The sequence below is a fragment of the Talpa occidentalis genome, unplaced genomic scaffold, assembly GCF_014898055.3.
Source record: "Talpa occidentalis isolate TD23 unplaced genomic scaffold, MPIMG_talOcc4v2.1 talOcc4.17, whole genome shotgun sequence".
Classification (NCBI taxonomy): Eukaryota; Metazoa; Chordata; class Mammalia; order Eulipotyphla; family Talpidae; genus Talpa; species Talpa occidentalis.
Window position 1 is genome coordinate 23,684,845 of NW_023601754.1, and position 60,948 is coordinate 23,745,792.

General features: G+C 45.7%; 1 protein-coding gene across 2 annotated transcripts; it reads left to right on the forward strand.

Moving 5' to 3' along the window:
- The first annotated feature begins 22,347 nt into the window (after window positions 1-22,347).
- On the forward strand, window positions 22,348-60,736 carry MYLK3 (myosin light chain kinase 3). 2 transcript variants are annotated; one of them, XM_037516331.2, is made up of 13 exons: window positions 22,348-22,548; window positions 34,909-34,999; window positions 35,740-36,142; window positions 39,830-40,287; window positions 42,788-42,893; window positions 43,422-43,515; window positions 44,008-44,117; window positions 45,037-45,178; window positions 51,821-51,891; window positions 55,667-55,795; window positions 57,269-57,421; window positions 58,635-58,767; window positions 59,934-60,736. In XM_037516331.2, the coding sequence occupies exons 1-13, from the start codon at window positions 22,462-22,464 to the stop codon at window positions 59,991-59,993; spliced, it is 2,037 nt and encodes a 678-aa protein (XP_037372228.1). In that variant the 5' UTR covers window positions 22,348-22,461; the 3' UTR covers window positions 59,994-60,736. The 2 variants fall into 2 exon arrangements, with proteins under 2 accessions (XP_037372228.1, XP_037372229.1); XM_037516332.2 differs by lacking the exon at window positions 22,348-22,548 and adding an exon at window positions 28,886-29,504.
- Window positions 60,737-60,948: the final 212 nt, after the last annotated feature.

Below are 60,948 nucleotides of genomic sequence, written 5' to 3' on the forward strand. Positions count from 1 at the left end.
TTGAAATCAGAAAGTGGGTTTCTAATACACTTATTTTTTAAGATTATTTTGGCTATTGAGAACCCCTTACAACATCATGAATTTGAACATCAGCTTTCAATTTTTGTAAAAAATAAAAAGACTTCAATTTTGATAAGGATTGTGTGGGATCTCTAGAGACTTGGGTAGCAACATTAAGTCTTCCTGTTCATGAGCACAGATTGTTTTTCCATTTATATATATATATATATATATATATATATATATATATATATATATATGTTTTTTTTTTTTTTTTTATTTTCTTTCAGCAGTGTTTTTGTCTTTCACCTCCTTGGTTAAATTTATTCCCAAATATTTTATTCTTTTAGATGCTATCGTAAATGGAATTACTTTTTAAATTTTGTTTTCAGATTTCTCACTCATTACTGGTATACAGAAATATAATCCTGAGGCTTTGCTGAATTTGTCTTATTAGCTGTAGTGACTTTCTTGTGGGTTCTTTAGGATTTTCTATGTATATCATATAATATGAAAATATGAAGGATTATTTTGCTTCTTTCCAATCTTTTAGTTGCTTTTTTCTTTTTCTTGGTTTCTATGGCTACAACCTTTAGTACAATGTTAAATAGTGGTGATAAAAATCGGAATTCCCATTACTGATCTTAGGGGTAAGCTTTTGATCTTTCACTGTTAATTATGTTAGCTGTGAGTTTTCATAAATACTGTTTATGAGGTTGAGGAAACACCCTTTCTCTTATTCCTAGTTTCTGAGTTTTTTCATGAAAGGGTTTTGAATTCCTTTTGTGCATTAATTGAGCTCATAATGTGTGTTTTTCCTTTATTATTGTGATGCAGGTTTTCATGTTTGAACTACCTTTAAATTCCTGGATTAGCTGAGCTTGATAATGTTGTATGCTATTGGATTAATTTGCCACTATTTTGTTAAGGATTTTTGCACTTAAATTTACAAGAGATATTAGTCAGTTTTTCTTTTCTTGTGATTTTTTTAAAAATCTATCTTTGCTCTCAGGGTAGTGTTAGTCTCAGAACAAGTAAGAATGTTTCCCCTTCTTCCAAACTTACCACTAACACCATCTAGTCCTGAACTTTTCTTTTTTGGAAGGTTTTGATTATTGATTCAACTTGTTGAGATTTTCTATTTCTTCTAGTCAGTTTTTGTAATTTGTTTCTAGGAATTTGTTTCATCTAGGTTGTCTTAACTTGGCATATAGTTGCTCCTAATTTCTCTTATAATCCTGTCATTTTTGCATGTTGAGTAGTATTATCCCCACTTTCACTTCTCATTTCAGTTATTTACATCTATTTTGTTCTTTGTCATTCTAGTTTAAAGATTTGTCAGTTTTGTTGACAAAAGTATGGTTTCATTGATTCCTTTGTTTTTGTATGAATCTTACTGTGATGCATTTTCTGAACTGCAAAAACCTTCATGTTGCCAAAGGCATAATATGAAATATAATGGCTGCAGGGATGATAAAATCCATCATAGATGGCCTCCCTGGATGGCGCAAGGGGTTAAGCATCAGTACTACGAAGCAATCCGCAGCTACTGCAGCAGCAGTACAATCAACAGCCAGGGAGCTACCCACATGGCGCAGTAGACCTCTCCTGTCTCGCCCGCTGCTCCCCTCAGCAGTGTATTTCAGTTCATCTGCCTGTTCTGCTCCCCACTGTCTCTGGTGAATCTTCCCCCCCAACCCCCCGGCCTGTACCCCAGTTCTTGTGTGCATAAATAGATAATAATTTTTTTTTTAAGATTTATTTATTTATTTACACAAGCACTGGGTACAGTCAGAAGCACGGAAGGGTGAGAATTCACAAGAGCCAGAGCAGGGAGCAGAACAGGACTGAAATACACTGCTGAGGGGAGCAGCAGGCGGCAGGAGAGGTCTGCGTGCCATGTGGGACCCTCGCCTGCCGGCTGGGGATCAAACCAGCTCTACAGAGGCTGCAGGCAGCTTCGCAGCCCAGCATTCAACCGCTGCGCCACCGGGGAGGCCCTAGATAATAAATAATGTTTTTAAAAAATCCCTCATAGTTTCCTCTTTAACCAATGCAAAGAGTTTCCTCTTTAACCTATTGAGGGAAAAGCATGTATCAGTGTCGAACTAGAGAGCAGAACCAGTAGGAAATACATATTGAGATTTATTGCAAGGAATTGACTTATGCAATTGTGAGAGTAATTACGCAAATCCATAATCCTTTGGACAGAATGCAACTCAGGCACAGGATAAAGGTGCTGTTCATAGGTGAAGTTTCATATTGGGAGAAGGCCTGATCTCTGCTTTCAAAGCTTTTCCACTGATTAAATTGGGTCCACCCAGAATATATGGGCTAGTCTCCATTAAATTCAATAGATTATGGATTTTTACTTTTAAACAGCCTTCTTGTAGACCACATGTAGTTAGGAGGTTTTTAATCTACTATGGCAATCTCTAACTTATAATTGATATGTTTAGATCATTCTCAAAGTGATTATTGATATAGTAAAATGAATATCATGTTTATAACTGTTTTTTAGACATTGCATTTGTTCTTTAATTTTTTTTAAAGATTTATTTATTTATGCATACAAGAACGGGGGTACAAGCCAGAGGTGTGGAGGGTGAGAGGATTCACCAGAGACAGAGTGGGGAGCAGAACAGGCAGGCTGACTGACAGGCAGATTGACAGAAATACACTGCTGAGGGGAGCAGCAGGCGAGTCAGGAGAGGTCTGCCGTGCCATGTGGGTAGCTCCCTGGCTGGGGATCAAACTCGTGTTGCAGTGGCTGTGGTAGCTTCATAGGTTGCGTCTTAATCCCTTGTGCCACCAGGGAGGCCCACATTTGTTCTTTATTTCTGCTTTTTTCCCCTTTTCCTGCCTTCTCTGGTTTTAATTATGCATTTTCTATTTTCTATCACCTTTTAGAATATACCAATTATACTTCTTTAAAGATAATTGTAGTTGTTGCCCTAGAGTTTACATATAAATTTATAACTCATCTAAGTCCACTTTTAAATCACACTGTACCACTTCACATGTGCAGGTACCTCATAGCAAATATTACCAATTACTCTTTCCTGTCCCTTGTAACATTACTGTCATTCAATTCTCTTCTGTGTATGCTATGATCAACCTATACATTGTTACTATTATCACTTAAATATATTCTAAATCAATTAAGAATGAGAAAAAAGATTTTATTTTACTTCCAATACTTTATTTCATGTATACAAGTTCTGATCTATATCATAATCCTTCTTCTGTTAATCTGAGAGAGAACTGAAATGTTATAAATACAGAAAGAATGGTTTTGATTAATTGAGGAGGACTTTGAAAAAGAGTTCATTCCTAAATGTCAGGAGTGGATGAAGTCATTGAAATATGTTTTGAGCTAGGTATCCCACTAGACTCTGGGAACACAGTGGTGAAGTATCAGACCAGGGCTTTGTCCTATGGTGCTTACATTGGGGTTGGAGGGAATACCAAATTAAAAGTAACAGCTTGAAAACAAGATAATTACATCATGCTAATTAAGGTTTGGTGGTAAAGGAAGACTTCTTTGTGATGGAGACATTCAGTTGAGAACTAAATTACAGCGAATGGTGAAGTATGCTTGAAGTATGTCTTCAAGGTCATTAACCTTTTCAACATTTAACTTGCCTTTAATCCCATCCACTGTATTTTTTATGTCAGATGTTGTAATTTTCCTCTTTAGAATTTCAATTTGAAACTTTTACATCTTCCATCTCTCTGCTTTTTCTCAAACCATCTGGAAACTGGAGTAATCAAAGGATTCATTCCATGTGTTTGTTACCTCATGCATTACTGTCCTTTATCGCCTGATTCCAGTGTCTGTTCTTCCATATCTTTGTCTAGAGTTTTAGTTGTTTCAATTAGGGTGGCAAATCAGTTCTTACTCCATCTTGGTTAAAAGTAGAAGTCCTCTGCCTCTAATATGGGCATTTAGTTCATATTTATTCTCATGTTTTAAAATGTGCAAAAAGGCCAAGTAATGGTTTTAACCAGTTGCTATCAATGGAAAGCAGATGCTAACAGTCCACAATTTACAGATGAGAGGTAAAGCACATTGCCTTCTTTTGGTCTCTAACCTTTAGTCAGAGTCTATTAACAACATAACTAGCAAAAACCTGTTATTTTTCTTTCTTTTTTCTTTCTTTTTTTTTTTTTTAGCTAAAAATCACTTCTGTTCTTACCAGTAAGAATCTCTTGGTATTCATTATCTTTTATGGTGTCACATTCCTAGGCTGAACTGTTTCCCAGATGTAGTTATCAAACATTTCTACAGCATTATGCAAACACTTAAGAAGTCTTTTTTTAGCTTTATGTGGGTTAAAGTGGCATTATGATTTTTTTAGTTGTGGTGAAGATCTACATAACAAAATTTTCTCTTTAAACAATTTTAAGTGTATCATTCAGTGACATAAATTATATTGACAACATTGTGTAACATCGCTATTTCCAGAATATTTTCATCTTCCTTAATAATCAGTTTCCCATTCCCTTCTCCCTGAGTTATGCTGCTATGAGAGTATACAAGTAGCTGACACAAGTATACAAGTGTCTGTTAAGTATCTTTCTTTTGTGTAGGAGTAGAAGTCTAGATCATGTGGTTATTTTGTTTAACTTTGAGAAATCACCCAACTCTTTTACATAGTGGTTGTACCATTTTTCATTCCCACCAGCAATTTACAAATGTTCCAATTTTTCCATATCTTTACCAACATTTATTTTCTGGACTTTTGTAATGTTTGGTTTTATTTTTTGTGTTTTTGTTGGTTTGTTTTTGATAATACCATCAATTGGGTGTGAAGTAGTGATTTTATGGTTTTGGTTTGCATTTCCCTAATGACTAATGATGTTGAATGTTTTGCCATGTATTTACCAATTATTTGTATATATCCTTTGAAGAAATGTCTCTTCAAACCCTTTACCCATTTTTTAAAAGATTTATTTATTTATGCATACAAGAGCTGGGGCACAGGCCAGAGATTCAGGGGGTGAGAGGATTCACAGAGACAGAGTGAGGAATGGAACAGGCAGACTGACGAAATACACTGCTGAGGGGAGCAGCGAGCGAGACAGGAGAGGTCTGCTGCACCATGTGGATAGCTCCCCGTCTGGCTGGGGATTGAACTTGTGCTACAGAGGCTGCGGATTGCTTCATAGTGTGGTGCTTACCCCTTCTGCCACAAGGGAGGCCCAATTTGCCCATTTTTGAGTTAGGTTGCTTTTTTGCGGGGGAGGCTTTTATGTTTTGATGTCCAAATCTATCTGCTTTCCAAAAGATCTTGAATTTTAATATTCATTTTGATATTTTATATATAACATATCTAGAAAGCACTATAAAAATTTCATATTTCAATGAGAATTGTGTAACATATATAACAGATCTTTAAAATAGATGAAGCAGATGGTGATTGCAAGTTTCTTCATATATTTTGGAGCTGTTTTCACAGTGGGTTCCTTCCTTCTGCTTCTATATGCCAAACTTTCAGAAAAGAATGATTGATTAATGTGACGTGATTTGGGGGCAAGACTCCCCCAGACTCCAATGATAGACCTGTTATACTTCACTTTTCTTTTGGTTGGAGAGATTTTATCTCAGTGAAAAGCAAAACATAAACATCCACTTTCACTCTTTGGTATCTGGTTGCTAATTAGAACTGCAAATGAGATATTCATGTTCTAAATTTCACATGTTATCATTCAAGAAAATCTCCTTTAGTTTTAACAACTCTTTTTTTTTTAAAGACTTTTTTTTTTAAGATTTATTTTTTTTTATTTATACAAGCACTGGGTACAGTCAGAAGCGCGGGAGGGTGAGAGAATTCACCAGAGCCAGAGCGGGGAGCAGAACAGGCAGAAGGACCGAAGTACACTGCTGAGGGGAGCAGCGGGTGGCAGGAGAGGTCTGCGTGCCATGTGGGACCCTCCTCTGGTGGCCCAGCCGGGGATCGAACTGGCGCTGCAGAGGCTGTAGGCAGCTGTGGGCACAACCCAGCGCTCAACCGCTGCACCACCGGTTAGGCCCTGGTTTTAACAACTCTTGACACATATTTGCAATGTGTCTCTTTTGGGTTGAGAACTATACAAATGCAACTTCAGCCCTTCATTAGGAAGCTCAGAGTTAAATGTTTCAACTGTGATTTTTGAGGTTGTAGAAATATAAAGCACATTTAAAATGTCAGACTCATGTTTTTTTTAAGGGGGCAGGTATCTGTATTTTATTTTCTTTTAATATAATTTTATTTTACATATATTTCACATCATTCTTCCTTTTTGTACAATGCATGCTTTCTCCTCTCAGGGTAGTCCCCACAAAATTCCCACCACCAATTCACCCGTACACCATCACCATAGTCTCTTGTGTTAAGAGCACATTCCCTGCCCTGTTTTGATCCTTCCCTCTCCCCTGCAGAGTGTCTCTAATTAATAGTTACCTGTTAATTTTGTTTTTTAATTTATCATAATTATTTTTTTCCTGGTCCTTTATTTGGTCCCCTAAGTTCCTCCTATAAATGAAATGATCCGATATTTTTCTTTTTCCTTCTGGCTTATTTCGCTGCACATAATCCCTTCCAGCTCCATCCATGTTGCAGTAAATGGCTAGCAGACTCATGTTTGTAACAGAAAAATCAGCTGAACGCATCTAAGTACAATTTTTTATGTCTTATATGGTACTGCCAACATTTGAATGTGATTAAAAGAAATAATGGCAAAAACAATAGAAAAGAACTGCTACCATTTTTGGGTACTCACTGTGTGCCAGGCACGGTGCCAGATGCTCTCCATGTATGATTATATTAATAAATTACAATCAGGAAAATGAAGCTCAAATTGTTAGTTAAAACGGTTGCTCAGGGTCACATATTTGTTAAGTGGCAGAACCTGGAATCAAAGCTAGATCAGGGTGACTCCAATTTCATAACAGAAGTGCAACAGCTTGTTGGGTAGAGAAAGAACTGGGAAGTACATTTCAAATAGCTAAGTATTTACTGCATCTGGCTAGGAAAACAACACATGTATCATCTAGAAAAGGAGAGATGTAAGTAGACAAACTTAAGAAACTGTTGGATATTTTACATAAAGGTGCAGAATGCCAATTGCTCATTTTAATGTGATGCTGGTGTTACAGGTTTTTCTTTTCTGATTCAATTTTTTATTAAAATATTTTATGCATATTTTGATTGGCTTTCATCTCAATCACACAGTTCTCCTCATTGACCTTACTACCTTTTCCTGAACAATATGCCACTTCAAAATTCTTTCCTACCTCTCATACCATGTCCTCATCTTCAACTCTGACCCTTGATTCTCTATACCTGTCTTTAATGGATGCCACTTCTTCGTTGGGGGTTTGAAACATTCCAGTAAATCTACCTTTGCCTACATTGTAGTTCTTGGTTCTTGACAAACATGCTTTAGAGCCTCTGTCTTTCATTTGTGAACTTTTCTTTTTTATCCTGTTTTTTTTTTTTCCAAAGATTTTATTTATACAAGAACCAGGGTACAGGCCAGATGCGTGGGAGGGTGAGAGGATTCACCAGAGACAGAGCGGGGAACAGAACAGGCAGACTGATGAAATACACTGCTGAGGGGAGCAGCGGGTGAGACAGGAGAGGTCTGCCACGCCATGTGGGATTCTTGCCGGCCAGCTGGGATCGAACCTGCACTACAGAGGCTGCGGACAGCTCCACAGTGCAGCGCTCAACCTCTTGCACCACCAGGGAGGCCCTTATCCTGTTTTGTTTTTTTTTTTAAGTTGAGATAACATTGATTTACAGCACAGTATATGTTTTAGGAGTTATCCTGTCCTTTTAAATTTATGGGAATTCATGATGCCTGAAGAAAATCTCTAGAATCTCTCTCTTACCAGGCCAATTTTCAGCTTTCTAGGATGTAAAAGTCAATTGTTTCTAAGAGATTAGAATTCTATTCTTGGAGCAATCACAACCAATTGGGTTGGGACCAGAATCCCATAGACAGACACGGCTGCTACAAGTCTACTGATGTAGGCTGTGTTAGTGGCATTCCTGAAAAGACAGAGTTTGCTAGCCAGGTACTCACCTAAGGGGTACTCTGTAGACTAAGGTCCTGGAAAAAGTCATGCTGTCTTTGTAAGCAAGGTGAAGAAACTTGAGCTGAATTCTGGGGAGTTGGGTGCAATCAAACAACCAAACCGAAAGAGGGTGGACCGATGTCAGCCTGGAGGCAGGTCTTTAGTGGTGATCTGAAGGGCTCTGCTCACTGCGCCGATTCTAGCATTTCTGAGAGTCTCAGCTGAGTTAACCCTAGTGTGCAAGTGCCCACACGGAAGCTCTGATCCTGCCTGCCTTAGTGCTGCACATTAAGAAAGTTGTCATTTGTCATTGCCTGGCCACCTTCCAGCAATCCCCACCTCTCCTGAATATACCTTTCCCCAATCTTGATGAGGTGGAGAATTCAAGGGGCTCCCATCAGAACTCCTCTGAGAATAAATGACGCAAAAATAGATAAATGCCTGGAGTTATTGATGCTTCCCTTCCCACTCCCAGCCTTTTTCCTGTTTTTTCTAGGACTCCTTTTAGTGAACATTGGACTTTGGATTTATGTTCTTTCACATTTTTATCATATGGCTGGGAGATTTCCTTTTTTAAAATGATTCTTCTTTTGAACATTTTGCTTGAGCTGTCATATTTTAAGTCTCTAATCTGTCTGATTTAATCAGCCTTTTCTGATTTTATAAAATCTGTCTTAAAACTGAGTCAAGTTTTCTTCTATCCCTGATTATTTTTGTTTCCACCAGAATTTGTTTTCCACATCTATGTTTTTCTCAAGCTGCTGATTCTGTTAATATCTTGGTGATCTTTGCTTGTTAGGGTCTATTAAGAAAGAAGGTCCAGGGCCTCCCTGGTGGCGCAAGGGGTTAAGAAGCAACCTATGAAGCTGTCCACAGTCACTGCAGCAAGAGTTCGATACCCTGCCAGGGAGCTACCCACATGGTACAGCAGACCTCTCCTGAAACTCGCCCACTGCTCCCCTCAGCAGTGTATTTCGGTAGAACCATCTGTTCTGTTCCTGACTCTGTCTCTGGTGACTCCTTTCACCCCCCACACCTCTGGCCTGTACCCCAGTTCTTGCATGAATAAATAAATCTTAGGGAAAAAAAAAAAGGTCCATACAACTGGGGAGGTGTCTCCCAGTGAGAATTCTGACTGGGTTCTCTGGATGGAATGGGGGCAGCAGAGGGGAACTCGTTTTTAGGCTGAGGTCACCTGCTGAGGTCATCTGATTGCCAGAATGAGAACTTTATTGTGGAACATCAATTTGGTGGCTAAAAATCTTATATTCTTCAACACAGATTGCCAAGTTTCTTTGGAAAAAAACTGCCGGGAGGCTTTTTTACTTCTGCCTGAGGGTACGTGCCAGCTGCCTGACTAGTCGAGTGTGTGTCTGAGGGGCCGGGGGTGGGGTTGGGGGGGTGGTAGCAGGTGGTAGAGAAAAGTGGGTGGGGAGAGTTGATCAACAGTCAGCTCTCGCCAAGGCTGCCTGACAGCTCCCTGCAGCCCTGCTGGCTCTCCTTGGCCTCCTTCAACTTCCAGCCTTCCAGACAAGTGCTTATTCTCGTACTCCCTCCGGTATGGGATTGTTTTCGTGTACTTCTGTTAACACAGAGAGAAGGCAGAGGGAGCAGGTTTGATTTATTCTACAACAACACACATTTGCTATCTGTTATCCTACAAGTGATGCCCTACAAGAATTGTGAATTAATGTGACATTGCCATTAGAATTATTTTTTTATATCTTAAAAGTAATACACAAAATATACAAATACAAAAACACAGGAATTATAAAAGGGAAATGAACTTCACCCTTTTTCCCCCCACCAACTCAATTCTGTTCTCTTCAGAGAGTGTGACTGCTGTTAGTAATCGGGTGTATATCCTCAACTATTGGTAATGGATTTGCAGTTAAGTCCACCAGTCTGGTTGTCAGGCTGTTACTCTTTTAAATTTAGATGGGATCAGTTTTGTATGTTATTTTGTGAATTTTCACTGGGCCATATGCCTTGGATAGCTTTCCATGGCAGTAGATACAGAGCTATTATTCCTCCCCCTACTGGTTGACATTTGAGTGGTTTGCAATTTTCCTTTTTCTGAAAAGGCAAGAATTCTGTTTCATTGACCCTGAGTATACTTCCCACCAAAATTAAGAAATCCTTGTATATCTGTAAAGAATCATAGTGGGTTAAACTGAAAAACCTAATTGGATGAAATACAGCAAGTTGAATAGGTCACAATATATGACAATATTTTGAAGTGTAGTGCTAAAACCTTTATTAAAATTCACATTTTCCTATCCCAGTTAATGAATGGAACAGAATAAAATCACATTTATTTTGCACTAAGGAGACAAGCCAGCTTGCCTGTCATCTCTCAAATATACTAATAAAAACAGCCCAGGTTTAAAATGTCTTCATTTATTTTTCTACTTTTTTTTTTTTTTAAAAACTGCTCTTTCTGTTTTTCTTAGTTTATTCTCGGTAATCGTTCTTATTCCAGAATTTGAAACTAGAATTAGTCCATCAAAGTGTTAATTTCCAGATGAACCTTATTTATAACAAAGTACAGAAATATATATTGGCAAAATGCACACTTTTGAGAACTAGACCTGCACCCACCCTGGAGAATGATCACATTCTCTACTTTTGAAGAGCAGGAATCGTTAGCACAGTCAGTTCTGGCAGGTCATGATACTGTTCCGCACCAAACGGTTTTGAGAGTTCTCCAAATGCTGGATTAGCTTTAGCTTTCCTTGGCTTTATGGCAGATGACTACCTGTTTTCACATTTCTTACCTGTAGAAGACTGGTGCTTACTGGCTCTCCCTCTGTAGGATTGGCTTAGGACTCCTGCTTACACCCTACGTTTTAACAACAGTTGAAAGGACAGCAGTCCCTGTTTGCTACACAGAACTACAGGGAAGCACTATTATATGGCTACAGGGAAGCACTATTATATGGCCTTTCATATCCATTATCAAATTTAATCCTTGAAACAATCCCACACATTAGGCTCAGACACGTTAAATTGTTTGCCAAAGTCACCCAGCAGATACACGGTGGAGCTGAGTTCACAAACCCAGGTCTGCTTAGCACCACAATCTGAGCTCCTAACCTCTGAGCTGCCCATTCACCACCCAACCAAAGAACGGGCCTGATCATACAAGAGAAACCTGAGGCTCCACCTACTTGACAGGTAACTGTGTTAGGTTAGATAATGACCTCCCAAAAGATACATCCTAATTCCTAGAGCTTGGGCAAAACAAGGACTTTGCAATTGTGATTAAATTAATGACATTTTCATGGGAAGATTAGCCTGGATTATGCAGGTGGGCCCTAAATGCAGTCACATATATCATTATAAGAGGGGACCAAAGGAGATTGACTTGTGCAGAAGAGTGGAGTAGGCTATGTGATCATGGAGGCAGAGACTGCACCGGTGCACCCAAACCAAGAAAGGTGGTGGAGCCTCCCTGGTGGTGCAAGGGGTTAAGATGCAACACTATGAAGCTACCCGCAGCCACTGCACATGAGTTCAATTCCCAGCCAGGAGGTTACCCACATGGCACAGCAGACCTCTCCTGCCTTGCCTTCTGCTCCCCTCAGCAGTGTATTTCAGTGAATCTGCCTGTTCTGTTCCCCATTCTGTCTCTGGTGAATCTGCTCACCCCCCACCACCACACCTCTGGCCTGTACCCCATTCTTGTGTGCATAAATAAATAAATCTTGAAAAAAAAAACAAACCAAAAAGAAAGGCCAGCAGGTACCAGAAACTTGGAACTGGTGAGAACGGACTTCCCCCCGGAGCCTCTCAAGGAAGAGCTGCCCTGCCGACACCTTGGTTTGGCCCCGTGGCTCTAGTTTTGGTGTCGGGCCTCAGCTACACGCTTGCTCAGTTCTCAATGGCGGCAGACAAGAGAACAGGTCAGGAAGCCCATATGTGGGGCAAGGAACAAGTCTTCATTGCAACAACAGGAGATACACAGGTAGCAACAGCGTTATCTGTCCAGCTGGCCTGGTGGGAGCAGCCCAGCCTGGTGAGAGTGTAACAGGGTGGTCCCCAGGAAAAGGGGAAGTTCCAGGTCCCCTGCCCCACCCAAAGGAGGGTGGAGCTAAAGAGAAGAGAAGAAGCTGCAGAGGAGATTGGAGAAGGAAGGAAGCAGGATGGGGAGCCAGAAGGAGACCTGGCACATGGAGCAGAGGGGAGGCACATGGAATGGAGAGACATGTGAAGAAACTGTGCTTACCTTTTGGTCGTGGACTGGGTGACACAGATGTGGGTGAGACCCGTGGGGAGGATAACTATGGGCCTCCCTAGTGGCGCAAGGGGTTAAGACTCAGCCTGTGAAGCTGTCCGCAGCTACTGCAGCATGAGTTCGATCCCTGCCAGGGAGCTACCCACATGGCACAGCAGACCTCTCCTGTCTCGCCCGCTGCTCCCCTCAGCAGTGTATTTCATTCAGTCAGTCTGCCGGTTCTGTTCCCTACTCCGTCTCTGGTGAATCCTCTCACCCCCCCCCCACACCTCTGGCCTGTACCCCAGTTCTTGTATGCATAAATAAATCTTAAAACAAAACAAAACAAAACAAAACAATGGCAGCTTTTAGCTTGATTTTGATTTTGCTCTTTTCCTTCGAGACTTGTCTGATCCTTTTCTGTGGGTCCCCACTGAAAGGTTGCTTTGGACTTGTGGCAGGTTTTCCGGCCTTGCTCTGGGCCAATCCCGTTTGGGTGGACTTTTACCCACAAGGGGATGGGTAACTTTGGGTGACTGATTTAAAAACTATATTCTTTGTCTTTCCTGTATTGTTTCCTAATTGTATTAAAGTTCCTTCCCATTAAAGTCTCACATGTTTTGTGTTGATGCGGTGGATGTCAGAACCTATTTAGAGCAGCCAGGTTTGGGGGCTATGGGGTGCCCCTTTCCCTGCCCTATAACAGGAGCAGCCCAGCCCAGTGGCTTAGGCAGTGGCAGCCCCCTCCCACTCTGGTGCTGGCAGTCCCCTCCCCCTGGCAGCAATAAAGGCAGCAATAGCAGCAGCAGCAGATGCAAAAGGGACAGTCCCCCCTTCTCCCGGGCTCTGGCCACAGCAGTGCCCCTGTGCCCATCAGCAGAGGGCCGCCTCCAAGGAGCCCTGTTGGCTTTTTTTTTTTTTTTTAAAGATTTGTTTGTTTTTATACAAGAGCTGGGGTACAGGCCAGAGACGCGAGAGGGTGAGAGGATTCACCAGAGACAGAGCAGGGAGCAAAACAGGCAGACGACAGAAATACACTGCTGAGGGGAGCAGTGGGCGAGTCAGGAGAGGTCTGCCGCACCATGTGAGATTCTCGCTGGCTGGGATCGAACCCACACTGCAGAGGCTGCAGACAGCTTCAGAGTGCGGCGCTCAACCAGCTACCCCACTGGGGAGGCCCTTTTTAAAAAAGATTTATTTATCTATGCATACAAGAACTGAGGTACAGGCCAGAGGTGTAGGGGGTGAGAGGATTCACCAGAGACAGAGCAGGAAACAGAACAGGCAGATTGACTGAAATACACTGCTGAGGGGAACAGTGGGCGAGGCAGGAGAGGTCTGCTGTGCCATGTGGTTACCTCCCTGGCCAGGGATTGAACTCGCGCTGCAATTGCTGAGGACAGCCCCATAGGTTGGGTCTTAACCCCTTGCGCCACCAGAGAGGCCCTCCGTTGGCTTTTATGTGATTTATTGACAAAGCTGGCACAGGGCGGAGTTGAAGCCTAGTTTACAAAACTGAGTTCGCGCATGTGAGCTATACATCAAAGTTCCATATTTACCACTTTCTGCACATGTGGGCTACATCTCAAGGCTGCATGTTCTCCACTAGACCACCTATGCTGGAGAGTTGCAGTGAAAAACAGCCTGAGAAACTTTTAGAAAACTGTTTTATTCACTTGCCCTACATTTGAATTTCTGGCCTCCAAAATTATGAAAGAATAAATTTCTGTTGTTTTAAGTTACTAAATTTGTGGTAATTTCCTTACCTGCAAACTGAGTTTATAGTTGATATATCCTGAGACCAATTTCCAACAGGGATGTGGGGAGCCTTCCCCATGCCAACCAGCAATTCTCGACACTGGCAGGAATCCAAGAATTCCACTCAATTTTGACACTGAGTTCCTGGAGAGAGCATCAGGTCCCATGACTTCAGGGCTCTTTCTGCTACAACTGTCCTCACTTCAGACACCTGTCATGGTCCCAGGCTTCTGACTAACCAGCAATAGAACAGAGGCCCTCACAACCCCCTCCTCAGACTTCAGGTGTCTGTCCAAAGCCTATATTATTATACATCAGTTTCCTGGGACATGCTCTTCAGGCTTGATTAATTCTCTAGAACAGGTCACACAACTCAGGAAACCTGTTTACTTGAAACCAAGACCAGGTTCTGTTTTGCAAAAAGTCCGGCCTTATTCTGTAAAAGGTGGTCAAAACATGCCTCTTTAAAAAGGGGGCTTCCTTGAGCCTCCTGGTGGTGCAGCACTATCAAGCTATCACCAGCACTGCTGCATGAATTCAGTCCCCAGCCAGGAGCTAACCCACATGGCCCAGCAGACATCTCCTGTCTTGCCTACAGCTCCCCTCAGCAGTGTATTTCAGGAGATCCACCTGTTCTGCTCCCCACTCTCTCTCTGGTGAATCCTCTCACCCCTCACACCTCTGGCCTGCACCATGGTTCTTGTATGCATAAATAAATAAATAAATATTTATAAATAAATAAATATATATTTTATTAATGGGGGCTTCTTTCATTCACCCTCCCCCATTTCTACTGTTGTGCAAGCATCCCAGGCCGGTAAATATGGAACTTTGATGTATAGCTCACATGCGCGAACTCAGTTTTGTAAACTAGGCTTCAACTCCGCCCTGTGCCAGCTTTGTCTATAAATCACATAAAAGCCAACGGAGGGCCTCTCTGGTGGCGCAAGGGGTTAAGACCCAACCTATGGGGCTGTCCTCAGCAATTGCAGCGCGAGTTCAATCCCTGGCCAGATTCAAGCAGATGAAAAGAGAATTTTGGAGACTTTGGTATATTTGAAGGCCTTAAATGATGAATCAGGGAACCATATACACAGGCAGAGCAGCAGGCAGGGAGGCAGCAACTGAGCCCAAGCCCCATTAAATCTCCCCCTTTTATCTCTTGTTTCTTGGCCCAGCTGTCCATATTTACACATGCACATGCCTGGTGCTCATGGCTTCTCTGCCCAGTTGTCTGCAGTTACAGTTGTGCATGCCCCATGCTTACACTCACAAGAGCCCTCTGCAGCAGCACAATATCATATGAGCAATGAAACCTGGGAGGAAACAAAGCTGCAGCTAGGAGCCATCGAGGCTAGTGGCAGGAGGCAAAGATGAGCCTGCTGAGTACTCCATATTCCTTACACCTACCTTCTCTCCCATCCCTCCTGCTTGCTTTCATAGAAGTCTCTCCCACTTATCAAGGGAGAGATTTCTCCCTTGAGAAATTTCTCAAGATTTCTCTTTTGCTAGAGAAAACCAGTTGGCACAGGAATTTACAGTCCTTTCTGACAGTGGGCTTCAGAGTACATGCACAGCCACCAGGAACACTACCTGGAGTGACTCTATGATGTCGGGACCTCCCAAATCCCCTGAGGAATATAAGTTAACCCCTGCATCCAAGGGGAACACGGGACCCATGAAGAGAGATGAACCACCTGCATAGCTGTGCATCATGTACTTTCTCTTTTCGTTCTCTCCTTGACCTATCCCAACTTGTCCCTGCCTTTCACCTACTTTTAAAAACCCAATCCTAATCAATAACAGGCAGGGAGGTATTACAGATCAGAGTCACAATCCTATCTCCTTGCTCAACCACAAAACAAACCTTTTCCCCTACTTGCAAAAGCTGGTGTGTCAGTGTTTGGCTTTCTGAGTATATCGGGCAGCAGGCCCATGACTGGGTCCCCTACTCGCTAGGTCACCAATTTATTACAAAGGGTATTTTATTCAGGACCAGCCAGATGGAGGAGATGCACAGGGCAAGGTATGGGGAGAAGCCACAGTTTCTATGCCTCCTCCAGGCAGGCCGCTTTCCCCAAATGTCCTTGTTTTCCAACCCGGAATCTCTCCTGAGTCTCGTCCTCTTGGATTTTTATGGAGGCTTTGTTATATGCCAATGACCATTGGCAATTAAATTCAGCTCCCAGCCCCTCTCGCCTCTCTGAGGTCAGGGCAGTGGAATGGAAAGTTCTAATCCTCTAATTATATGGTTGGTTCCCTGGCAACCAGCCCCGATTCTCACATGTTTTCTGAAAGTTACCTTCGTTAATACAGCAAAGAACATCTTTAACACTCTGACACTTAAGAAAGTCCAAGGAGAGTGGTGAGCCAGAAGACCAAATATGTATGAGAAATATGGTCATTTGAATGGGTGAATACACATGAATATATATATAATTTCCTATTAATGACAATATCATAACGAGGATATACCTTGAATTAAAAATAATAATGAATGTAAAATGCTTCACGGGATGCCTGGTACATAGTAAATATTCAACAGAGACTATGTCTTGTTCTCATTAATGGGCTCTGATAGGAATACATAAGGGGTGTTTGGAAGCACATGGGAAGGAAGAGCAACTCACACTGTCTCTGTTTCACCTGCTGCATGTGAACCATCCCATGAGATTAAACAGGACATTTTAGAGGCAATAAAAATTGAAATTAATAAGTGACAATCTCTGGCATTGGCACGGCTCACCAAAAATCTCAACCCCTAATTTCTGAGCATGCAACCATAAAAAGAATCAATTTTCAGGTAGTTACACTTCTGAGTGGTCATTGCAGGATCTATTAATTAGTGAATCATAAAATAAGCACTGCATCTGGGAATTGGAAATGTAAATCCAGTCACCTATCAGGACTGTAATCAATGACCTCCACATGTTGAGCTAATGTCCATAGAAATGGGCAGAGGGAGGCTGTTTTGTCTAGGGACTTAGCACCCAGATGTCTTAGGATTAGTTATCTCTGAGGACTGGACTGAAGCTGGACCAGTGAGTTTGACTTCGAGGGGTTCCCATCTGTTCACCCAGCTTGGAGACACCTCGCCCCTGTAACTGTGGCTTGGCTCTGACCAAGAAATGGGGAGGGCCTCCCTGGTGGCACAGTAGTTGAGCGCTGGGTTGGGAAGCTGCCCGCAGCCTCTGCAGCGCCGGTTCAATCTCCGGCTGGTCCCCGGCCACCGGAGGAGGGTCCCACATGGCGCGCAGACCTCTCCTGCCGCCCGCTGCTCCCCTCAGCAGTGTACTTCGGTCCTTCTGCCTGCTCTGCTCCCCGCTCTGGCTCTGGTGAATTCTCTCACCCTCTCGCGCTTCTGACTGTACCAGTGCTTGTATAAATAAATCTTTAAAAAAAAAAAAAAGAAAGGGGAGCTAGCAGCATGGCCTGGGGTGGCAGTTGGTGGGCCCAGATCAGCTGACACTCGCTGCCACGGAGGTTTCCAAGGAGCCAGGCTGTCCCCACTCGTTTGCAGTGGAGGCACTTGTGGCTAAATGTGTACAGCCAGGGCCCCGGGCCAGATTCAGGGCAGGAAATAGCATGCCATCTCCATCACCAGGGAAACAGTGGTCTGCATGCGTGATTTCCACTGGGGCCAATAAGAAGGCTCCAAGGGACGGTCAGCAGAGGGAAGGAGCAAAGGAGGCCAGAGGGAGACTTGCACAGATTCAGTTTGGATTATAACTGTTGACAAGCCACTTAGCTGCCCCCAGGTTTAAATTAATCTGCGTATAAAGTGGAGGGAACTGTTAATGCATCTCATGGGGGACTCATGAAAACACTATTTCTGACAGACTTCTTGGGATCCATGGATAGAAGGTGGTATGTAAGTGCAGATGCCAAGCTTGCTGTGTGTTTGTGTTTTCAGCAGGAGTTAGGGGCATGCAGACCCTCCAGAAAACACTTTTAGACTCTGATTAAAAAAAAAGAAATCAAAACTAACAGTTCTAGGTGTGTGGGTTTGTCTTTGGTTTTGTGCAGGTGTGCGGGCCTGGCTAGCTAGCTCAAGCTTTGGAACTGTTTTCAGTTTCTTTCTACAGCATTTGAGAAAGCTGTAGTTGGGGTTGTTCCCCAGTGCTTGCCAACTTTGTTTTAAAAAATTCCCAGATTGAATTATGAGTTACATGTTTGGTCTGGACCAGTTGTTCCCAAGTTGGAAGGGGGAAGAGCTATTTTAAAAACAAAGTGCAGAGAATTGTTACTGGGGGTTGCTATTACTAAGGAGTCCTTTTCAGTGTGTTGAGTGTGTTTTCTGTTCATTTAAGGCTAAGCGATTGACCTCAGGCCTCCCTGTGAGGTAATTAAATGTTGTTTTCTGTCACCTGGGGTCCCGGGGGGAGTCTATCACTCAGTTCTTGGTTAGCTAAACCCTTCTCTGGGTGCATATTGGCTGCCTGGAATAATTCCTGCGGGTCCAGCTACACAGTGACTATTATAGAAAAACCTTGTTAATAACAAACAATATACATTTTAAAATATTAGAAAAATTATGTAAATGAAATACAGGAAATAAAGATCCACAAGTCTCTTGTGCAGAATTAACTATACTGGCATGTGTGTATATTTTAAATAAAAATAGAATTCTAATGTTTATATTTGCTGTTTTGCAACCTGCTTTGGGGGTGAAGTCTATGCCTCTTGGATCTGGGAAGAAAATCAAATGCTTAAGAGTCTGGCCACAGTGGCTCCCGGTCTTGCTTGTGCTGAGGGCATGTGGAGCGTGGAACTTGTCAGCACTTGCAAAAGAACTTTCAGACTTGTTCTCTGAGGTGTGTTCCACTTCCTTAGAGTCCTGCATTTTGGCAACAGTATCCACATTTCCGAACAGGTAACAACTATGGATACTAGCGGCCATGTGGATGGTGATCTTTGAAAAGCCTTGCAGCCTGCTGTCACGCGCATGTCCCTCCTAACAGAACAAGACTAAGGCCTACTTTACACACATGCAGTGCATGAATCTCGTGGCCTGTTAGAGTTTATCATATGCATATACCAATGTGCCCCACTTAGGATATAAAACATCTCCAACATTCCAGAAGTTGCTTTGTGTCCCCTCCAAGTCAACCCCCATCCCCAGGTTATCATTCATCATGTTGTTTCCCACCTAAAACCATTCCATAGGAATGTTGTCTCCATGTCTCGCTGCCTTGGGTCGACTTGTCCCTGCCTGATTGTCCCAGTCCACTCTCTGAAGGGTCCTGCCCGCTGAGTCAAAGGGCTTCACAGGTCTCGTGGCCTGAGACTCCTCCTGGCACAGGCACCCCCACCAGCAGCACCATCTGGAGCCTTGTTTTCTCTCTGTGACCGCCTACAACGGCCCTTTTCTGGGCCTCCTCAAAAGTCCCCCAACCTTCAAGTCCCATTTCCTCTAAGAAGTCCTCCCCAATTCCTTTGCCTTCCGCTTACACTCTGAATTAGCCGACACCATGTAGCTGAGACTTGGGGCCACAGAGGCCCAGCCATACACGTCCCATACACTCCCATACACGTCCCAGTGAGCATTTATTTCCTGCAGCAGACACCGTTTTCCAAACTCTCTATCGTGCCTCACACTTTCTTTCCTGACTCTTACATCATGAGGTTGCCCCAGGTCTACAACCCCCACCCAGCCCCTGTTTGACATCTCCCCCTCTCTCTATCCAAATCCTCTCCTCCAGACCTCAGTTCCCTTCACTTCTCATGCTTCGAGCCTGACATCAACAGGTCTCGGGACCAGGCTGTCCATGGAGGGGAGGGATAGACTGAGGGGAGAAGCTTGGAGCAGACAAAGGTGGAACTCTTTTCATCAGCTATGGGAGGACTGGAAACAAGTCTCTTTCATACGGTTTTGCCCCATCTTACCACACTTTGGCGCCTAAGAGTTACTGTCCTATTCCTTCCCGTCCTGGCGCTCTAACCTTGCTCCCAACTGCATCCCCGCTGCACAGAAGGGTTCTGCACTCACAAGCATCTGCACAATCAAGGGGTTTATATAAGACATTGCTGCTAAGTGCTTAGCACGGAGCCTGGGCATGTTCAGGCACAGAAAAGCAGGCTAATGTCAAAAGACTTGTGACCCCCCTCTGATTCCTGTCAGCAGGCCAGGTGGGTCGGGGTCCCAAAGTGTTGTGTGGGGGAAAGTGGTGGGAGGGTGCGCAGTGAATACAGGCTTTGGAACTGCAGAGCCACGTCTCACTGGGCCCCTCAGTCTCTTTATCAGTGTAATGGAATCATAACTCATCCACCTCAGATGAGTGTCAGTGTGAACATGTATCAAAGCACTTTGCCGATGGGGACGCCTTACCAAGTGTGTTGGCATGAAACTGGCCTGGCTGCAACTTGCAAATATAATGATGTTTCTGCCTTGGCAATTGGAGAATGCAGCCCCCCAGAGATGCCTCTTGGTCTAGGCAGACTCTGGAGTTTGACTACCTGCATTTGTACTGACTTTGGAAAGTGACTTCATGCCAAGACTCAGTTTACTTGCCTGTGAAATGGGGGTAATAGTCTCTTCCTCCTAGAATTGTGCAGGGGAAAAGGTAACTTATGTCAAGAGCTGGCACAGTCCCTAACCCAGAGTAAACATTAGTGTCTTTATTATTTCCTAATTAGAGTGGCTCAGATGCTTCTTTGTTCTTCTCTAGTATTTGAGGGTGAATTTCACCCGACCTTGCTCAGATGAAATAACTGACGTGTACAAATGAAAACCCTCGGCCAAGGCTAGGGACACTAAGCATAGGAGACACCGACACCCTGGGGGCAGGCCTGCCAGCCCTCCAGAGCTGTCAGGACGCCCCCAGCCCAGGCCAGGCTTCCTTGCAGCTCCCTCCTCTCCTTCTTCAGAGAGACCAACTTGATTTTGGTTTTATCTCCAAGCACATTTCCTGAATTCAGACGGGCAGGATTGTGGCTGTTGTTTTACTATCTTTCTGGGTAACTGGGGTAGAACAGTCCTGACATTTCCTCTATGAAAGAATAGCAACAAATACTGTATCTGGGGGTTGTTGCCCCTTGACCTTCTCTTCATCTCCTCCGATAACAGTCAGGGCTGAGCCCGGCGGGGCACAGGCAACTCTCACATACACCAAGGGTGAGGACGAATTCCATGGCTGCACTGAGGTGACAGTTTTGCCATCTGGTCCTGCCTTTGCCATTGACTTGCTCTGTGACCTTCAGGACGTGCCTCCCCCTTTCTAGGCTTCAGGTTCTCCACGGACAAAATGAGGGAGTAGACCCTTGCCATCTCGGCATCCTCCACTGCCTCTAAAAGTGGCAGAATGATGCATGTTATCTGGAGGGGGCTGGCATTCTGGTTCTATCATGTGGCCTTGGGTCTATGTGGCCTCTCTCTCTGTGGCCTGGGGTAAGCCATTCTGGATGGGCCCTCTCTGTAAACCAGTGGGGGCAAATAGTAATCTATCCTATAGGATTATGGGAAGTTTAAATAAGATATTGTAGCCAAAGTGGTTAGCCCATAGTCAAGCAGAAAAGTAAGCTAATAGGGGGGAGGGATTGGGGTCAAAATAAAGGGGTTGCAATTGCTTGGGGAATATAAAAATAAAAAAATTAAAATTAAAAAGAAAAAAGAAAAGTAAGCTAATAAACAAAAGCCTGCAGCCCCTTCTTTGATTCCCATCAGCCAGCTCGGATCAGGAGGGGTCCCACAGTTACACGTGTGTGTCTGTCTGTATTCATGAGCCGTGTGTGCAGGGCTTGGCCTCTTCCAGGGCACCCTGGGACCATCTGGCCAGGGAGCCCTCCCCCAGGACAAGGGCTGAGAGGGAGCTGCCATCTCACTCAGCAGAGACTGCAGGTACTGCCTTCTCCCTCACACAGCACACCCCAGTCTTTGGGGGCTCTGTACAGCTTCATTGCTTCCTGAGTAGTTTCACTTGGAGAAGCATTAGCTGGGCCTTCCCAGCCTGGAGATAACCAACCAGGCTCCCAGCCAGGGTACAAGCAGCCCCATTGAAGAAAAACAGGGCTGCCAACCCATTCTGCTGCTGCTGCTGAGGGGCTTGCCTCTGCCCTGGAGGGCCGTCTGAAGGCAAGATGTCCCCTCTCGTCTCCCTGGGCCCCAGGATTCTGCCCGAGGACTCGCCTCCCTCCTTGGAGCACATGGTGTTTGTTTCACAACTGGACACTCCACTAAGTGATGCAGGAAGTAGGCCCCTGGGGAGGCAGATACCGCCCAGCAAAGCAGATAACCAAGTGAAGCCTCTGGATGCCTCTGGGGCCGGGGGCAGGGTCAGAGATAAGCGGAAATGCCAGACTTATCGTAGTGCCTGAGTTCTGGAGAAATCCTGGTTGGCCAGCCCACCTCATTCTCATCAGTCCGGGCAACTGGGCATCTCCAGGCAGAGTAAACACTGAGTTGGCACAGCGCTGCGGCCTCAGGATGGGGACTCTGTGCCCCGCAGCGGCACTGCACAGAACTGGCGCCAGAGGACAGCAGCGGGCGTTGGATTACACCCAGATCTCAGGGGTAAGGGCGGGCTGGGTCTGCGTGCTTTGAAGGACAAGCGATTGTTAGGGTCACAGGAGCCTTGGTGATAATTGCTCCCCACACCAGGGGCCAAGAAGCTCAGTCAGTACGGAGCTTTGGTGGATGGGTACAGCCCAGGGAGGCTGACTTAGACCTTTACCCACTAGTCCAGGTGGCGTGAGGTTGGGGTGTGGGGTTGGCGTTGCAGATAGGGCCAGGGGCCCTGTGTCAAACCCTACAAGGCTTTCTGAGGTTCTATTTTATCTCTACTTTCCTTACCCAAGGAAGCTCCGCTCAATGGAGGGCATGTTTGCACACTCTGAGTGCCTACAGCTCATGGTGCATGCCTGGAGGCTGGGACAGGTGCTTGGGGGAGCTGATTTAGGGTTGGGGAAATGCCTGGTCTTCATCCTGGCCAAGCACCCTGCTAGGCTCTGGTCTGACCATCTGGGGGCAGGTGTCGGTGGAAGGCAGTGCGATTCACAGTCCTAATCTCTGCCATTTTCGTGGATTTACTGTGTGCAAGACACTGCTGTTTCACCTATATGAATGCTCAGGCAGCCCTGTGGTCACTGCACCGTTATGAGACGCCCTCGACAGGCGAGAAAAGCTGGGTTGGAGGCTAAAGGAGCCCCGCACTTGTGTGTAAAGTAGAAGTGCACTTTTCCTCAAACAGCTGGCCCCCGTCTCTCAGAAAATGGTCATATTTGATTTTGTTAGGACAAGACCTTTCACTGCCTCGTGCTGCAACATTGCTGTGATTAATATACAAATCCATAAAGTGCAAGGCCTTGGCCTCGCCTAAGGTGTGCCCTTGAGCCTGGCAAAGTCTGCTTCTTGTCCAGCTCCCTGAAGCAAACACATTAACGTCTTTTAGCTGTTTCTCCTGGCGTTTGTCTCCAATTTCCTCCTCATCCATTTTGTATATTATCTATCTTAAGAAAAATGAAGATTTAGCTCACTCCCACTTTCTCTCCCCCACCCGCACAATATATCCCTGTTTTTACCTAATAAAACATTTGCCTTATTATGACTGTAGATATTCCTCAGTGCAAAATGAAGTATGTCCTTTAATCTCACCGTCTCCTGACAGAACTCTGTCTTGGAGTCTCAAATTCCTTTTGTTCCCCTTTGTCCCTATCTGCCCAGCATCCTGCTGATGCTACCACTTCATGTGTGCTGAGCACTGTTCCAGGTGCCTTCTGGTGTCTCACCTGACCCTCCTGACACCTCCAGGACACGGACACATGGACACATTGTTATCCTCATGCCACAGGCCAGGAAGTGCAGACTCACAGACGTTAATGAAACGGTTTTGCTAAATACCGGCAGAGAAAGGAATGAAGTCCAGGTAGCCCCACACTCTTAATATTTTCCTACATTTCTTTAATTCTACTTTGTGTATAATGTTTCCCCCTGGAGCCCTCTCTTGTCAGGATTCTTCATCTTCCTGCTTCAGGCCTAGATTGAAGCTGCTGTTTCCTGGAATTATTTTTGTTCAGTCCCTCATTTTGCTGGAGTGTATCCTCAAAGTAGCTTCCTTAGGAAGGGCACATACATTTTTTTTTTTTTTTGCATCATTGTAACTCTTCATTCTGTCCTCTGACAATGTTCAGTGTCTTCAGAATTCTAAGGGTTTCCAGTCTAGAACCGAACATCCAGCCTGTCTCCTAGCAACCATTTATTTGTTTTTAGGATAAGCATTCTGATGTCATTCTGTTTCCATTTTTTGGGGGTGTGATTTTTTTCTCCTCTTTTTCGATGTCAGGGGGCATTTTATGATTTTTTTTTTTTTTTTTGGTGTGTGTGTTCTAAAATTGCACAATGACGGCAGTATTTTTTTTTTTAAGATTTATTTATTTATTTATGCAAGCACTAGGTACAGTCAGAAGTGCGGGAGGGTGAAAGAATTCACCAGAGTCAGAGCGGAGAGCAGAACAGGCAGACTGACAAGACCCCCTTCTTTTTTAATGGATAGATAACATTTCACACGTTTTAATGGTTATTCATGTGAATCTTTCTGAAACCTTCTTCTGGTTTCTGTTTTCCCTGTTTCTTCACAGTTATGTTTCTAGCTTTTTGGTCCTTATTATGTTTTGGGGTTCCCTTTTCATCTTGAGGGCTTTCTTGGAATACCTGGTGATCCTTTTGTATCTGTGCATATTTCAGAATAAGGTACAAAAAACTGGATGGGTGGTTGAGATTTGTTGACTGCTTGATTTTGTTGAGGATGATCAGTTAGGAAACTCCTGGAGAACCTCCAGACTGTTACAGGGCAACCTTAAAAGGGAAATGAAGTGACCCTGGGATGAATCCTCACCCTCACACTTAAGGACTCAGGACAAGACTCAAGGGCAGGCACATAGTGAAAAGTTAATGAAAAGGTTTGTTCATAAGGAAAATGAGAAGAGGAAGAACACAGAGATTAACTAGTCAATATGTCCTATCAGTAATTCTGTCTGAGCTGGGACCCTGGGTGCTGAAGGCAGGCAAAACGAAGAGCACGCAGGCACACATGTATTCAGTTTTATACCACGCATAGCTACTTAACTCCACCCTTAGTTACCAGCAGCCCCCTTCAGGAAGTTGAGAGTCATGGCAGATTCATGGCATGATGGGAGTTGTAGTTCTAGGCACTTGCAATCTCTTTGGTGTGGAGGTAGAAGTGGAGTCCATAAAACACCAGTGGGTGGAGTTCATTCAGGACACACTGTTAACCCTCAGCAAAACAGTACATAGCACCTATTATTGTATAACTGTCAATTTTGCCTTATAATTACGTCAATATTTGCTTCATATGTTTTGAGAATCTGCTGTTTGGTACATATGTTTATAAATTTTTTACCTTTTTGATGACTTGATCCTTTTATCAATAAAAATGCCCTTTTTACATCAAAAAAAAAAATAGTACATAGAACTATTGTATAGTGGGCATTGTGTTTCTCCAAAAACAAACCTCTAATCTCCAAGGGTTCCCCTAACCAATTTCCTTTTGTGCAGGGGGTCGGGGGGTGGAGAGAAAAGCCACAGTTTTGGAATGGACTTTTCAATGTTGCCTTTCTGCTCCTCTTTTACTTCATCTGGGGCTTTGGGATCTGCAAGCCTCTCTGGAATTTTAAAGAGAAAGTCCCAATTCATTGACTACTTAGAGGCTCTTCGTCCATTCTCATTATCAATGAGAGTGTGGATTTATTTTCACTATCATTTAAATCAGATATCTGTGGGGGAAGAGAAGATGAACAGGGAAGGACAATTTTTCAAATGGAGTCAGAATTTGATATCATTTTAAAATGAAGATATTTCAGTATCTCCCACCCCATGAGCCGTAAGACTCTTAGGCTGCCAAGAAATACCAGGAAAGAGTCAGTGCATGCTGACCCCACCCTACAGCACAGGTCAACCTGTTTGTTTCTGGGAGTGGATCAGCCTCCCTGTCCTCACCCAGGAAAGACACTTGCCATTGGATTTGCTACTCTTACATTCCAGCTCAGATGCCTCTTTTCTGGTTTGCATTCTCTTGACTTGGGGGTTAGAATTTCTTTCCTATCCCATGGTCCTGGGCAGGCATCATTGCCCCCAAAGAATTGCTCATGGCTCTTACTGTGCCCTGGATAACAGGGAGAGTTGAAGAAAAGCCACACATCAGTTCTCAAGGAAACTGTGTGCTCATAAATTAATTTTTTCTGTAGATCGGAAAATGGAAGGGATTCAAAGCTGCTGGCTACTCCTTTTCGTCAAGGAAGCCTCAAGGACTGCTCTTATCAGCACATTCTGAGCTTTCTCCCAGAGGATCCCAGTGCTACTTGCAGGGATTGTTAAGATTTTCTGCCCTGTACTCTTTTGATTATTGTGGGAAACCCCAGCTCTTCCCACCTTCTTCAAGCCTCTTGAATGTCAGCTCAGCCTCCTGCTTCTTGCTGGAGTCCCCTTAGTTCATGCTTTCCATACATTTGTATTGAATACCCAACCTATGCCTGGCACACTGGTGAGGCCAGGAATCCAGGAGAGACTGAGAGGCACTGTTCTGGCCCCAGAGAGCTTCAAGGTAGTTCTGGAAAAGTGGAAGATGCATTAACCATATTTCCAGTAAACTAGATAGCAGTTGCGTTGCAATCTCTTGTTGCTTAATGAATACCTGGGGCAAATCCTCTTGTAATTTAAATAATTAGCTTTTGCTACAGATATGTGTCTGAGGAATTTGTCTCCTTTGGGTTCTTTTGGACTTTCCAGAAACATTTCCAGGCTTTATTAACCAGGGCTTGCCTGGAAGCCAGCTACTCTGAAGATCTGGCTGCTCCAAAGAGCTCTAGAGCAGGGAGGGGTACTGATGGTGCCTGTGGTTTGCAAAGGTGAGATCTGTGGCCTGTGACTGGGTTCTGTCTCTTTAAACTTGTAGGGACTTTATTCTGCAAAGATTATTGGCACCCACTATAGGACAGGCATTCCATTGGGTGTTATACTTCCAGGGATTTCATAGGCAGCCACTTCCCAAAGTTTGATTCAGGGAGCCCTAATTACACAGGGACGTACTAAGTGTAAATGTGGGGGAAGGAGTGATTCCCTGGTCAGATGCTGGTTTCTCTGTGTCAGATGAGGTCCTGCTGAGATTCATAGTGAATCCCCAAGAGGGGCTAGAGCACAATCTTCTCCAAACTTCCTTTTCCGTGAATTTGTTTGTGTGCTTGTTTTAATCACAGTGAATATAGCAGACCAGTGGTCTTTTGAGCAGGCTCCAGACCATTCCACCGGTGACACCCAGGACTGTTCTCTCCAAAAAGGGGTCTGTATTTCTACATGGGCTACTTAGGGCAACTACACGAATAGAGGGAGGGCAGCAAGGGGCTCTGGGGTCAAATCTCATCTGCACAGTATCACACCTATAGCTTAAGATAATAAATTGACCTAGAGCCTCCCTGGTGGTGCAAGTGGTTAAGTCTCAGCACTATGAAGCTATTGACAGCCACTGCACAAATTTGATCCCTGGTCAGGCAGCTGACCTACATGGAGCAGCAGAACTCTCCTGTCTCACCCGCTGCTCCCCTCAGTAGTGTATTTCTGTTGATCTGCCTGTTCTGCTCCCCACTCTGTCTCTGGTAAATCCTCTTGATAGACCCCCCCCGCCCCCGCCACACCACTGGCCTATACCCCAGCTCTTGTATGCATAAATAAAATAAATCTTAAAAAAATGATAATAAATTGATCTAAAGGTGCTTTCAGATGTTGAATTTCCAGGTCAATTGTATTCTTATAATTGCGTTTGTTCAGAGGGAGGAGTCTTAGGGGTGCATTAATCTTCATCTCATGGTACCAGCCCTGAAAACAGCTGAACTTTCCTCAGGAGGTCATGTCCCAGGGGGAACCCTAGAAAAATTCCCTTTCTGGGTCTTGCTTTCTTCTGATGAGGGTCTGGATGACAATGTATCCAGTCAATCACTACCTGGCAGCCTCCAAACTCTCTGGTGCCCCCTTGTGCCCCCACTTAGTGTCCTTTGTCTGTCTTATTTATTGGGTCTACAAAAGTTGCATTAGAACCAAGGGTTTTTGAGGCTAAAATGTTTGCAAGCCACAGGAAACCCAGCCCTCGGCTCTCTCGTGTCCTGTTCTATCTGTTCCAGTCAGAGATTGGGTGCCCTATACCTGCATAATCACTTGTGGGGGAGAGCAGGCGCCCCTGGCAAGTGTGCCCCAGAGCACTTTCTGAGGAACAAGACCTGTGGGGATGGCACTTGGCCAGTGGCCTGGGCTTTGTCCCTCACTTCTATTTCTGGGTATAAGTGACTAGTGACTGAGAGCTCTGTGAGGGGAGGGATGGAGGAGCTGACCAAATACCCGCTGGGGGCATCAGCAAATTGGGGAGACCCCCCAATTTTTTTTTCATTTGTAGGAACATCAAGATTTTCATCATGACAAAAAATCAGAATTTATTTTTGGTTTTTATGAATTTATTTAATTCACAATTTTTATTGTGAATTAAATGTGGATGGCCCTGGGAATCCATCTGCTCCTCAGTGTGTTGGGGGTCTGAAGGTCTTACGCTGTCCTGGGATCCCCAAGACCCCCTGGTAGAGTTTAGCTTTCAGAGATGTTACCTAAAGGGCCCGCTTTCTTCTAACCTTTAGTTTCAGCTACACAAACTCCCTTCTGCCCCGGGAAGATTCTTCAAATACTTGCCCATCAGCAGCCTCTCAGAGAGGAATGTTCAATGAGGCTGTGATGTCAAAGGGGCCCCAAAGACAAGGCCTGGGCCAAACCCAGCCTGTTACTCATGGCCCACAGCAGAGTGGGAGATAAGCAAAGCAAAGACTCAGAGAGAGCTTGGCCCTCTGGGCTCCCTGAACAACCCAGGCCATCGTGTGGATTGGCTCTGCGGGGAGAGACCGTTAACTACTAGGAACAATGAACTTGCAGACACCAGGGCCCCAGTGAAGGCCAGCGCCAGTGGCTCTTGCATGTCCACACCCTGATCAAGCTTCATCAGGATGTCAGAAGGCTCCAAGGAGAGTTTGGGCCACCGAGGCCTGCCAGTATTGGGCAAGGCCTGCTTAACCACTATGGACAAAAAGCTTAATGTGCTGAATGAGAAGGTTGACAAACTCTTGCATTTTCAAGAAGATGTGACCGAGAAGCTACAGAGCGTGTCCAGAGGTCTGGGCCACTTGGAGCAAGGCCTGCACCGCCTGGAGGCTTCCCGAGTGCTGGGCCCAGCTGGGGCCGACCCTGCTCCCCTAGCTGATGTGCAGGCTGGGTGGCCAGAGGTCCTAGAGCTGGTGAGAGCCGTGCGGCAGGACGCTGCCCAGCATGGCGCCCGGCTTGAAGCCCTCTTCAGGATGGTCGTGGCTGTGGACAAAGCCATTGCTTTGGTGGGGGCCGTGTTCCAGAACTCGAAGCTGGTGGATTTCATCTTGCAAGGCATTGTCCCTTGCAGGGGAGGAAGCCTGGTTGAAGGTGCTGCTGAGGTTGGTTACTGCTTCCCTGCCTGGGGCCTTCTGAGTGGAAGGGGGGCCCAGTGGCGCTGGTAGGGAGACTGGCCTGGTGGCAGAGTTAAGAGAGCAGGAAGACCATTGTCCCCTTCTTGTGCCGCTCTCATTATTTGTTGATTGGGAAAGGAGAGATGTTACCCAAAAGGCCATAGATGGATTCCAGACAGGACAACTGGCTATTCTCCCTAGGGAGGTAAAGAGGCAGTACCCTGGCAAGGACTGTGGGGCCTTGGGCAGCATTGGGGCACCTAGAAGTGGGGGATATAGGGGCCACTGAGGATAGGAGGATGGATCAGCTTCTTTCATATCTCAGTCACTTCTGTTTTCTAGTCCTTCACATCTGGCTGGGAGACAGATGGGGAACGTGAGTTTACCCTCACAGACCCCCAAACCCTCCTCCCCTTCCTGTTCCCAACCTTCTGTCCCAGAGTGGGCGGAGTGTGCAGCTGCCTGTGGAGAGCTGAGTGTTGACAGTGACCCAGGGGGGACTTAGGCCAGGCAGGAGCCGGAGCCTGGGGGTGGAGTGTGGTATTTCTGGAGCAATTGTTCCCAAGGATTGCATAATCAAACCCGCGCTAATGGAAGCTTGGCTGGCATGGGGGTGTTTGTGTGTGTGTGTGTGTTTGTGTGTGGGGGGGCAGGGTGGTGGTGGGGGCGTGTAGAGCAACACTCTGTTTGGGAACAGCTAAGGGTGAGCCACTTAGCAACACTCAGACAGCCTGGAGTCACCATTTCAGATCCCTGGAGTCACCACCAAGAGATAAGCTGGGCCTAATGGGGTCTGTGGTTGACTCTGTCAGCTACCAAGCTTTGAGCTTTCAGGAGTGAGCCTGCAGGGAGCTGCCTTCGTCCCCTCTACAACACTGGCCATGCTCACCCTGCCATCACCTGCCCTTTCCTGCCCTGCAGCTTCTCCAGAGCATGACCCCTGCCCCTAGACTCACTTTCTGTGTCTCCCCCGAGAGTGTGGCCTTCAGGGGAGATGTGACTTCTGCTCTTGCTGCTGGGAACCGACCTCAGCTTTCAAAAAGAAATTAATCTCATGCACATGGTAAAAAAATTCAAGTGGTAGAAAGATACTATGTCTCTCTCCTGCTCCATCCTCCGCTCCCCCCCCCCTCTTCAGTTCCTATAACCCTCCTACTCCAGTAATCATAGGTGCCAGTTTGCTGCGACACCTCCAGTTATAGTCTGTTTATCTTTAAGCTCATTAGCATACAAATCACCTTCTTTGTCTTCATATTTGTACCTTGAAAATTTCCTCAATTCTTGAAGTGGCAGAGTGCCCCATTTGGGAGGGGATGTGTCTTAATTTGTTAATCAGTCCCATATCACTGTTTATGTTGTTTCTCATTTTTAACTATTATAAATAACAATGCAGTGACTAATCACAGGCTTGTGAGTTTATCTGCAATATACTCCAAGATGTGGCCATGCCAAGCCTAGGGGAAACTTGTGTAGATAAAGCCAAACTGACCTTCAGAGAAGTTATTACAAATTAGTCTCCTGCCAACACCATATGGGAATACTTGTTGCCTCCACTTTTGCTAACAAAGAATTTATCCAACTTTGCACTCTTTTCCTGACTGATTGTTGAACACTGAGGTCTTATTGTAATGTATTTTAAAAAAACATTTTAGCATGAAGGATATTAAATACCTTTAACAATGAAGATCATTATAATGAACCTATGAGCCAATTCCTGAAGGTCAGTGTTGATTCCTCTGTTCCCACTCTCTTCTCCCCTCGTGGTTATTTTGAAGCAAATTTGACACCTTGCATCATTTCTTCCATAAACATTTCAGCCTTTATATCTAAAAGACAAGGGCTCGTTTAGAAAAGATAATCACAATAGCGTTATCATATCTTTTATTAATTTAATACTACCAAAGACATGGTTCAAATTTTCCTGATTGTCTTATACTTTTTTAAGTTTGTTTCAGTCGATAACCAAGACAATTGTTCACATGCCTCTTAAAGTTAACTCTCTTTTTCAGTTGATAAAAAATTTTAGACTTTTTATTATAGAGAATTTTAAATATAACCAGAATTAGATCAAATGTACTATCTCATTCTGGTTCAGTTTGTGCTTCTTTCTTTTTTTTTTTTTTAAGATTTATTTTTTTTTATGCATGCAAGAACTGGGGTGTAGGCCAGAGGTATGAGGGGAGGGATGAGAGGATTCACCAGAGAGGATTCACCAGATTCACCTTCAGGACAGGCTGGTGTACTGAAATACACTGCTGAGGGGAGCAGCGGGTGAGACGAGAGGTCTGCTGCGCCATGTGGGTAGCTCCCTGGCCGGGGATTGAACTCATGCTGCGGTGGGTGTGGATAGTTTCACAGTGCTAACCCCCTTGCACCACCAGGGAGGCCCAGTTTGGGTTTCTTTTACAAGAAGTTTGAGCATCTGTCATGGATTTAAAACCTCATGTACATTTTTGTGAAATGCCAATTCACGTCCTTTTGTCACTTTTTTATTTCGGTTTTTTGCTGTTTTGTAGGAGATCTTCATACATGCAGGAAAATAGCTATTATACACGTTGCAGCTATCCAGGCATTTCTGAAGGAGAAAGTCATAGAACTTTCTCTTTTCTGAGTCCTCTGTGCTTCTTGTCTCTGTGCTCCCCCGGCACACTATTGCTCTCCCCTCTGGTCTTAGTGCTAGAGGCGCACACCTGTCACTAACGGCGGGTCTGGGGCTGCTTGTCCAGGAGGCTGTCAGCTCCTTCTGGCTCAGCCGAGGCCTCTGCTCCTCTCTCTCTACCTGGGCCTGGGCTGGGCTCACAGGAGGTGCCCGAGGATGGGCAGGGAGCTGAGACACAGCCTAATTTGTCAGGCGACACTGCAGGAAATAGCATGTTATGGAGACTTTCTGGAGCCCCTCTTTGTGTTCCCTAAGAGTGTGGGGGATAGTAATCATCTGTGGAATTGAATTAAATCCTAGCACTGGCTGTTAAATTTGATCGTTTTGCCAGAACTTGGTGAAGGGCCTCCTCAGGCCGCTTGGGTGTCATATTGAATTAGATTATTTCGAGAAGCCAGGGGACGCTTGTGAAGGATGACTTCAGGCTCAGCGTTGGGGCGTTGACTCCTGGACCCAAGTCACGGACAGGCTGCTCAGAAGACATTAGTCCCTGGGATGGTGACTGGGGTCTCTCCCCTTTGCCTGGATGCACCAGACAAGGGAGGACCAGAAAGTTGAGGCCTGAAGACAAAGCCCCGCATTGTGTGTGTGTGTGTGTGTGTGTGTGTGTGTGTGTGAGAGAGAGAGAGAGAGAGAGAGAGAGAGAGAGAGAGAGAGAGCCAGCAGACGCCTGTGTGTGCACGTGTCTGCCTGCACCAAGGACAGAGGGAAGGAAAGGACAATTTGTGTCCAACAAGGTCTGCCAAAGGACAGTCTGTACCGGTAGGGTAAACTCGGAGGCAGCTGGTGATAATGCCTCCAGTTTCCCCAAATCTGGGGGTGGCAGCACAGAGTTTGTGAATGGGACCAAGGGAGAGGGCTCTGCGGAGCGGGGGTCGGGGCCATGCTGGTGGTGATCATGATGGCGGCAGCTAGTGTGAAGATAATGCCCAGCACTGGCCTGTGTGTTCCCATTAAGAGAGCAAGGCCGGTGGCCTAAAATCCCAAAGGGATGAGACAGTAATAGGGTTGCGAGAGCCTGAGAAATAACTGTGGAACCAACCCTCATCCTTTGTGTGTGGGAGATGTTTGAGGGAGATAAACCCCCTCCAGAGGTGACAAGCTGCTCCAGCCCATTTTTGCTCTGTGGGCCTAGACCTCACAGATCCTGCCAGTTTTTTCAAGAGAAGCTAAGAACCTAGAATTTTTTTCTAATTGGTTTTCCTGAGGTATAGTTTACACACAAATGGCACATACCCATGCACACACACACAATATGCACATTTTAAGTGTATAGTTCAACAGATGTATACAACCACCGCTGCAATCAAAATACAGAACAAGTCTATCCCCCAAAAGGGAACCTAGAAATTTTAATGCAAAAATCTCCCCAATTTAAAAGGTTGGTAACAAATCTAAAAAACTTAGATGCTGTACAAATCAGAAAAATTTGTCTCTAGCTGTTTTGGGGCCTCTGGGCTCCCAAATTAGGGTGCTCTGTGGTCAAAACAGGAAAGGAGTCTTCAGCAGGCAGTGATGTGAGCAGGAGTGTGAGCCCCTGTGACAGGTACCAGGAGCCCGGGATGGCACTAGTTGAAGGCTCCAAACCCCTAGAAACACTAGGTCACCTAGCAAGGGCCAGGCCTTCTAGAAATATTTGCACTTAGAAATACACAGAGCCCCAGGCTGCTTCAGAAACAAGAGCACTGCCTGGCAAGGACCATTTGCAGTCAAGGAAGAGCTGCCGAGAGATCCCCGGGGTGGGCTCCTGGGAGGCTGGTGGCTCTGTCTTGGGCAGGACTGGTCATCCAGCTACTGAGCTCTCCCCAGCGGCTGGCACAATTCTCAGGACAGTCCACAGATCAATGTCCCCAACACTCTCATCCACCCTATGAGGCAGATATTATTCTCCCCATTTTACAGATGAAGAAAGTAAGATGCAGAGGGGGCCTCCCTGGTGGCTCAGGGGTTAAAGTCTCACAGTTATAAAGCTATCGCCAGACACTGCAGCATGAGTTCGATCCCCAGCCAGGGAGCTGACCCACATGGCACAGCAGACCTCTCCTGTCTTCCTGCTGCTCCCCTCAGCAGTGTATTTCAGTGGCTTTGCCTGTCTTGCTCCCCACTCTGTCTCTGGTGAACCCTCTTACCCCTCACCTCTGGCCTGCACCTTAGTTCTTATATGCATAAATAAATAAAATAAACCTTAAAAAAAAAAAGAAAAGAAAGATGTAGAACAGTGGAGGATCTTGCTCAAAAGTGGTGACAATAGGGTTGAAACCCAGCAAGTCTTTCTCGAGAGTCAGGGGCAGTGTTCCTAGTTGTACTGTGGTACCAAGTGGGGTGACCGTGAGACCCAACACACCAGTGCCCTGACAGATGTGGACTCGATGGTGGCACTCTTCCCCAGAACCCAACCCTAACCAGCGACTCATCAATCTGAGTTTGCCGTGTTAAGACGGTATTTATTTTCCATCCCTGGTCTAAGTACATTGAGGGACAGTCTACTTCGTCCCCGCGGTCAGGGCCGGGTCTGCCCCTCGCCAGCAGTGGTGGCAACATATTGGAAAGGGCTTGGCAACCTTGGGAAAGCTTCCGTGTCCTTACCTCTAACATGGCAAGAGCAGTAGTTCCCGCTAATAGCACATGAGGCTCCGCTGGGTAACCAGCTTCCATCTCAAACCCAGGACGGCCCACAACAGACGTCTGCGGCCTGAATGGTGTGGTTGATCGGTTTCATGATTATTCTTTCAGCACAAAGAGCGCGTGGAAGAGAAAGAAGCAAAACCAAATCATGCAGCGAGCACCAGGGGTGTGCAAGCCGAGACCAGGGGGCCCTGGGAAGGTGAGGGGGACCCCATCTGCTTTACCCCACATCACACACGTGGCAGGTTCAAATATAAATAACCCCGATAACAACAACCAAAAGATTACTGGGAAACTGTGGGAATGTGTATTTTTGTTTGTTTCCCAGTTATTTTTGTGCTTTACGTATGTCCCGCTGGCCTGGGATAGAGAGTCGCTTGGCATATACATTATGTGTCCAACTGACGTGTATTTATTTTCCTTTGCTGTAAATTTTTATACATTGCTTTTTTTTTAAGTTTAATTTAAAAACTAATTTTGCATAATGGCCACATGGTTCCAAAGTCAAATGAATAAGATGAGGTATAGTTTCCCGGCATCCTGTTTTCCCCCCATATGCAAAAAGTTTGTACCTTATTTCTAGGCCATGTTATCAGTCGTTACACACACACACATGCACACACACACGCACACGCACACACACACGCACACCACATACATACTCCCTTCTTAGATAAACAGAAGCGTACCCTCCACCTAGCTTTTCACCCTTTACAAGATGGCCAGAAATCCCTCTGTATCCACAAACAGGTATTTGCTTCCTCCTTGTTATAACCATGTGGCACTCCTTGTACCAACCAAGCCCCTATTGATGGTTTGGACTGTTTCTAGTTAGGTGAACACACTGCACTGAGTGGGCCTCGGCATATTCTTCATGTTGGCTTCAGGACTGCGTCCTCCTAATGGGAGTGCATTTTCACCCTGCCTGTTTTCCTGCAGAGAGCCAGAAGCCTGACTTGCCAGAGAGGGCGGCAGAGAGGCTGTCCCCACTCAGCCCTTCAGGGATGGGATCTGACCTCTTCACCCAGGCAGAGGCCTTGCCAGAGCAGGGGGATGGCGTTCCTGGCCTGACCCAGCCCCCTGGCCACCTGCTGCTGCCCACAGAGGCGGAAGCTAATGGAGCATCCAGCAAGAAGCCCGAGACTAACCCGGAATTATCTGTGGCACCCGATCTGGTCAGTGAAGCCCCCGCTGACCAGGAGGCTGCACTGGTCACAGAAGAAGGAGCTTCATCCGACAGACCGGATCCCGATCCTCAACCCTTAGAGGAAGGCATGAGGCTGACTTCAGGACCGCCTGCCCAGGCCAAAGCAGCTCACAGTGGTGGAGAAACATGTCCAAGGTAAGGGATGCTCTTCCAAGCTGGGCGAGGGGAGGAATGAGCTACAGCTCCTCAGCTGGAGCAGGGCCAGGGACCACCTGCTTGGGTTGTGCCTCCACCATCTACACAGCGCTGGGTTGGCCTCCCCAGGGGAAGACAAGACAAGGCCGCTGCTTTCTGGAGCTTAGCGCGCAGTTCTCTGTGCCGACAAGAGGTTCTGGTTTATTCAGTCTGGAGTGAGGCTCAGGCATGTCTTTTATTGGCTCCCCAGGTGATTCCAATGCAGAGCAGCATTGAGGATCCCTGAGAATTAGCACAATAATAATAGCTCAAAATGACGGGTTCACTGTACATGTCCCCTGTACCAGGCATTGACCGAGGATTACAGGCATCCTATCGTTTCATTCTTACAACAACCCCAGAAGGTGAGTGTGGTTGGTGTCCCTGTTTTATGGATGCGGGAACAGGCTCAGAGTTCTCAGGTCACACAGCTAGGGATTCATAGAATCTGAATCTGATTCCAGAATCTGCCCCTAAACACTGTGCCATCCTGCTTCATCAGGCCTATGTTTAATTAAGCCCTAAATATGATAGTGGGGAGAGAGGGATGGGACACTCAGAGGTGGGAGGGCGGTGTAGGCTGTCAAGCCAGGGGACTTTCAGGAGATTTGCACTTGGGGTCCTGGACCTCAGGGGTGGGGCTGTGACCTCACCCTTAGGATGCAGCCTTGGGCCTGCCCTCAGCAGACTCTCTGCAGGAAAATAAGGATGCAGAAAACCAGCTGAGCACCAGCCTCCCTGTCCCAGTGCTCACCTGCCATGGGGGTGGGGGGGTGGCCGCACGCCCGGGCCCAGGGTGGCCACTGGAAGACACTGTGCTTCTGGGCTTCGCTCAAGGGAATTGGTGCCCTCCTGGGCTTGTCCTGAGCTGTGTGGTAGCTGCGCCACTGAGGCCTGGGTCAGGGAGGGGAACAGGTGTCTGTGCTGTGATGAGTGGTAGAGAACCCCAGATTATTTGCCTGCCTTTGTTTTAGAAGGAAATGGGAGCCTCCGGAGACCTAACCAGTTGGAGGGTAGGATTCCTGGCAGGCAGCCCTGGATCAAAGCCAGGACTCTAGATGTGGAATCTGGAGATGGGGATGAACTTTCCATGAACTTGTTAGGGGTCTAAAAGGATTCTGTGTGAGGTGTAAGGTCTCTATCCAGTTTCAGCCCTGAATTTCAGGTATGCCGAATCTGCTCTGGGGCTCAGGAAGTGGGGCTGTCACTACCTGTCCTTCCTCGGCTAGCTCAGGGTTATATTGAGGAAAATAGGTTTGACCCAGGCAGCTTTTGCCTGTGCAGGGGACCCTAAGGCCCCAGCTGGACTTGGTGGAACACTGTGCTGTCGCTGACTAGTCGTGTCAGCCCTGGGTGTGCTGCAGAAGGAGGGAAAGTCTTAAGACACACAAAATGGCCTGGAAACGCATGATGGTGACTTCGGGTCCACCCATTCCCCCCTAGGTGTGAACACGGGGGTGGGGACAGCTGAGACTCTTGACCTTCTCAGCTGGCACCTGCTACCTGGATTCTTTCCTACCTTGTTTACATGTCCTTGGTCAGAGACAAGGCCTGAGCTAGGCTTGGAGGCCCCCATACTCTCCCGCTCTGTCATCACCAACCCACACTCACTCCTGGGGGTTCAGTGTTGGGAGGATTCTACCCCTCCTGCCCAAGGCTGGTGTGCACAGGTCCGTCTTCCAGACTCACTCTGCTCGCAGATGATGTGTATGCTCAGAATGGGCCACCTGCTGCTGGGGTCAGGCTTCAATGTTTTTTATTGCAGTAAAAAGCACATACTGTCACTTTACCATTGTGGCCATTTTAAAGTGGACAGTTCTGTAGCATTAAGTATATTCACATTGTATGTTCACATGACACAGATCGCCAGCACTTTGTGATCTTGCTAATCTGAAGCAAGGGACCGACCCATCAGACAACTCCCACCCCCTCCCAGCCTACCCTACTTTCTGTTTCTGTAACCAATCCAGGTAACTCATTTTTGTGGAATCATATAGTATTTGCCTTTTTGTGTCTGGTTTATTTCACTTGCAATGATGGCCTCATCTGATTCTGATTTTGTCAGATTTTCTCTCCTTTTTAAGGATCAGTAATATTCCTTTGTGGGTGCACAGCACATTTTGTGTGTCTGTTCATCAGTCAATGATGAGGCTTCTGTGAATTATGCTGCTGTGAACGTGGGTGAACAAATATCTCTTCAATACTCTGCTGTTACTCGTTTGGATATATTCCCGGAATAGGCTGGATCATATGCTTGTTCTATTTCAGAGTTTTTCAGGAACCGTCATATTGTTTCCACAGTGATGGTACCATTTTAGGCCTCGCTTTCTGAGCCTGTGCACTCGTGCCTTCCTCTCAGGCGGTCCTCTCTGCCTGTCTGTTAGCTACCGCTCTCCCCATTTGATGGAGAAGGAAGCTGAGACTGGACTTGCCCAAAGTCATCCATCAACTTAGTGGCAGGACCTAGGCCAGAAATGAGGGTGCCCAGTACCCTCCTGAGACTCAGGCCACCCCAGACAGCCCTCCCGTACCCCTGCCCCAACACATGGGCCTGAGAGAGGGGTTGTCAGGAAGAGTCGGAGAGGGAGCAGCTGTGAGAAGGCAGCTCTGAACCCCTGGAGGCCCAGAACCTCTGACTGGGGCTTCAGATCCCAATGCCACAAGCTCTGGGTACAGAAAATGGATGAAGGGGGTAAGCCCACTGTATCGCTGGGGCACAGCATGGCCTGTGGGAAGTGGGGAGCTGCTGCTCAGCCATGCAAACATGTGGGCCCTGCGCAGCCAGGTCCATTTGTTGGAGCAAAACAGGAAATCCATGCTCATATGGGCAATTTTAATAAGTTATGTCTGAGTGGGGGCCTCCAGTGGGATGCTTGACTTGGCTCACACTCTCTCTTTTCTTTCCCTTCTCTCTTTTTCTGACTGAAAGGGAAACTGAGGCCTAGAGAAGGGTGGGGAGAGCCCACATCTCCTGCCACAATTCTCCTGGGGCCGAAGCAGGTTTCTTTTTTTTTTTTAAGATTTATTTATTTATGCATACAAGAACCGGGGTAGAGGCCAGAGGTGTGGGGGTGAGAGGATTCACCAGAGACAGAGTGGGGAACAGAACAGGTAGACTGACGAAATACACTGCTGAGGGGAGCAGCGGGTGAGACAGGAGAGGTCTGCTGTGCCTGTGGGTAGCTCCCTGGCCGGGGATGGAACTTGTGCTGCAGTGGCTGTAGATAGCTTCATAGGTTGTGTCTTAAACCCCTTGCGCCACAAGGGAGGCCCCCAGAAGCAGGTTTCTTAGGGTCCTCAGAGGCACTGGTCCCCAATCTGTCCACTAGAGGTTATTCAAGTCTTCTGTGGACACTCATCCAGTGGAATCCTGAGAGCTGATGGTACCATCAGAGGAACCAACCTCTCCCCTGCTGTGCTTCTGGGCAGAGGTGGGCAGGGATCCAGACGGGCAAGGGTTGGTGTCTACTGGCTCCAACCACACCTAACTCTTATTTTAAAACAACCCTAAAGGCCTATTTTGTGGATGAGGAAACTGAGGCCATGAGGCCACAGCACTGACTGACAACAGCAGGCATTTGAACCCAGGTCTGTTCTGACTCCAGAGCCCTTTTTTTAATTCTCAGGCCCATATTTCTCTCTGCCCAGCATCTCCATCCACGTGCAGGAGACGGATACCCCTGGCGAGCTGCTGGTGGCAGGAGGAGATAGCTTCAGACCCACACCCCCTGTGGAGTCTCCAGCAGCTGCCCATCCAGGTGGGCAGGACCCACCTGAACCCACATGCTGTTCTCAGGCCCCTGGAACTGCGTCGAGCAATCAGATCCCACAAGAAGCCAGTGAATTTCCTCTCCTGCAGAAGTGGAACAGCTATGAGGAAGCAAAGGCCGACGAGAAGCAGGTCCCTGGGGTCAAGCCTGCCACGGGACCAGGAGGGGCCAGGAGGGACAGAGGAGAAGACTCTGGGTCCCTGGGCCTGCAGCAGGAGGAAGGCCCAGGAGCAGGAAATCCTGAGCCCAGGAAGGGCTCCTCAGCAGGGAGCTCGGGAGGAGCAGAAGCAGGACAGACAGTGCCCCTGGGCGCCGAGGCTGGCAGCATGATTCTGGGTAAGTGGGGACAGTGCCCTGTGGCCCGAGGTGAATGGGTTTGGAGGGATTGCTCCAGAGGGGTTCTCTCTGTAGTTTTTAGGGGAGACAATGCAGGCTCAGGGGAGTCCAAGACTGGAACAATGTGATGGTACATCCATCCCAGGGCTGGAGACCCTGGCACCCGGGATGCAGAGGGCTGAGCTGGAGCTGAATGTAATGGGGAGGAGAGAGTGGCTCAGGTTTCTCGTGGCTAACTGCCTGCCTGAGTTCTCCACCTTTGGCATCATTCTGGGTTGAGACAGAGAAGATGCCTATTAAAAAGCAAGTCTATTAGTTGTTGTATATAATACTCTCAGCCACTGGCACCCAGTAAGCTCTCAATGGGGACAGGACGAGGCCAATGTGACCACTGACCTGCTTTCTATCCCAGGGATGGGGGCAGGGAGAAAGGAATCCTGTGTTCTTGTGACTCAAAGGCCCTCAACTCTTCTAGCATTTAGGGTTTTACCTTCCTTGGTCAGAGCCCTCGCCCCATGGGGCTGCAGGAAGGCCCCAGAACGTCTGGAGCCCCAGGAGCAGGGCCCTGTGGCTGCAGGTCCTCCCAGTGCCTCGCCACTCCGGAGCTTCCCAGCGGCCCCGCTGTTCTCCAGCGGCTTCCTCTCCCCTTGCGTGGCCTGTCCCAAATGTGGACACACCTCCCTTAATTCCTGAAGTGCAGCGCAGAGCAGTCTGAAGACTTGGGCTGGTGATACAGTCAGTGTTCCCCGAGGACTCACTGCATGACGCTGTTGACCTTCATTGACCCCTGGGTAGGGAAAGATGGAAACACACAAGAGGTTCAGAAACACACTGAAGGTCACGGAGCTGGTGCTGAAGGAGCCAGGACCTGACCTTGGCTGTCTAGCTGCAGAACTTCTTGTGTGGACCTTGGCTCTACTGCCGCCCAGAACAGAGGGCAGTGACGACAGAACGGACTCTCCACACGGGATCTTGCGCTGGGATCTGCGCTACATGCACCAGATTCTGGGTTCTCCCAACATGTCTAGGCAACCAGGAAAAGGAAAACACAAGAGAACCCCACAAGTCTTACTCCTTCCTTGTGTCTCAGGGTTTGCCTTTATAAACACACAAAAAGAATAAACCACACACTCTCTAGTCAAACTTGTACTGTGATTGTATTAAGACACACAAAGAAGCTAGTACTCCCAGGCTCCAGGCCTGGTTTTGGAGGCCTTGGAGTCGTCCATGGAACCCTCCGAGTGCTCCCAAGACCTGCTCCCAATAACTGTCAGCCTATGACCTCCTGCCGGGGTGTCTCCAGGTTGTTATGCATAACCTGGTGTATGTCATTGTGTTTGGTGTGTGTTCTGGACTCTGTTTGATTTCTTTACTCCATTTCATGTAATAGTTCTAGGTGTATCTTACTTCTGAAGGATAAGGTTTTTTTTTAAATATTTATTTACCCATACAAGAGCTGGGGTACAGGCCAGAGATGCAGAGGGGTGAGAGGATCCACCAGAGACAGAGTGGGGAACAGAACAGACAGACTGACTGAAATACACTGCTGAGGGGAGCAGCGGGTGAGCCAGGAGAGGTCTGCCTCACCACGTGGTCTCTCCCTGGCCTGCCGGGGATCGAACTCATGCCGCAGAGGCTGTGGATTGCTTCATAGTGAGGTGCCCAACTCCTTGCACCATCAGGGAGGCCCGGATAAGATTATTTAAAAAAAAAACTAAAATATTTTAATCTGTATACATGCTGCTGTCCTCCGGTTCCCTCCAGACCTACTGTCGCCGCCCCCACCCCCCCTGTCCCCAGCTAAACTTCTATGGGCTGCTTCTTCCATAGCCCTGTCTGTACCTTTAAACATAGTCCCATCATTAAACCCTGCTCCAGAGCCTCCCTGGTGGCACAGTGTTAAGACGCAGCACTATGAAGCTATCCCCAGCCACTGCAGCACACGTTCGATCCCTGGCCAGGGAGGTGACCCACATGGCAGAGCAGACCTCTCCTGTCTTGCCTGCTGTTCCCCTCAGCAGTGTATTTCAGTAGATCTGCCTGATCTTCTCCACTCTGTCTCTGGTGAATCCTCTCACCCCTACATCTCTGGCCTGCACCCCAGCTCTTGTATGCATAAATAAATAAATAAATCTTTTTTTTTTTAAAAAAAAAAAAACACCCCTGTTCCATACCTGGTTCAAGTGAGCCTCCTGATTCCTGTGGGCTGCTCTGCCACCTGGATCCTCTTCTCATCATCACTGAACAGACTGGACATAACTTCTCTGTGCTGCAAATAACAGTCACAGGTGCTGGAAGACCTAGGTTTGAAGCCCATCCATCCCTGACTGTGTGACCATGGGCCATTCACCTCATCTCTCTGAGCCTTAGCTTCCTCCTCTGACAAAAGGGTGACTTGAATGAGATGTTTGTCACCTGAACCAAGTGCAGTGCAGTGACTTGGACAGTGGTGAGAGGTGCTGGCCTTCTAGGAGCTCACAGGTTGTTGTCCTCTGAACAGATGACAGTCCAGCCCCACCAGCCCCTTTCGAGCACCGGATGGTGAATGTCAAGGAGACCTCAACCTCAGCGGGCTACATGGTGTGCCAGCACGAAGTCTTGGGAGGGTAGGTGGCCTTCTGCTTTGGTGAGGGGTGGGCAGGGGCCAGGCAGGGGCCTGGAGACTGAGCACTGCTGGAAGCTTCTCAGGAACTGATAGGGCCAAGGTCGGGAGTGGGATCCCATGCAGCGAGAGTGAGTAGAGAACCTGCAGGGTGGGGAAGACAGAATCCCCCAGAGTGTAGGAAAGCCAAGTGTGGATGAGGGAAGCTGTTGGCCCAGGAGATTCCACACAGTATGTACATGGGAACCATATCCTGGAAGTGGCAGGAGAGCTGGCATGGGGTTGAGGGGGGCAGCTGGAAGAATAGTCCCCCAGGATGCAGGACAGCCTGAGTGGTGTGGGGTGAAGTTCTTTAGGTTTCAGATAGCCGTGTGAAGTGGGGGTGATGCTAGGAATGCTGTGGGGTGTAGGGTAATCCCTGGGGGGGTGTGGAGGAGGGGAAGGCCAAGTAAGCACGGGGAACAGGCAGGCCCACCGAGTGTGGGATGAGCCTCTTGGGTTCTCAGCCTGAGGTGTCAACGTGTCTCTTCAGGGGCCGGTTTGGCCAGGTCCACAGGTGCACAGAGAAGTCCACTGGCCTCTCGCTGGCGGCCAAGATCATCAAAGTGAAGAGCGCCAAGGACCGGGTGAGGCTTCTGCCCTGGGCTGGCCACTCCCTCTGGCTAAGTTCAGGACTCCTCCATTCCCTTCACAGCCCCCTGGGCCGATGATGTCCCCAACCCCTCCAGGAGAGCAGGAAACCTGGCCACCAGCCCTTCCTCGTTCACCTGACGCCACACTCCAGCCTGCAGGTCACCTTGCAGCCAGGGCTCAGGGTCTGCTGAGCAAACTCATAGGTGTCCTGGGACCTCAGTTTCCTATGAGAGGGGTGGGTCAGACTAAGGGCCCTTCTGCTGTAAGACTGAGTTCGGGTGGTAAGTCCAAGAGACCTGTTGTGAGAGCAGGATGCTGGCCATGTGCATACATGTGTGCGTGCATATGGCATGTGTCCATGCACATGTGACATATGTGCTCATGCATGTGCACATGGGTGTAGGGGTGCGTGCATATCTTGGGAGGTGCAGCTAGCTCTCTTCCTGATCCATTTGTTGGAAACTCCTCTCCTCTCTGCACCACAGGAGGATGTGAAGAACGAGATCAACATCATGAACCAGCTCAGTCATGTGAACCTGATCCAGCTCTATGATGCCTTTGAGAGCAAGAACAGCTTCACCCTCGTGATGGAGTAGTGAGTGTCTCAGGAGGCGGGGCAGCATGTCCTCCAAGGACCAGGGCTTGGACCGTGGTTCTAGGCAATGCTCTCCCTTTACTTTCTTCTCTCTGGAATACCCTGGGCCTTGTCATCACCTCCTCTGCTTGGGTTCAGCTGCTTGACCTCCATTTTGTCACTAACCAGTGACCGGTGATGCCAATTTGACCTGCAGATGTATGTGTTTGGCCCACACGATTTTTAGTAATTTTGATTGAGTTGTTAACAATTAGAAATTGGGGCATTTTGCCTTAAAACCTAGATATTGGCTTGTTTTGAAAATATGAAAGACCTAGCAAAGCTGGACCTGCATTTCCAACTGGAGACAATATGCTGGAGCTCATAGTCACTGACTTTTGTAGACAGGACAAACTGTCTTCCATTTACCATAGTCCCCACCACTCCTAACTACCCCGACCCTGTCATCAAGGGCTCAGAGGCCATTTATTCTTGTGCTTGTTCTGCTGTTTTCCTTCTGGTAGGACTAAGGAGAGTGAAACATTTGTTATGTTGTCTCTTAGAAAAGTAGAAGATAGACTAGTGGCTCCTTATTCTAAGGAAACTTTTGTCTCACATCTGGTCTGATTTTCCTTTTTGGGGCTTTTGCTAATTGGCCCCTCTAGTCAAATAAGTTTACAATTTGGGCCTAGGGTACTCAGAGGGGACCTGGATTATCAACACTGTAGACAACCCCTGGTCTTCCTGACCACCTGCACTCTGAACTGGGAATGGGCCAGGGCAAAGCATCCCATAAAACCCCATGTGGCAATGGCGTCCTTGGGTCCTCCTAGATTGGCCTCCTTTGGCCTCTGGTGATAAGAGTAGACAAATCCTCCGAGAGTCTTTTTCATTCAAGGGTCTGTCTCCTCTCCCCTCAAACACCCCTCTTGCCCTGCAGTGTGGATGGGGGTGAGCTCTTCGACCGGATCACAAATGAGAAGTACCACCTGACTGAGCTAGACGTGGTCTTGTTCACCAAGCAGATCTGCGAGGGCGTGCATTACCTCCATCAGCACTACATCCTGCACCTGGACCTCAAGGTCAGCCTTCCCCCGGGCACATGGTGGGTGGACCTCCCAGGTTTCTGAACCTCTACTCCTCTCTCATTTTCAAGAGCCCTCTAGACAGATGCTCCTGGCTTCCATCCTGCCTCTCTGCCATTTTCTGGCTCTGGACTCTAGGGCAAGTCATCTGTCTTTCTGAGCCTCAGTTTTTCCATCTGTAAAATGTGAATAATGTACCTCTTTTTAAAAAATTATTTATTTTATTTATTTATGCATACAAGAGCTGGGGCCTAAGCTGGAGGTGTGGGTTGTGTGTGAGAGGATTCACCAGAGACAGAGTGGGGAGCAGAATAGGCAGATCGACTGAAATACACTGCTGAGGGGAGCAGCAGGCAAGACAGGAGAGATCTGCTGTGCCATGTGGGTCAGCTCCCTGGATGGGGCTGGAGCTCATGCTGCAGTGGCTGCTGGTAGCTTCAAAATGCTAGGACTTAACCCCTCGAGCCACCAGGGAGGCCCGATAATGTACCTCTTTAAGTGGTATTTGATACAATGACATTTTTCTTTAAAATTATCTTTTAGATTAATTTTTTAAAATTTAAGGTAGCAAAATTTAAATTTAAAAAAATTTAAAGTAGGAAAATATGTAAAAATAGATAATATAGACAAAGTGAATATGTACAAAATACACAGTGAAAGTTTTCCCTGCCTGGCAGCTTGGCTTGATATGTAAACACACACAATTGTACTAGGCATCCTGTTGTTTAACTTGCTTTTTCGGTTGATTACATATTGAGGACATCTCTTCTCATTCCCTTTAAGAGCCACGTGATAGTGTGTAGAGTGAATGTGTTGTGCTGTCTTTTGGCCGAGGATTGTGTATAAGCCATTTAAGGAATTTCAGGGGCTCCCCAGAGAAGATGAAAAGTTGGTTGCTAAAGAAAGTTTGTTCAATAAATGGTGCTGGGAAAACTGGGTCGCTACTTGCCAAAGAATGAAGCTTGACTACTACCTCACACCATACACAAAAACCAACTCAAAATGGATTAAAGAACTAGACATAAGACCTGAAACCATAAAATACATAGAAGGGAATATAGGTGAAACGCTACGTGATTTGCACATCAAAGACATCTTTACAGACACATCACCCAAAGCAGTGATAGTGAAGGCAAAGATAAACAGCTGGGACTACATCAAATTAAAGAGCTTCTGCACAGCAAAAGAGACAATAACAAAAACAAAGAGAAACCCCACCGACTGGGAGAACATTTTTGCACACAACACTAATGATAAAGGACTGATCACAAAAATCTGCAAAGAGCTGATGAGACTCAACAACAACAAAGAAAATAATCCAGTCAAAAAATGGGCAGAAGAGCTAAAAAGAAACTTCTCTGAAGAGGAAATGCAAATGGCCAACAGGCATATGAAAAAATGTTCAACATCACTTGTAATCAGGGAAATGCAAATCAAAACTACCATGAGATACCATCTTACACCAGTGAGAATGGCACATATTAAAAAAACTAGCAACAACAAATGTTGGTGAGGTTGTGGAGAAAAAGGAACTCTCCTGCACTGTTGGTGGGAGTGCAAACTGGTCCAACCACTGTGGAGAGCTGTGTGGAGATTTCTGGACCTACTAAACATAGAGCTTCCATATGATCCAGCAATTCCATTCCTAGGTATTTACCCAAAGGACACAGAAACATCAATTCCAAAGAGCACCTGCACCCCTATGTTCATAGCAGCACTATTTACAATAGCTAAGCTTTGGAAACAACCCAAATGCCCAAAAATAGATGACTGGATCAAGAAGATGTGGTACATATATACCATGGAATATTACTCAGCAATCAAAAAAGATAAACACATGCAATTTGCAGCAACATGGATGGAGCTGGAAGGGATCACGCTCAGCGAAATAAGCCAGAAAGAAAAAGAAAAATACCGGATGGCCTCACTCATAGCAGGAATCTAGAAAACTTAAATAAGGGACCAGGAAAAAGAATAACTATAAGAAAGAAAATATCAAAATCAACAAACAACTATGAACCAGAGACACTCTATGGAAGGTGGGGGGCGGGGAAAGGAGGGCTTGGGGTCAAAATAAGGGGGTTGTAATTATATGGGGAAATATAAAAATAAAATTTAAATAAAAGTAAAAACAAAAAAAGAAAAGTTGGTTGCTAGACCTGCGTGGGCGCACACGCTCCTTCTGGCCATCTTCCTGATTGACATCAGGCTTTTAGGCTGGGATTCTTAGAAAAATGGTGAAGGTGGTGGGGTATTGGCCTCAGATTTTTCTGTACTCATTAGAGGTAATTTCAGAGCTTCTGGAGCAGCTTCTCTGTGGTGAAGGAATTAAGGGAAGTTCAGGATTCCACTCTGTGGCTCTCGGCCCAGGAACAGTCTTGGGGGCAAACCCTATGACTCTGTAAGCAGGAGACTATCATTTCCCAAGCCACAAGCAAGGCTTGTGTTAATGCAGTCTCTTCCTGGCCATTAACTCTTGCATAAAGGCGTCAGTAGCAAAATGGGAAATATCTACCTCTTAGGGGTGTTGTGTGGCCTAAAGTGCTCCAGTACACTCTCCATTATAGTGGCCTCTAGCCACATGTGACGACTTGAAATGTGCCTAGTGTCACTAAGGAACTGAATTTTAAATTTCATATTAATTTTAATTAATATAAAATAAAAACTGACATTCTATTCAGTTGTAGAAAAACTTTTAAATATGAAATCACATTTCAACTATAAGTGTCATGTCATTGAAATACTAATACTTCATTAAATCTAAATTCTGGGCCTCCCTGGTGGTGCAAGGGGTTAAGCACCACACTATGAAGCAATTTGCAGACTCTGCAGCACAAGTTCAATCCCTGGCTGTCCAGGCAGCAACCCACATGGCACAGCAGACCTCTCCTGACTCGCCCGCTGCTTCCCTCAGCAGTGTACTTTGGTTAATCTGCCTGTTCTGTTACCCACTCTGTCTGCACCCCCTGCATCTCTGGGCTGTACCCCAGCTCTTGTATGCATGAATAAATAAATCTTTAAAAAATAAATAAATAGGGTCTCCCCGGTGGCGCAGCGGTTGAGTGCTGGGTTGCAAAGCTGCCCACAGCCTCTGCAGAGCCAGTACGATCACTACTCCCCTCAGCAGTGTACTTCGGTCCTTCTGCCTGTTCTGTTCCCCGCTCTGCCTCTGTTGAATTCTCTCACCCTCCTGTGCTTCTGACTGTACCCAGCGCTTATATAAATAAATAAAATAAATCTTTAAAAATAAATAAATAAATAGGGCCTCCCCGGTGGCGCAGTGGGTTGAGTGCAGTGCTGTGAAGCTGTCTGCAGCTCTGCGGTGCCGGTTTGATTCCCAGTGGGCCAAGGAGATTCCCACATGGTGTGATAGACCTCTCCTGTCTCGTCCGCTGTTCCCCTCATCAGTGTATTTCAGTCCTTCTGCCTGTTCTGCTCCCTGCTCTGTCTCTGGTGGATTCTCTCACCCTCCCGCCTCTGGCCTGTACCCGGTGCTTGTATAAATAAATAAATCTTTAAAAAAAAAATTCTTACTAACCATCTGATTGAAATTTTGACGAAAATTTAGTGAGTTGAAATGTGCTACAAACAAAATACACACTAGATTTCAAACAATAGGAAAATCTCATTAATATTTTACACTGAAAACCTATTAAACAATAATATTTTGAACATATTGATTAAATAAAATATATTATTAAGATAAAGATTCAGAAAATACTTTGAGATTAATGAAAATGAGAACATGACATACCAAAACTTAGGAGGTGCACCTAAAATCGGAAGGAAACTTGTAGTAGCAAACACCTATTACAAAGGAAGAAAGATCTCAAATCAATAAATTCCATCAGAAGAAAGAGCAAAAGCAGCGCAAGTTAAACGCAAAGCAAGAAGAAAGAAGAAAATAATAAAGATCAGTACAGAAACAAAGGAAACAAAATAGAAACAATAACAAAAATCAATGAAACCAAAAGTTGTTTTGTTCAAAATATGAATTGAGAAATCTTTTACTATACTGACAAAGAGAAAATGAGAGAAGACTCTAGTTACTAAAATCAGTATTGAAAGAAGAGGGACCTCCCCGGTGGCACAGCGGTTGAGCGCTGGGTTGCGAAGCTGCCCACAGCCTCTGCAGCGCCGGTTCGATCCCCGGCTGGGCCACTGGAGGAGGGTCCCACATGGCGCGCAGAACTCTCCTGCCGCCCGCTGCTCCCCTCAGCAGTGTCCTTCGGTCCTTCTGCCTGCTCTGCTCCCCACTCTGGCTCTGGTGAATTCTCTCACCCTCCCGCGCTTCTGACTGTACCCAGTGCTTGTATAAGCAAACAAATAAATAAATAAATGAATAAAATACATGCCTCTTTAAAAAAAAAAAAAGAAAGAAAGAAGGGCATGACTACTCCTAACAGAAATTTTAAAAGGTATTATAAGAACTAATACTATGAAAAACTATATGCCAACAAATTAGATACCTAGGTAAAATGAACAAATTCCCAGAAAAACATAAGTCACTGGAAAGTGACAAGAAGTAGAAAATCTAAGTAGACCTATAACCAGAGATCAGATTAATATAACGAATTACCCATAAGAAAAGCCTAGGCTCATTTGTCTTCACTGGTGAATTCTTTTTTTTTTTTTTTAAAGATTTATTTATTTATGCATACAAGAACTGGGGTATAGGCCAGAGGTGTGGGGGATGAGAGGATTCACCAGAGACAGAGTGGGGAACAGAACAGGCAGACTGACTGAAGTACACTGCTGAGGGGAACAGTGGGTGAGTCAGGAGAGGTCTGCTGCGCCATATGGGTAGCTCCCTCACCAGGGATGGAACTCGTGCTGCAGAGGCTGTGGATGGCTTCATAGGTTGCGTCTTAACCTCTTGCGCCACCAGGGAGGCCCACTGGTGAATTCTATCAAACGTTTAGAGGATAAACACCAATCCTGTACAAAAATTTCAAATGTAAGAGAATGGAACACTTCTTAATTCATTTTATGAGGCCAGTCTTATCTTGATACCAAAACTGGACAAAGACATCATAAGAAAACTAGACCCACGTCAATTATGAAGGTAGGTACAAAAATTTTTGATAAAATATCCACAATTTGAATGAAACAACACATATAAAAGAGTATATACACAAAAAGTGGGATTAGTCTCAAGAGTACATAATGGTTTAACATACTAAGTGTCCAGACCAGGAAATTCCACAGACAGAAAATACATTGTGATTGCCAGGAATCAGAAGTAAGGGGAGAATGGAGAGTAACTGCTGATGGCCATGTATTTTTTTTCTTTTAAGTGATGAAAATGTTCTAAAATTAGATAGTAGTGATCATGGCACAAGTGTGTAAATGTACTGAAAGTCACAAAATTATACACTTGAAAATGGTGCATTTTACATATGGTGCATTTATGATATTACTTAATTTATTACTTGTATTTTAATAATGCTGTTACAAAAATTAATTTCCCTTGTTTCTTTGTATTTTTTAATGTAGAACTAGAAAAGTTTAAATTATGTATCAGACTCACATATTTCTATGGGATAATGTTGTTCTAGACTTTATTTTTAAAAAAGTGGTGATTTAAAATCATCCTCTCCTATTCCTAACTTAAGAACTGCATGGTGCTACTGCAACATAAATCACAGTGAAAGCTTCTGTTGGGAGAAGTCGAACCTAGCACTTGCTCTGGAAGCTGCAAAGTGTTTAATGCATACCACGTCATCTGATCCTTGCAAAGGATCAGATCCTTTGCAAACGTGACCGTTTTACAGAAGGAGACACTGAGGTTTCAGGAATGGAGAGGGTTACAATCCCAGATAATGTAGAAAACAGATCCCTGGATCTTAAGCGCTGAACTGAGGTCTACAGGTCCTTTCTACATAAGCCCTCCATCTCCCCTTATTCCCACCATCAATCCAAATTTGTCTGGCACAAGAAGTAAGCATTGTTCCAGGCTCTTACAGAGTCTCAGAGCTGATCTGAAAGTGTGTAAAGGCTACCACCTCTATCCCATGGGTCAAAGCTATCACCACAAAATGGCAGCTCTGACATTAGCAGCTCTGATTTCCTTGACCAGATGACTGAAGCTTTGGTCCCACTCCTGAGATTCTGACATCACTGGTCAGGGTTGAGGCCTGATTGGGACTTTTGAGAGCTCTTCTGGTAATTCTAATATACAATCAGGTTTGGAATCACTACTCCAAGCCAACAGTCTCAAACAAGCAGTTGTGGACCAAATCTGCATCACAGCGGTGTTCCATTGGACTCCCATATATAATAAATGCATGCTTAAATTTGATTTAGTTGTCAATATTTAACAGCATGGAATTTTCACATAAAAACATGGATTTCTGGCTTCTCTTGAGGATGAAGGAACCCTAGCCATGGGCCCTGCATTCCTGCACTGTGACAAGGGGTTGGAGCTGAGCAGTCACTACGGGGCAGGAATACTCCAGTTTCCCACAGTCCACCTACTCCTTACTCTATCATTCAACCCACTTTATTTTCATTATCTGTCTTCCCTGAGCCATTCATTTCCCTTGGAGTCTGGTGAACTGAGACCTATTGACAAATAAATGTGCAAACCTTCTTTCTTAGCTATTGAATGAGTTAAGCAGACTTCTCTTTCTTTCCCAGCCAGAGAACATACTATGTGTCAATCAGACAGGACATCAGATTAAGATCATTGACTTCGGATTGGCTAAAAGGTAAGGGGGTTGTATTTTGGCACTTTGACAAAACTCCTGGGGGACTCTGTGTGGCTATCTTGGCTCTGGTTATCCACAGCTCAGTTTTTAAAAAAATATATAATCAGTTCACATTTATTTATTTTTAATAATAATTACAATTTTAATCATGAAATTAACATACACTGAGCTCAGCCAATTTTCAAGCGTTGGGGCTGAGAAATCTCTCGCTGAGAGGCTGGCTGCCTTTCACTCTGTAGACAGGCCTGTAGCTACTGCAGGGGCTGCTCTGTGCTACGGGTGCTGCTGCAGCTTTACTGACAACAGACCGTTCCTCAAACCATTTGTCAGAGCAGAGATGGAAGCGATGTTAAAAGGGGGTGCTGGGTAGTTGACTCTATTCATTTCTCATCACTCACCATGCCTACCCTTCAGGAAATGACTAGGTTACATGGGAAAATGTGTGTGTGTGTGACCGTGTAGGGTAACACCACTCAGGGCTGGGTTAGTTCTTGGTACAATGGTGAAAAAATGGGGCAAATGTGGATATGGAACGATGAATTATGAAGGTTAACTGCGATAACACAGCGGCAGTACAGAGCCATCCTATGACTCGAGTATCAAGTTTCACTGCATGAAGTGAGCATTGTAGATAATAGTTAAAATATCTTTAAGTCCCTTAAGTGAAGTATAGATTGTTTTCCTGTCCTGACCTATGGCCATGTGTGTGATGATGACCTCCTGGTTCCACTATGTGCTGAGATTGGAATCCAAGCCTCATTCATCAGTCCCTTTGGCAGTGCGAGGAGGTGCCTACCCCAGGCCTATGTGGTTACAACCTCAAATATGACCTCTGGTCACCAAAGCCTATCCTTAGAGTCTGGAGAGGGGATCTTGGTGGATATTTTGACAAAACATGAGGTGGATGCCTTCTTGCTTAGCTATTGCCATAAGACTGCTATAAAGGCCTCCCCAGTGGTGCAGCGGGTTGAGTGCAGCACTGTGAGGCTGTACACCTCTGCAGCACATGGGTTCGATTCCTGGCCAGCCAGTGAGATTCCCACATGGCATGGCAGACCTCTCCTGTCACGCCCTCTGCTCCCCTCAGCAGTATATTTCGGTTGTCTGCCTGATCTGCTCCCCACTCTGTCTCTGGTGAATCCTCTTACCCTCCTGTGCCTCTGACCTGTACCTCAGCTCTTGTATAAAAATAAATAAATCTTTAAAAAAAAAAAAGATTGCTATATAACAAACCACCCCAAAAAGCAGTGCTTGAAATAACAATCATTTATTCTCATCCACACATTAGTGAGTCAGCTGAGGGAGTAGTATGCTGAACCCAACTCATACTAGCTCATGATCAGGAGTTACGTAAGCCTGTTGTTAAACATGGTCATTATTTACAATGAAATGGTATAAACTTACAGTGAAACAAATTATTATAAAAACAAGGATTAAAATTTCAAAATGTTTCACTTTCTATTTTACTACAGTCATCCATGCTTAATGATGGGTATGTGTTCTGAGAAATGTGACATGCTGACAGCATAAATTGTAAATACACAGACCTCGATAGGTTCTATGGGGGGATCTGTTGGAAGCACTGTTGCATATGTGATCCGTCATCGAACGAAATGTTGTTAAGCAATGCTTGTCTGTGTTGTTTAATGCTCACAGGGTTACTTATGTCTGTTGTACCTTATAGTGCAAAGGCCATAGAATGGTGGCTATTGTGCTTTCTTATAAGCTACATTCAATGAGCCATGGTGAAATCAGTATTTACACCACAGAAATTGGCAACTGCTGCAAATCAGGACTTTAAAAAAACAATCAGATCATTGGACATTAAACATTTACTCACACACCACTGCTTGGGAGTCAACAATTTAGACTGAACTGAACTTGGATGCAAGCAACTTGCTCCTCTGTGTCTCGTGGTGACAGGAGAGGAGCCACCCCTCACCAGAGTGGTACCTCGTTACCGCAGATGAACCTACACTGATACATCATAGTCACACAAAGTCCATAACTTAGCTTAGGATTCCCTCTTGGTGTTGGATTCTAAAGGTTTAGACAAATGTCTAATGGCATGTAGCCATCATTATAGCATCATAGAGACTTTTTATTGCCCTAAAAATTGTCCGTGCTCCACCCATTCACCTCTCCCTCCCACTAATCCCTGAAAATTATGGTCTTTTCACTGTCCCATGGTTTTACCTTTTCCAGAATATCATATAATTGGAATCATGTTATGTAGTCTTTTCAGATTGAATTATTCACTTAGTAATGTGTATTGAAGGCTCCTGCATGGCTTTTCACGACTCAATAGTTCTTTTGAGCACTGAATACTATTCCATTGTCTGGATGTACCTCAGTTTGTTTATTCACTTGCTTACCAAAGGATATCTTGGTTGCTACCTATTAAATTCTAGCTAGACATTTTCTTCTTCAACAGTGATTCTAGGGCCTCCCCGGTGGCGCAGTGGTTGAGCGCTGGGTTGCGAAGCTGCCCGCAGCCTCTGCAGCGCCGGTTCGATCTCCGGCCACCGGGCGAGGGTCCCACATGGCGCGCAGACCTCTCCTGCCGCCCACTGCTCCCCTCAGCAGTGTACTTCATCAGTCTACCTGTTCTGCTCCCCGCTCTGGCTGTGGTGAATTCTCTTACCCTCCCGTGCTTCTAACAGTATCCAGTGCTTGTACAAATAAATAAATCTTTTTTTAAAAAGTGATTCTAAAAACCATCTTTCACATCAACGTTCTAAAGTTTCTAAATCCTAAAACAATGCCCGTTTTTTCGTTTTTTTGTAATTGTGCTAAAATACGCATAGAATAAAATTTGACCATCTTTTAAGAATTTTAAGATTAGCTTAATAGTGTTAAACGTACTTACATTGTTGTGCAAACAGTCTCCAGAGTTTTTTCCACCTTGCAAAACCAACTCTGTCTCTATGAATTTAACCACTCTAGGTATCTCATACTGTACTTTTTTTTCTGTGATTGACTTGTTTCATTTAGCATTAGGTCCTTGAGGTTCATCAAAGACACTAGAATTTTTTTCCTCTTGAATTCTGGTAGTATTCTATTGTATGGATGTACCACATTTTGTTTATCTACTCATTCACCTTTTGGTGACTGTGACTTTACATGGATAAATAAATATTTCTTTGAGACCCTGCTTTTAATCCTTTTGGATATATACCCAGAAGTGGAATTGGTGGATCATATAGGAATTCTACTTTTAATTTTGGGGGGAACTGCCATAATGTTTCCCGTGCAAGCTGTACTGTTTTACATTCCTATCTCTAATAGTTCCCAGCCTCTCAATATTCTAACCAAAACTTGCTATTTTGAGGTGTTTTTGATAGTGGGTCTCATTGTGGGTTTGATGTGCATTTCCCTTATTAGTCAGGTTGAACATTTTTCCTCTTTTGGTTCTTACTGTTGTTCTTCTAACCACATTTCACCCACTAACAGAGGAATCCTTCAAATACAGCTTCCACCCAACCTGTGCTCATTCATGTGGCTGCATGCCGAATAAGATAGTGACAGTGATCTTCTCAAGTACCTGGAGAACTGTGGTTTTCTGCTTCTCCCCCGTGACTAAGGAAAGCCTGACTTTAGGGCCTGGTGTGAGACAGTTCCCCAGAAAACTATATGTGTGGTGGGCTGTAAAGAGCAGACAACACAGCTGACATGGGGGACCAGGAAATGCCTGGCTTCCTCCAGGAATTAGTCCCCACATCGAAATCTTCTCCCAGGCCACACTCCCATGGTGCTCTGCACCCCTCTTCTGCAGGTACAAGCCTCGGGAGAAGCTAAAGGTGAACTTCGGCACCCCTGAGTTCCTCGCTCCGGAAGTTGTCAACTACGAGTTTGTCTCTTTCCCCACAGACATGTGGAGTGTGGGAGTCATCACCTACATGCTGTGAGTGGGGTGCGGTGGAGTGGGAGGAGGGTGGGGAGCCTTTTTCCTTTGCTTATTTTCAGCACAAAGCAGTGTGAGTAGTTTATTTGGAAGGTGTTCCCAGGAAATAAGAACAAGGGAATGGGAAAGGAAGAAGGAGAGGAAGGCAGCCAGTGTTCTCCAGCCAGTAAGCCTTGTGGGTATCTGGAGTGTCATCCTGTGGGGGGACTCTGGGATCCATTTCGGAACACCCTTGCAGAGTTATTCCCCACCCTGAGGGTGGGGAAGTTAGGGTGTTTATGCACCAACTCTTACCAGTTGTTCCTTGTGAGCTGATCCTGGGGGGGCATTACATTACTTCCTTGAAAGTTTGTGGTGAATAAAAGCTTTAAGTGGAGAGAAAACCCTGCAGCAAGGCAGTGCAGGTGCTGCGGGTTCACATGGGGCTGGAAGACTCTGAGTGGTCAGAAGGGATGGGCAGGGCAGACGCTCTCTCACCTTGTCCTCCTGCCCTGCACTCTCTGTTCCCGCTGAGGACGGGCTGAGAGGGGATTTGTGCACAGACTAAACATTCTCCACTCTCTGTGGACTTTCCTAGTTGTTTCTTGAGGCCCAACAAGGTCATGCTTTGCTCCCAATCATCTCGTCATGCACAACTGCCTCCTTCGCCCACAGCTTTGAATGTGTGTCTTGCTCTATTGGGAGAAGTTTGAGGCCCAAGGCCAGCCATTTAGGGTGTCGTCTCTTTACTCTCCCTGGAAGAGCTATACTCAGCTTTTCTTTGGCCCCTGAAGTCTGGGTACCATTTAAACAAGCCTACATATCTCAGAGACATGCTAGGCTATTTTTTTTTTTAATTCACCCTGATCGATCAGGGCATAGTTTCTAATTAGTCAGTTAATTAATTTTTACCTTTTTATTTTAATTTTTTTTAAAGGTTAACAAAAGGTTTATTTACAAGGGAAGGGAAATGAGGAAATGTACAACTCAGGGAGAAAAGAGGGAGATAAATTCTTAAATGTGTCCTACCTGTTCTGCCGACCTGGAATCCCAAATGACCCACCGAGATCAAACCTGCCTGACCAAGAGCAGGAGCCAAGGGCCCCAGACCCCACTCACTTGACTGGTTTTTATTTACAAACAGAGAAAATGGCTGCTTAACTCTGCCTTTAGGCCCTCCCCACTTCCCTTTTGCTAGGCTATTTTTAAATAAGCCAATATATACCTGGGAAATGCCAGATTTGCTCCTTACTTCAGGGTGAGGGAAAAGAGGTGAGCACAATAGGGACTTTATTTGACATACCTTGCTTCCCATTTTCCAATTCTTAACTTCTTTCCCTAACTGAACACTCTCGCCCCTCTCCTGTGATGGGGATGCTTTTCTTTTGAGCCTTTCCAGTTCTGCTTGAACCTCATAAGATTCTCCTCTGTCCTGCAGCTGTGCAGTGGCAAGTGTGGCTTCCACATACTGACGGTCCTTTCTCTCCTTTGTAGACTCAGTGGTTTGTCCCCATTTCTAGGGGAAACAGACGCAGAGACCATGAATTTCATTGTGAACTGTAGCTGGGATTTTGATGCTGACACCTTTGAAGGGCTCTCAGAGGAGGCCAAGGACTTTGTCTCCCGGTTGCTGGTTAAAGAGAAAAGGTACCCTTCACTGCCATCCTGACGGTGACAGCTGGTCTGGGTGCTGTGAAGCTCAGGCTAATGCTGGTTCCCTACTGACCCATTCTGCACAGGCTGTCTCAGTCTGCTACTTCTTTAGAGCAAAAAAGGTAGCCTGGAAAGGAAAGAAGGAAATCAATTAAAAATAAACAACTAGGAGGGCCTCCCTGGTGGCACAGGGGTTAAAGTCTCAGTGCTATCAAGCTATTGCCAGCCAGTGTAGCATGAGTTCGATCCCCCCCACCACCCCTACATCAGCCCCAGCCTGGGAGCTTACCCACATGGCGCAGCAGACCTCCCCTGACTCGCCCACTGCTCCCCTTAGCAGTGTATTTCAGTAAATCTGCCTGTTCTGCTCCCCACTCTGCCTCTGGTGAATCCTCTCACTCTCCTCCTCGCCGCCCCTACCTCTGGCCTGTACCCCAGTTCTTTTATGCATAAATAAAAAATAGATGTTAAAAAAAGTAAACAACTAGGAGCATAAAATCTAGATAGAGGTTTAGAAAGAAACATTTACAAATTTGTTTTATTTCTAATTTGTTCCTATTAATAAGCTGATATGGGGGGAGGGAGGATGAGTTAAGGAGATGTTATTCCCCAGACTAAAGGCCAAAAAACCCATTTCTTGATAATGAAGGTCATCAGCAGTGACATCAAAGTCCCGGATGGAGCCACTGGTTTTTCTGAAAGGCAGACAAATAGGAACGACTGCCAATGACCCAGGAGTGAGCCCAAAGCCTGCGCTCTAATACTTCTTGGCTCCCTGGTCTCTACTGTTTTGTTTCTCTCTTATTGTGAAAAGGTTGGTGAGAGGAAAAATATTTAAAATAGAGGAACAAGTTGACATTATTCTCTGGAGGGGGAAATGAACTCCTCTCTAGCCTCATGTTCTTTTACTCCTTAAAAGCAATTCCAGGCACAGCTGGCCTTTCTAAACTCTGCCTTTCTGGGAGGTGATGATTAATGACTGGAGTATGTTCCCTCTCTAGAGGACAGGCAACATTTTGCTCATGACTTTTTTGCACTTTAAGGAGGAAAATTTTAGAACCAGGAGTTCTCTTTTTAGAACGCAGCATGAATCTGCCTAAGTGATTAATCTGTTTCATTGACTCAGGCTTCCTACCCAATTGGAACAAATTTTTGGAGACCAGAAAAGACACCCCAACTAAAAGTCCCAACTCCTTTGATTTCACAGCTGCAGAATGAGTGCCACACAGTGCCTGAAACATGAGTGGCTGAATAATTTGCCTGCCAAAGCTTCAAAATCTAAAGTGCGCCTCAAATCCCAGTTATTGCTGCAGAAATACATGGCTCAGAGGAAATGGAAGGTATTTGCTTTTTTCTTTTAGCAAAGGCAACACTTGTCTTTTTAATATGTCCTTTGAAAGAATTATAGCTAAGTTTTCATTTACATTTTGATTTTATGTAGGAAGATTATTTAGGGGAAAAAAAGGGGTAGTCTTCCTGGTGGCCTAGGGGTTAAGTCTCAGTACTTCAATCCCTGGCCAGGGAGTTAAGCTACTTATGGCACAGCAGAACTTACCTGTCTTGCCTGCTGCTCCCCTTAGCAGTGTATTACAGTAAATCGTTCTGCTGCCCACTCGGTCTCTGGTGAATTCTCTCCCCTACCCCCTGAACCTCTAGCCTACACCCCAGTTCTTCTATGCAAAAACAAACAAACAAACAAACAAACAAACAAACAAAACAAACTGTTTTTGTCAAAGCATGTTAGCTTGCTTAAAAAATGGCACAGACCAAGAATGACTGGCATAAAAGTAGTCTTTCCTTCACACTTAGGTGGACATTTACAGTGACAGAATGAACTCTGAGCGTCCTCACTGATGATCATGAAGCCTCAGGACTGTAGCTTGAGATCTGATGCCTCCACATTTCAGAGATGTACTAGGGCTCCTAGTGGCTCCTAGTAGAGCTGGGAAAGCCCTACTAGGCTTTAAAATTTTGTTTACACTGTTGGTACCAGGGACTTACAAATCTGTCTTAAACACAATTGTCCTCCAGGGAAATGGCTTTCCAGCATTTTCATATTGACGCCAATCCTCACTCAGAAACAAAACCACAGTGCCTTAGCTGGAGAGCTGGTACCCAAGTGTGAAAAAAGGTTCATAGCTTCTTAACAGGATGTGTCTATTCTATGACAGTTGGTTGTCTTTTTTTGAAAAATGCTGGTCATAACCACCAGTTTCTTTTTGTGACCCATTGGTGGCTCGTGGATCATAATATGCAAGCCACTCCTCCAGCGGCTCCATCCTCATGTGAAAAGGGCAGGACGTGGTAGCTTCTTACTTCACTATTGCTCCAAACACGCCTGGAAGTCCCGGGACAGTTCTGCTCCAACTTTGCTAGAATCTTGTTTTCCCCTTTAGATGATCAATTTTAAACAAACTTAAGTAGCTAAATTTGTTTAAATCCTTTTATCCTTTCTTCTTAAAACAACTGGCTTATAAATATACTTCTTTTCCCTCCTTACCTCAAGAAACATTTCTACGTGGTGACTGCTGCCAACAGATTAAAGAAATTTCCAACGTGTCCCTAATCTTCAACTCTGCTGCTTCCATAGACCCGGAAAATACTGAGACCAGTGGTGAAGTGATGACTCAAAATTCTAAATAATCTAGCCCTTTACTAATATTGATTCTATTTTGTAAAAAGGTTATGATCCTTACCTTCCTTGAGGATGAAAAGTGGCTTTAAAGAAAGTGACCCAGGAACTTTTGTTCCACTATATACGATTACTAAATTTGAAATGTTCTGTTTACTTTTCAAATATTTCTACTTTTGGTGACAAGTGAAGGCATGATTTAGGTAGATAGGAAAGCTTCTACTTTGCATATGTCAAATTTAAATTCTGAACTTCTCTGACAAGGGTGCATATTATTCAGTGTTATCCTCCAGAGAATTCCTAGAATTTTGGTTTGTTCTAGTGTGAGCCAACATTTTCATGTCCTACCTTGCTCCAGTTTGAAGTGCCATGGATTTAGGGACATGTTCTTAAACTTATTTTAATTTGTGCTCCTTTTTGAGAATCAAAGCACAGATCCTTAATATTTTTCGAGATTTCAAAATATACCAACTATTTTAGCCAAATCAGAATAATTCTTTTGAATATGCTTTTAAAATCTATACAGGGCCTCCCCGGTGGCGCAGCGGTTGAGCACTGGGTTGCGAAGCTGCCCGCGGCCTCTGCGGCGCCGGTTCAATCCCCGGCTGCTCCCCGGCCACCAGAGGAGGGTCCCGCATGGCGCGCAGACCTCTCCTGCCGCCCGCTGCTCCCCTCAGCAGTGTACTTCGGTCCTTCTGCCTGCTCTGCTCCCCGCTCTGGCTCTGGTGAATTCTCTCACCCTCCCGCGCTTCTGACTGTACCCAGTGCATGTATAAACAAAAAAAACAAACAAACAAATAAATACATAAATAAAACATGACTCTATATAAAAAAAAAAAAATAAATAAAATCTATACACTCTCTGCCCCCTCCTGACATTGGTGTCTTC

Coding starts and splice junctions, on each gene's coding strand:
- MYLK3 (XM_037516332.2), top strand. CDS start 29,028: ATGTCAGAAGGCTCCAAGGAGAGTTTGGGCCACCGAGGCCTGCCAGTA. Junction 40,288..42,787: donor GGCTGGCAGCATGATTCTGG/GTAAGTGGGGAC, acceptor TCCTCTGAACAG/ATGACAGTCCAGCCCCACCA. Junction 58,768..59,933: donor TGGCTCAGAGGAAATGGAAG/GTATTTGCTTTT, acceptor CCTTACCTCAAG/AAACATTTCTACGTGGTGAC.